The following is a 72,089-nucleotide window of genomic DNA, read 5'->3' as shown; positions in this document are numbered from 1 at the left end:
CCAGGGTGATCCGACATAAAACAAACAAACAAAAACAACATATATACATATGTATATATAAATACAATACTTCTTCAAAGTTCCAATTTATTGACAGAGCCATGTTGGTTATGAACTGTAGTCAACCTGATACTAACTTTTCCTACAGTTCTCCACCCAGTTTCAATTCTAGGCCGAGGTCTTCATTAAGCCTTGAGATGGGATATTTTGGCCCTGATTCAGATGAAGTGAATGGGACCAAGAACAAAACTCTGATTTCAATCCTTCAAATCTAGTGAATGGAATGAATTTAAATGGTTAACATGGCTAAATTTACTATTAATAATGTTGCTGTTGTTGTTATTATTATAATTATAATTATATTTATAATATTATTTAATAAAATAATAATAATAATAATAACAACAACAACAACAACAATTACAACAGCAACAGCAACAGCAACAGCAACAACAACAGAGTTGGAAGGGACCTTGGAGGTCTTCTAGTCCAGCTCCCTGCTTGGGCAGGAAACCCTACACTACTTCAGACAAATGGTTATCCAACACTTTGTAAACAACTTCCAGTGTTGCAGCATTCACAACTTCTGGTGGCAAGCTGGTCCACTGTTTCTTGTTTTTCTTTTTGAAGACCTTTCACTTCTCATCCCAGAAGCTTCTTCTGCTCTTACAGGATGGTGGAGAATGGAAGGATTTATATTCCCTGCAGACAGCTCGGCATTTGAGGCTGAGTGACCTTGAGGATAAATCTCCAAGTGCTTGCAATGACCCTCTAAAAGGATGCAAAGTCTTCAGAACTGAAGAAGCTTCTTGAATGAGAAGCGAAATGTCTTCAAAGGAAAAATCCAAAAGTCAGTTGCCTCTTGGGGAAAAAAAAACACCTTTGGGATAGATCAGAACTATGGTTCTCAACCTGGGGGTCGGGACCCCTTTCGGGGGTCGAACGACCATTTCACAGGGGTCACCTAAGGCCATTGGAAAAGACAAATTTCCCCTGGTGTTAAGAACTAAAGCTTCAGGTGGAAGGATAGCAATAAATGGACAATCCAGAATTGGTACTGGTATATGGTGGACCACATCCACTTCGAAATTATGGAAATAAGATTAAATAACTTTGATGAAAATAAATTGGAGAAGCTGATGGCACGATGGAATAAGGTGAAAAGTTATATCTTAAGTAGAATTTATGATGACAATGTGAAAAATAAACTCCAATCACTTTTTGTATGTAAAGAAATGTAAACCGGAGCTAAGGAAGAAATTGAAATTTATTGGAAATAATTTAACCCCCTAAATGGTGGTGGGGTTTATTGGTGTTGGGCACTTTTTCTTTAAGATTTTTTTTGTTTCTTTATTTGTTTTAATAAAAATATAATAAAAATATTTATATATATGGAACATATTTTTACAATCCGACCAATTAGGCGTTTAGAGGGGGGGGTGTCCTTCTGACCTTCCTGCCCATCAGCTTAAAGCTCTGGTGGGAGAATTGGCGCTAGACTTATGGTTGGGGGTCACCACAACATGAGGAACTGTATGAAGGGGTTGCGGCATTAGAAAAGTTGAGAACCACTGGATCAGAAGAAAAGGCAACTTCTATGATTCAGAAATGCAGATTTTGTTGCCAGGGTCGATCGTCAGACTTGATGTAGACTGTAAAAAGACACTGCTGTGGAGACATGGGTCTCCAGAGAGATGGAGAGTTGGTGGGGTTAAAAGGAAAAAGACTCAGGTTTTTTTTCCTTCTACTTTCTCTAGGCAGACAAATCCTCTCTCTCTCTCTGTCCGTAAATGGCTTTGCTGCAGCATAGACAGACTCTGACGAGGAAGGTTTAAAGAGGGTGAGATTGCTCACCGTATTGGATGCGCCGTGGTTCTACGCCTCCGTTCTTTAGATCCACAAGGGGTTTCCTTTCCCAGAATTTAAATGCAGCTGCTCACAGGAAGCGGGGGGGGGGGGGGGAAGGAGGGAGCCCAACGAGCATCGTTATGAAGCCTTCCCCTGGCCATGGCAACTCAGCCCAATGGTTCCCTCGAGGTTCGCAGCCTCTTCTCCAACGGCAAGAGATTCATCTGACAAAGCTAAACTTCTTTTGGACCCGGGCGGTGTGCGCAGTTGATCTTGAATAAATATATATATATACAGTATAAATAGAAATACAGAATTCTAATATCCCAAACCAGGATCTCCAAGCCAGAATAGGCAGGTGGCAGCTTCATAGAAACATAGAAGATTGACGGCAGAAAAAGACCTCATGGTCCATCTAGTCTGCCCTTATACTATTTCCTGTATTTTGTCTTAGGATGGATCTATGTTTATCCCAGGCATGTTTAAATTCAGTTCTTGTGGATTTACCAACCACGTCTGCTGGAAGTTTGCTCTAAGCATCTACTATTCTTTCAGTGAAATATTTTCTCACGTTGCTTCTGATCTGTTCCCCCAACTAACCTCAGTTTGGGGCCCCTTGTTGTTGTGTTCACTTTCCTATTAAAAACACTTCCCTCCTGAACCTTATTTAACTCTTTAACCCAGTGTTTCCCAACCTTGACAACTTGAAGATATCTGGACTTCAACTCCCAGAAGGCCGCCAGCCAGCATTTGCTGGCTGGGGAGTTCTGGGAGTTGAAGTCCAAATATCTTCAAGTTGCCAAGGTTGGGAAACACTGCTTTAACCTATTTAAATTTTTTGATCATGTCCCCCCCTTTCCCTTCTGTCCTCCAGACTATACAGATGGAGTTCATGAAGTCTTTCCTGATACGCTTTATGCTCAAGACCTTCCACTATTCTTGCAGCCTGTCTTTGGACCCGTTCAATTTTGTCAATATCTTTTTGTAGGTAAGATCTCCAGAACTGGACACAGTATTCCAAATGGGGTCTCATAGAAACATAGAAGTCTGACGGCAGAAAAAGACCTCATGGTCCATCTAGTCTGTCCTTATACTATTTTCTGTATTTTATCTTAGGATGGATATATGTTTATCTCAGGCATGTTTAAATTCAGTTACTGTGGATTTATCTACCACGTCTGCTGGAAGTTTGTTCCAAGGATCTACTACTCTTTCAGTAAAATAATATTTTCTCATGTTGCTTTTGATCTTTCCCCCAACTAACTTCAGATTGTGTCCCCTTGTTCTTGTGTTCACTTTCCTATTAAAAAACACTTCCCTCCTGGACCTTATTTAACCCTTTAATATATTTAAATGTTTCGATCATGTCCCCCCCTTTTCCTTCTGTCCTCCAGACTATACAGATTGAGTTCATTAAGTCTTTCCTGATACGTTTTATGCTTAAGACCTTCCACCATTCTTGTAGCCCGTCATCAGCGCTCTATACAGCGGGATCCCAATTTCCCTCTTCCTTTTTGTTCACAACAGAGTCTGCCTTTGCTTCCTCGTAGTTGGGCTGTTTTCAAGAGGAGAAGGGAAGGGGTGGCAAATGAGAAAGTGGACCTAGAGATTTGGGCAGGTGAAGGAGGAGTTTTTTCTCTGCGGTTCCCCACAACCCACCCAAAGTTAGTGCTCAATCCGTGCAATGCATATCTTCGTTGATTTGCCATTAGGAAAGAGCAGACCAGTTTTCGGTCTGGCCGATGCAGGTATTCCATCCTCGACTTACGACCACGGTGGAGCCCAACATTTCTGTGGCTAAGCGATATCCTTTGTTAAGTGAGTCCTGCCCCCCACCCCATTTCATCAGACCTTTCTTTCTTAAGGGAATCACCGCAGTGGGTTTAAGGTCTGTTAAAGGCAGTTGTTAAGTGAATCTGGCTTTCCCCCCTTGATTTGGCTCATCAAATAGTCACAAAAGAGGATCACGAAACACATCACAGGTCATATATAGGAGTCAGTTGCTGGATTTCGATCATGTGACCACAGGGATGCTACAATGGTCATAAGTGTGAAAAAGTGGTCACCGGTCACTTTTTTTTTAGTTCCGTCGTAACTTCGGTCACTAAACAAACTGTTGTAAGTCGAGGACTACTTGTAAGCAGTGACCCCTTCTCTTAAAAAAACCCTTCTTTTGGCGTGTCAACTCATCCCACTCATTTGGAATAGATAGGGGCGTTCATAAGTGCCCCAGAGTGCCTTCCATCCCCTGTCCTAATGTTTCTCTTTTACTAGTATCCTGTATATAAATATTATGATATCTTTGTGTACCACCAATACATACTTGACAACACAAATAAAAATAAATAAATAAAATAAATAAGTAAAAGTAACAACCATCGCATCAAACTGAAGTGTTGTAGGTTCTCTTTGCTTGGTGCAGGGGGGTTGGACTAGATGACCTACAAGGTCCCTCCCAACTCTAATCAATACAGTAAATAAAATAAAAAGCCTTCCTTTGCAGAAATTGAGCGGGGCTTGCAGAATGGATTACATTTCAAACCAACCTTCCCCTGCTGCTACGTTCACACAATCTACATTTATCTATCTATCTATCTATCTATCTATCTATCTATCTATCTATCTATCTATCTATCTATCTATCTATCTATCTATCTATCCACTTACCTACCTACCTACCTACCCACCCACCCCACCCACCCCACCCACCCACCCACCCACCTACCTACCTACCTACCTACCTACCTACCTACCTACCTAGTTATTTAGTCAGTCAAGTACATATTGGAGGTATGTAAAGATATAACATTCATATGCATGATACTAGTTTTTTAAAAAAAGAAGAAACAATATATATAATTAGATTAGATTTATTGGATTTATATGCCGCCCCTCTCCGAAAACATGATACATATACCTACATTGGGACTAGAACTCCAGGGACTAGAACTCCAGGGAATTCCTACCTTTAGACTTGACCCTGTCGTGAAACTGTAACTCTGGTATTTTGGAGAGAGGAGGAAAGATCAGGTCAAGAAAGGTTAGACTTGATTATCTCCAACACCCCCTCACCCATCCAAATCACAGGCTCTCCTAGATCAAGAAGCACGGCATTGAACCTCCTGGATCCCTTCCCTTCTAGTCCAAAAAAGATCCTTTGATCTAGTGGGGCAAAGCTAGCTTTCCTTTCCTCTGCCCCCTGGATCCACTCATCTCCCCCTCCCCAAACCCCAACCCAATAATCCACACCTCTTTCTCCCCTTCCCCCCACTTTCCCTGGGGCTTACCTGTGCAAAATCAAGGGCGCAACTTGGGGGTCATCAAGGCAAGGAGCTTTCAGGACAGTCAAGGATGACTTCCGGAGATCCTAAAACGGCCATCCAAGCACCTTTTGCGCTGTATGCCAAGATTGAGAATCCGGGGGGAGAGGGGAGGGAGCAGAGGGCGATCGCAGAGAAATCAAAGGGAGACGGACCTCCCCTTCCCGCCCGATGCTGGTGTCCTCGGGGTTTTTTTTTTGGTGGTGGTGGTTTCTTCTCTCTCTCTCTCTCTCTCTTCTTCAATGCATCCTGGCGCAAGGGGTAAAAAGGACAGCGGGTTGAAAGTTGCGGCCCCTCAGCTGATGGTGGGCCAGCCCCCCCTTCTTCCCCCGGCGAGGATGGGGTGGGAAAGACGGAGGCGGCGGCGGCAGCGGGTCGAGATGCTTTGCAGCCGGCCTTGCTCGGTTGAAGGAGAAGCAGATGAGAGAGAGAGAGAGAGATGGAGCAAAGGCGTAAACACAGAATAACGTGACCGGAACTGGTGAGATCAGCCCCCCCCCGCCCCAGGTTGGCTTCAGCAGCAGCAGCAGCAAACTGGAAAGGAGGGAGGAGTTGAATGGAGAGAGAGAGAGAGAGAGAGAGAGAGGGAGGGAGGGGGAGAGAGATGGCTTCGCTTGACAAGACAGAGTTGATGAGATCATCTCTCTCTCTCTTCCTCCATCCTTCCCCCCCCCCCTCTGCCTCCCACTCTCTGCCTCTCCCGACGTGATACATTGGTGCGACTGCCGATTCAGCTCAGAGCTGGATAAAAGCCTAGTCTAGTGAAAAGCATCTTAGGGAATGCCCAAATCCATCCTTCCTTCTGGTTTGGTTCTGCAACCCAACAAGACCGACACAGACTTCAGAGGATAATCAGAACTGCAGGGGAAAAATTTGCTGCCAACCTGCCTTCCATTGAGGACCTGTATAGTGTACAGTCAAAAAGAGGGCTGTGAAAATATTTACTGACCCCTCGCATCCTGGACACAAACTGTTTCAACTCCTATCCTCAAAACGTCACTACAGAGCACTGCATACATAGACAGCTGGACACAATAAGTTTTTTCCTGAACGCCATCACTCTGCTAAACAAATAATTCCCTCAACACTGTCAAACTCTTTACTAAGTCTGCACTACTATTACTCCTCGCTTTTTCTCATCATTCTTATCACCCATTTCCTCCCACTTATGACTGTATGACTATAATTTGTTGCTTGTATCCTTAAGATTTTTAAAAAAATATTGATTGTTTCCTGATTGCTTATTTGATCCAATGACAATATTTAAGTGTTCTACTTCATGATATTTGAAATATATATATTTTCTTTTATGTACACTGAGAAGTATATGCGCAAAAGACAAATTCCTTATGTGTCCAATCACACCTGGCCAATAATAGTTCCATTCCATTCTATTCTTCCTCTCTATTTCTCAGGTTTTGTTAGTGCAATGAAGCCTGTTTTCCAGATTCACACATTTTGAATGGGTTGACCCAACCCATTTAAACATGGTTGCTGAACTGCCACTCCCCCACCCCTTTCTTGGTTTGGCATAATCCGGTGAACAAAATAGGCTGAGTTTGCACTAGCTCCCATCTCTCCCTCCCCATCCCCTGCTCCCTCTCTCCTCCCTCCCTCTATCTATCCCCAACTTTCTCTCTCACACAAAATTCTAACCAACCAAGACCTGACACTGGGCAAGTTTTCTATGATGTGTGAATGCAATCGACCTGGTAAGAAGAAGAAGAAGAGGAAGAGGAAGGAGAAGCAGAAGGAGAAGGAGGAGGAGAAGGAGGAGAAAGAGAAGGAGGAGAAGAATAAGGAGAAGGAGGAGAAAGAGAAGGAGTAGAAGAAGAAGGAGAAGGAGGAAGAGGAGGAGGAGAAGAAGAGGAAGAGGAAGGAGAAGGAGGAGAAAGAGAAGGAGTAGAAGAAGGAGGAGAAGGAGGAAGAGGAGGAGCAGGAGGAGGAGGAGAAGAAGAAGAAGAAGAAGAAGAAGAAGAAGAAGAAGAGCCCATGCATTGTAAAATAATCCTTCTCATCTTTCCATCTGACCAGTCAAATGACAATAGAAAACCTTTGTCTTCCTGATGCCCCCAAAGCAGAGAAAAGCAGTGGCAGACAATTTGCCAAAAGAGCCTGCCTTCTTAACTTACACCCATTGGCATTAAAGTCCCTCCTAACCTGATCTCCATCTAATAGGCATGGCATATTTGATACAACCGCAAAATTTGGGCGTGGGGGTGGTGAATTGCCTATGTGATTGGTATTGATAGGTGGCATGCTGGCTTCAGAGGGTGAAGGCAGTCAAAAAATGAATCACATCTTTGTTAAAAAGGAAAACGAAAGGTTTGGCATTGTGGATCAATTTTTAAAAAATGTGTGTAGCCCAGAAATATACACAATCATCTGTAAAAATTGAACTTTTAGAATTTACTTTTAGTACTTTTAGAATTTACAAATGCAACTGAAGTCAGTAAGATGTCCCTTTGAGACACATACACAGAATTCTGCTGGGTATCAATAGTAGCCAACACTGGAAGTTTTAAAGAAGATGTTGGATAACCATCTCTCTGAAGTAGTGTAGGGTTTCCTCCCTAAGCAGGGGTTGGACTAGAAGACCTCCAAGGTCCCTCCCAACTGTTGTTGTTGTTGTTGATGATGATGATGATGATATTTGTTTGTTTCTTTATTTATTTATTTATTTGCTTGCTTGTTTTATTGGATTTATATCCCACCCCTCTCCAAGGACATTATCATTATTATTACTATTAGTACCATCCAATCTAATTCCATTAGAGGTAGGTAAAATGATCACCATCACCTTTGTAATTTAGTGATAAGGAATTCAGTTCACTTTCCCTTTTCACAGGGGGAGGGGAAGGGAGGGAAATGGCTCCTCCCTCTTTCAACCTAGCCTATTTTCATGGTGGTTGCGGAGAAGAGAAAGGCTTCTTTCTTAATTTTGTTTACCCTACCTTTCAGACCAGCTCCCTTGCAGAGAAATAAAACAAGCCAGTTTCTTCCCCAAAGCTTTTTAAAAAAATATCATAGAGGGGGGCGGGGACAAAAAAAAAGAAACACAACTTCGGCAAAAGATGTGATAGGCCAGCTGGAATGGAAATCCTCTTCAAGAGCCAGTGAAACAAAAGGCAATGGAAAGATTGCTTCCAAATGACTAACACTATTTTGAACTTCTTGGACAAAAAGGAGAAAAGCATAGCAAAGGCGGAAAAATAGCTTTTATTTATTTATTTATTAGATTTGTATGCCGCCCCTTTCCGTAGACTCGGGGTGGCTCACAACACAATAAAAACAGTTTATAACAAATCTAATAATTTACAATATAAAATATTTTAAAAAACCATTATTAAACAGACATACACACAAGCATACCATACATAAATTGTATAGGCCCGGGGGAGATATCTCAGTTCCCCCATACCTGACGACAAAGGTGGGTTTTAAGGAGTTTGCGAAAGTTTAATTACAGATTAGAGCAATATAAAACAACAAGGATGAGAATAAACTCATCTTTCAGCTGATGTCCGAAACTGGCTACGGCAGGGTGGGGTCCCCAAACATGGCAACTTTAAGACTTATGGACTTCAACTTCCAGAATTCTCCAGCCAGCTATGCCGGTTAAATTGCCAAGTTTGAAGACTTTGGGGCTATGGGCTAACGGGAGCTGTCTATGGTACTGAAAACGTATTCCCCTTCATCTGCAGCCTTCCAGATTTATTACAGTAGACCAATATTTCTCAACCTGGGTGGTTTGAAGATGCATGGACTCCAACTCTCAGAATTTCCCAGCCAGCATAGTTGAATGACATGAGTTGTACAGTAGTTTACTGATGGGAATTGTAGTCTATTGCAGTCTTTCTCAAGATGCTTAGTGGACTGGAAGTTAAAATATACGATGAACGGTTGCAAGAACTGGACATGGCTAGTCTAGTGAAGAGAAGGACCATGGAAGACATGATAGCAGTGGTCCAATGTTGGAGGGGCTGCCACCGAAAGGAAGGGGTGAAGCTATTTTCCAAGGCACCTTGAAGGCCAGACAAGGAATAATGGATGGAAATTGATCAAGGAGAGATTCAACCTAAAAGTAAGGAGAAATCTTCTGAGAGTGGGAACAATCAACCAATAGAACAGCTTACCTTCAGAATGTGTGGGAGCTTCATCACTGGAAGCTTTCAAGAAGAGACTGGACTGCCATCTGTCAGAAATGGTGTGAGGTCTCCTGCTTGCACATGGGGGTTGGACTAGATGACCTACAAGGTCCCTTCTGTTAATCCGTTAATCAACCTGGGCAGTTTAAAGATGTATAGACTTCAGCTCCCTGAATTTCCCAGCCAGCATAGCTGAATGATGGGAGTTGTAGTCTACTGACTGGGAGCTGTAGTCTACTGCAGTATTTCTCAACCTAGGTAGTTTGAAGACATGTGGATTTCAATTCCCTTAATTCCTCAGCCATCATAATTGGGGAAGCTTCTGGGATATGAAGTCCATACAACTTCAAATTTGCCCAGATGGAGAAACACCTGCAGTAAACTACAACTCCTGTCATTCAGGGTGTGACTAAGCTAGTTTTGTATGATGAAAGATGTAGTATCAGATAGCTGGATAATACCAGGTTCAGAAGGACAAGCTATTCTACTTGTTTTTTTCTTAAATTTTGGACAAAGCTTTCATAGCTTTTATTGACACACTGTACAAAATGCGACCTTCACTTTCTGCTTTGCTGTGTATATTGTGACTTGGAAACAGTCTAGGGTAAAGAAAGACATCATGATAGGAAGAAATGGCACAGACACACCCGGAGTGAAGGCTATTACCTTCATCTGTTAGAAGACTTTGAAGAGACAACATTATTACCAGTAATAAAAACACGTAAGTACTTTCCCAGCTTGTGGTATATCAAACACACCCTTTAGTGCAATGACATCAGTGGAAAAATCGGGGGCTAACAAGGAAAGATTTCTGGGCTTCCTTCTCAATCACACAATGAGTTGAACTCAGTAGTGAAGCTCCTGTTTTACACACAGTAGAATCCAAGTCAACTTTTGACCTTGTGCATTTGAAAATGCTCCCCATCCATCAGCAAACCGTTGGAGTGATCCAATCAAGCTCGCACTTAGCTCAAACATTGTACCCGGATGCACAATCTCCTTCAAGCGACATTTGGCATGGTAAAATACCATCATCCATACCCTCTTGTGCTATTTGTACTTGGCACAGCGTACTTGCATTTAGTTCAAAGCCATAGTGAACTATGTAAGAGCTTGCAGTTTGCATTTGATGAAAGGAATAGATTGTATTCTAAGTGCAGTTGAATTTCTCGTTATAGTGTTTGAACAACTTTGATTCGGGATTTAAATATCTCAGTCCCTGTTCTCTTTGAGAGTATCTCTCAGGCTCTTGATGAAACCAGCTAAATCATACCTTCGCAGAGCTGGTCTGATGGGAGTATGAGGTAGTTTGAATAATTTATTCAACATAATCCTCTTATTGACAATGAATAATTCAACCAGCTCTATTTAAAGCTTGAGACCCACTTCTGTTTCTCCTTGAGACCCCTCTTAAGTTACTGTGGGAAGATTAAAAAAAATTGCAGTGGATACTGCAATATTGCTACAACCTGCTAAATGTTTTATATTGCAATCCATTTTTCCCTCTGCTGCGTTTGGTGGGCAGGTTCTCATGAATGCTGTCTTTTAATACCGTACAAAGGTGTTCAGATTTTTCAGCCCTGAATGCCTTCTCTGGGTCCTGTCGACCAAACAATGTCGTTTGGCGGGCCCAAGGGGAAGAGCCTTCTCTGTGGCGGCCCCGTCCCTCTGTAATCAACTTCCCCCGGAGATTAGAACGGCCCCCACCCTCCTTGTCTTTTGCAAGTTACTCAAGACCCACCTATATCGCCAGGCATGGGGGAACTAAGACATCTCCCCCAGGCTTATTATATTTCACGTTTGGTGTGTATGTGTTGTATGGTTTTTAATTGTTGGGGTTTTTATATATTTTATTATTAGATTTGTCCCATTGTTATACTGTTTTTATTGCTGTTGTGAGCCGCCCCGAGTCTTCGGAGAGGGGCGACATACAAATCTAATAAATTATTATTATTATTATCATCATCATATCATATCATCATCATCATCATCATCGTCATCATATGTTTTAATACTAAGGACGCACATTTGACATTGTTGAAATCAGTGCGAAGGTTAGTATGAAAGAATACATATGTCTACTTTTGTAAGCCCAAAAGTAGGGGAAAGATCAAAAGCAATGTGAGAAAATATTATTTCACTGAAAGAGTAGTAGATCCTTGGAACAAACTTCCAGCGGATGTGGTTGGTAAATCCACAGTAACTGAATTTAAACATTCCTGGGATAAACATATATCTATCCTAAGATAAAATACAGGAAATAGTATAAGGACAGACTAGATGGACCATGAGGTCTTTTTCTGCCGTCAGTCTTCTATGTTTCTATGTTTCTATGATTCTAGTGATTGATTTGTGTCAGATGTGGACTTCAAAAATTTTAGCAAGCAGTCCTCTGCCTGGTTACTGGGTGGCTGTGACTATGGTGGGCATGATCTAGTCAGCCTCCTGCACTATGTGGGGGGGGGAGTTTTGCCCTCCCTGTGCTCTGGAGGCTTTTGGTGCTTCTGCCAGTGAAATTCCCCCCCCCCCATCTCCGTTTTCACTAGCAGGGGATTGCAGGAGGCAGTGGCAGCCGAAAACGGAGCTCGGGAGCCCAATTTTGCCACAGCAGAGTGTTCAGGCCACCAGAGACACCCCCAAGACTAGTGGCATAGAACCAGCCATGTTCACCCTGGCCACATCCCCCCAGCCCCACTGTGTATTTTGTATTTGTATTTATTAGATTTGTATGCCATCCCTCTCCGAAGACTCGGGATGGCTAACCACAATAAAAAAGACAATGTGAAGAAATCTAATATTAAAAATAATCTTAAAAAACCCAATTTAAAGAACCAATCATACATAGGAGCATACCATGTATAAATTCTATAAGCCTAGGGGGAAGGGAAAATTTCAATTCTCCCATGCCTGACGACAGAGGTGCGTTTTAAGGAGCTTGTGAAAGGCAAGGAGGGTGGGGGCAATTCTGATATCTGGGGGGAGCTGGTTCCAGAGGGTCGGGGCTGCCACAGAGAAGGCTCTTCTCCTGGGTCTCGCCAAACGACATTGTTTAGTCGATGGGACCTGGAGAAGGCCAACTCTGTGGGACCTAACCAGTCGCTGGGATTTGTGCGGCAGAAGGTGGTCCCGGAGCAAACACAGCCCTGATGTGGCCGTCAATGAAATTGAGTTTGATATCCCTGGCAGTGAAGGGCTGCAAACATTTTTACTACCACACTGTGGGTGTGGGTGTGGCTTGACAGCCATGTGACCAGATGGGAGTGGCTTGGTGATCATGCGACCGGGAGTGGCTTAAAGGTCATGTGACTGTCTTAAAGGTGGCCAACTTGACGTCACTCACATCAAGGGTTTGGGTTAGGCTGCCTGACCTCTCGTTGCCTCAAAGAGATACAATTTCCCTATCTATTTACTATTACTGAACATCCAAAATATACTATTTAATTCTATGTATATATGCCATATGTGTACATACCTATTACATGTAGGCACACAAAAATATACATTATCTACTATATAAACTGTATGTGTGTGTATATACACACACATATGCACGCACAGCTCTTCTAAAATTATACATATTCAATCTCATTTCCTATGATAGGAAAAACATATCAGGGCCCAGAAGGGGAAAAAAAGAGAAAAAATCAATTTTTTTTTGTACTTGTTCTGTGTACCTGACCAAAATTTTTCTACTGCTTCTAAGTACCTGACCATCACTATGTAAGGGTAATGTTTCATTGAAGTGGGTATTAAACCACCCCAAAGGTTAAACCAGTTCTGTGTTCCTGACTTTATTATTTATTATTTTAGAATCATAGAAACATAGAAGTCTGACGGCAGAAAAAGACCTCATGATCCATCTAGTCTGCCCTTATACTATTTCCTGTATTTTATCTTAGGATGGATATATGTTTATCACAGGCATGTTTAAATTCAGTTACTGTGAATTTATCAACCACGTCTGCTGGAAGTTTGTTCCAAGGATCTACTACTCTTTCAGTAAAATAATATTTTCTCATGTTGCTTTTGATCTTTCCCCCAACTAACTTCAGATTGTGTCCCCTTGTTCTTGTGTTCACTTTCCTATTAAAAACACTTCCCTCCTGGACCTTATTTTATTATTATTTATTAAATTTGTATGCCGCCCCTCTCCGTAGACTCGGGGTGGCTCACAACAGTGAGAAAAAACAATGTAGAATACAAATCTAACAATTAAAACTAAACACCAATAATTTAAAAAACATGCACACAACATATAAACAATATAGGCCTGGGGAAGTTATATCAGTTCCCCCATGCCTGATGACAGAGGTGGGTTTTAAGGAGTTTACGAAAGGCAAGGAGGGTGGGTGCAGTTCTAATCTCAGGGGGGAGCTGGTTCCAGAGGGTCGGGGTCACCACAGAGAAGGCTCTTCCAGTCAAGAGCGTGACTCTTAATTAAAGGGAGGCATCTTATTTTTTTTTAAAAAGAGAGAGCATTTTTATCATTGAGAAGGTGTTGAAAATATTCCTTTTGTCTGACCATGTCGGGTTGTCACAGTGCAATTTCTCTTCCCCAAATTTGACGGAAACATTTACAAAAACTGTTGGGCTCCGGCTCTGCTTGCTTGTGTGATAAATCACCTGCTTTATCGTTTTCAGCAAGGTTGTGAATCACTGTCGGGATCATGGAGATTTGGAACGAAAAGGTTGGAAGGCTTAGGGAGTACAGTATCATGTATTCCAATGCCCCGTGGAAGATAGGAAGCCTAAAAGGATGGGTGGGTGGGGCTTTGTCATTCAAATGGTCAGGTTTGAGACCTTTATGCATCTTTCTTTGCAATTGGGTCTCTGCTGTTTCTCCTTTCCATCTGAATAGAAACATAGAAACATAGAAACATAGAAACATAGAAACATAGAAACATAGAAACATAGAAACATAGAAACATAGAAACATAGAAACATAGAAACATAGAAGACTGACGGCAGAAAAAGACCTCATGGTCCATCTAGTCTGCCCTTATCCTATTTCCTGTATTTTATCTTACAATGGATATATGTTTATCCCAGGCATGTTTACATTCAGTTACTGTGGATTTACCAACCACGTCTGCTGGAAGTTTGTTCCAAGGATCTACTACTCTTTCAGTAAAATAATATTTTCTCATGTTGCCTTTGATCATTCCCCCAACTAACTTCAGATTGTGCCCCCTTGTTCTTGTGTTCACTTTCCTATTAAAAACACTTCCCTCCTGAAACTTATTTAACCCTTTAACATATTTAAATGTTTCGATCATGTCCCCCCTTTTCCTTCTGTCCTCCAGACTATACAGATTGAGTTCATGAAGTCTTTCCTGATATGTTTTATGCTTAAGACCTTCCACCATTCTTGTAGCTCGTCTTTGGACCCGTTCAATTTTGTCAATATCTTTCTGTAGGTGAGGTCTCCAGAACTGAACACAGTACTCCAAATGTGGTCTCACCAGCGCTCTATATAAGGGGATCACAATCTCCCTCTTCCTGCTTGTTATACCTCTAGCTATGCAGCTAAGCATCCTACTTGCTTTTCCTACTGCCCGACCACACTGCTCACCCATTTTGAGACTATCAGAAATAACTACCCCTAAATCCTTCTCTTCTGAAGTTTTTGCTAACACAGAACTGCCAATGCAATACTCAGATTGAGGATTCCTTTTCCCCAAGTGCATTATTTTACATTTGGAAACATTAAACTGCAGTTTCCATTGCTTTGACCATTTATCTAGTAAAGCTAAATCATTTACCATATTACAGACCCCTCCAGGAATATCAACCCTATTGCACACTTTAGAGTCATCGACAAATAGGCAAACCTTCCCTACCAACCTTCCCCTATGTCACTCACAAACATATAGTCCAACGGCTGTAGAGATTCTCAGTCGTCCAGGTCATGGTTGTCCCAAAGGTGCTTTTTCAGGAGGCAAACTCAGTTCCATAACTGGGGGTTCTACAGTCTCTGGTTGACCCTCAGTCCCTAAACCTTCCTCACTCTCAGACTCAGATGGCAAGAAAACTGGCCTGCGATGCCAGTACTCATCCGTCTGCTGATCTTCAAAATCTGTGACCAGCTGAGCTGGACGTGGACCACTCACAGCAGCTATCTCTTTATCTCTTAAGTGCTGACATCAGCAATGGGCTGTTGAGGATGGTGGGTGCTATTAAGAGTGAGTCTGTTTCCTGCCTAAAAACATGTTTCTCCATTTTCTCATCCAGGGAATTATAACATAATTAAATATAACTTCCAGCGGCACTGCGAGGGGAGGCAGGGGACAGAGCTCCGTCCTCGAACCTCCATTTTTTGTTTTTTTTGCAAAAAAGAGCAACTACAATGATAAGGGGACTAGAGACCAGGTCATACGAGGAAAGGTTGCTGGAACTGGGCATGGATAGTCTAGTAAAAAGAAGGGCTAGGGGGGACATGATAGCTGTATACAGGTACTTGAGGGGTTGCCACGGAGAGGAGGGGGACACACTGTTTTCCAGGGCACCAGAGGGCCGGACGAGGAACAACGGTTGGAAACTGACCAAGGAAAGATTCAACCTGGAGATAAGAAAGAATTTCCTGACAGTGAGAGCGATCAACCAGTGGAACGACCTGCCAGCGAAGGTTGTGGACTCCCCAACTTTGGACACTTTCAAGAGGAGATTGGACTGCCATTTGGCTGGGGTGATGTAGGATTTCCTGCTCAGGCAGGGGGTTGAACTTGATGACCTGTAAGGCCCCTTTCAACTCTAATAAGTAAGTAAGTAAGTAAGTAAGTAAGTAAGTAAGTAAGTAAGTAAGTAAGTAAGTAAGTAAGTAAGTAAGTAAGTAAGTAAGTAAGTAAGTAAACAAACAAACAAACAAACAAACAAACAAACAAAACATTCTGCCTTTTTAATATCTCGCAAAATATTTCATTTTTCTGGGAGATGGATGAGTGCTAACTTCCTACAACTTCAAGAATAACCCTGTCCTGGCTGGGAATTTGGGACGTTCAAGTCCACCCATCTAACAGAGAAAGCCTGTTCTGATCTCAAGGAATAATCTCTCCTCTGGTGTGTGTCTATTCTTAGCTTCTTACATGCTTGGCCTGTTATCCAGATGTTCCTTCTCTTCAGCCTTGCTTTGCCCTTGTGGTTCCTCCCTTCCTGGAAAAAAAAAATAACAATAAGAATCCATTTGGGTGAATGGAAGTGGAAAAGGAAAGGCTGAACGCAGAAGCATAACTTTCCCAATGCAAAGCTCTTTTATTGCTGTCCATCGATTTTTCAGTGCCTAAAAGAAATAAATGAATACATGAGCACAAATAAATATCCGATTACCCAGCGAGTGGAGAGCTTGCTTTCTTCAAGCAGAGTCAAGAATCTGTCTGGATGGTATTGATGCCTGCATGGAGCAGCAGGCATTCCATGATTTGATGGCCTATGTGCCCTCTTTCAATCCTGTGATTTATTTAATTATTTATCCATTCCATCTTCATTATTTTTAGACATAACTCAAGGCAGAGAACATACCCAAGACTCCTCCCATCTCCTATTTTCTCCACGACAATAACCGCAAAAATAAATTAGCGCAACTGCCCCTCCCAACAAGGCTGTGTGCTCTCTCCACTGCTCTTTCTCTCTCTAATACCAATGATTGCATCTCAAATGATCCATCTATTAAACTACTGAAGTTTGCAGATGATACAACAGTGGTCGGTCTCATTCGAGGCAATGATGAACCGGCATACAAGACGGGAGGTTGAACAACCAACCTTGTGGTACGACCGGAGCAATATAGACAGGGGGGGGTACTCGTGGGGTATTCTGTTACGGGTAGAGGAAGAAAGAAAGAAAGAAAGAAAGAAAGAAAGAAAGTGTTTTGTCGGGCTCTCTGATAGGAGCATCCCAAAAATTCAAGGGTACAAATTTCAGACACACACACGTTTGAAAATTCAAAACAATGTTCTTTATCACAAAAGTCAAAATAAACAAAGCACTCTTTTTGTATTGCAAAGAGGACTCTTCCCAAAACAACCGGGTAGTCTGTACAATTTCCCTTAAGCAGTCATTAAGTAGTTAGCCAGCAGCTGTGACGAAACTTCACACCCCTTCTTCTTCCAACGAAGTGAGACACACACACACGTTGCTCTGTTTGGGTTTCAAAGGCGTGAAAAAGCAACAAAGTCCAGCACACAAGATTCCTGATGAAACTGCAACAGATATTCTTCCACAATGGCCAAACCCACATGCTGCTATTTATAGCAGCAGCCCTAATTACTGGAGCCCCAACCAAACACAGGTGGCCTCCCTTATCTCCTGTAATATGTTCTTACTTGGTCTCTTCAACACATAATTCTGCGCTTGCGTGGGTCCAAAATGTCATCATCTGAAGCAATAGAAGATAAGGAAGATTGACTGCCTTGGCTGTGTGCCAAGCCCTCCTCTGCCGAGTCACTCCCACCTTCTTCTTCGCCCAAGGAAACTAAACTCTTAACTGATTCCGTCGGCAATAACACTGGCCTGTGACATGTTGAAGTTTCCCCTGCATCCACCTCCCCATTCTCTGGGGCAGGAGCTGGGCCAGAGCCAACCACAACACAAATGTGCCTTTTCTTTTTTGTACACTGAGAGCATATGCATCAAGACAAATTCGTTGAGTGTTGAATCACGCTTGGCCAATAAAGGTTTCTTTTCTATTCTATTCTATTCTATCCTATGAGGTGGGATGGGCTAAGAAAGAGTGACCAGTACAAAATCACCCAGCCAGCTTTTGAGCAACCAGGATGTTGTGATTCAGCCTGAGGCTCCTCAGGGACCAGCTGGATCTCTGCCAGATCCATGCTCAGAGGAGGAGGACAGTGAACAGGAGGGGGAGGACCAGGCAGACGGGGGAGAGGAATGTCAGGAAGAGGAGGAGGGAGAGCAGCCTGAGACCCCCGGGGGGGGGGGGGCTCTCCCCAGCTAGTAGCCTGGATTCATTGGATGAAGATGCACAGGCTATAATAGACATGAGGCAGCGACGTGCAGCTGAAAGACGGGGCCAATTAGAAAGGTATTTCCATCCCTGAATTGGCAACAGCTGGTTTTGGGTGTGGTTCTCCTCAGCAGGGTTGAAAAGGCAGGCCCGCCCTTACAGTCTTGTGGAGAGTTATCAATTGGGAGTCCTGTGACCTTGCTTCGATTCTCGGCGTCTCTGATCTTGGCTTGTGGCCTAGAAGTCTGGAAGACTTGGGGGAGGCATGGGTTTTATTATCTCCAGCTTTGTTTTTGCCAGCAAGAATCCTGTTTTATTGCCTGGCCTTCGTTCAACCTCTGTGAAGCTTCATAGTGTTCCTGTCTGTAAGAACAGTTTTTGTTACCTGTGTTTGCTTTGAATTATATAAACTGCCTTTGCTTTTTACCAGTGTGTCTGGATACTCTTTTTGGTTGGTGTTGGTGTCTGGGGGGACCCAGACAGAACATATTATTCTATTCTATTCTGTGGGATGGGCTAAGAAAGAGTGACCAGTGCAAAATCACCCAGCCAGCTTTTGAGCAGCCAGGATGATAAGGGGGCTGGAAACTAAAACATACAAAAAGAGGTTGCAGGAACTGGGTATGGCTAGTCTCGCAAAGAGAAGGACCAGAGGAGACATGATAACAGTGTTCCAATATTTGAGGGGCTGCCACAGAGAGGAGGGGGTCAGACTGTTTTCCAAGGCACCAGAAGGCCAGATAGGAATAACAGATGGAAGCTGACCAAGGAGAGATTCAACCTGAAAGTAAGGAGGAACTTTCTGATGGTGAGAGTGATCAACCAGTGGAACAGCTTGCCTGCGGAGGCGTGAGAGCTCCAACACTTGAGATTTTCAAAGGGAGATTGGACTGCCATTTGTCTGAAATGGTATAGGACTCCTTTCTGAACTGGGGTTTGGACCAGATGACCTACAAGGTCCCTTCCAACTCTAATAGATAATAAATAAATAAATGATGGCAGTGACCCAATATTTGAAGGCTGCAAAAAGGATGTTGAGACTCTAGAAAGAGTGCAGAAAAGAGCAACAATGATGATTAGGGGACATATAAAAACAGTTGCAGGAACTGGGTATGTTTAGTTTAATGATAAGAAGGACCAGGAGAGACATGATAGCAGTGTTTCAATATCTCAAGCGTTGCCACAAAGAAGAGGGAGTCAGGCTATTCTCCAAAGCACCTGAAGGCAGGACAAGATGCAATGGGTGGAAACTAATTGAGAAGAAAAACAACCTAGAAATAAAGTGACATTTCCTGAGTGAAAATAATTAATTAGTTATTGGAAGAAATGTCCGCTTAGGTTCAGTTTCAAGTAGGAAGAAAGACACTGAAAACATGGAGACTGCCTGGAAAAATGGTTTAATGGGGGACAGGACCGAATGTTTCGATCCTGTCCCCCCTTTCCCTTCTGTCCCCCAGACTATACAGATTGAGTTCATGAAGTCTTTCCTGATAAGTTTTATGCTTAAGAACTTCCACCATTTTTGTAGCCCATCTTTGGACCCGTTCAATTTTATCCATAACTTTTTGTAGGTGAGTTCTCCAGAACTGAACACAGTATTCCAAATGTGGTCTCACCAGCGGTCTATACAGTGGGATCAAAATCTCCCTCTTCCTGCTTGTTATACCTCTATCTATGCAGTCAAGCATTCTACTTGCTTTCCTTACTGCCTGACCACACTGTACCCCCGCCAGCTTGGTGTCATCTGCAAAGTGTCCAAAGATACTTCACCGGAAGAGCCCCTCCTCCACTTGAAATAGAATACCCTATGAGACTAGACTTTCAATCCTGGGCCTAGAAAGTTTAGAACTAAGACGCCTTAAACAAGATCTAAGTATTGCCCACAAGATCATATGCTGCAACGTCCTGCCTGTCGGCGACTACTTCAGCTTCAACCACAACAACACAAGAGCACACAACAGATTTAAACTTAATATTAACCGCTCCAAACTTGACTGTAAAAAATATGACTTCAGTAACCGAGTTGTCGAAGCGTGGAACTCATTACCGGACTCCATAGTGTCATCCCCAAACCCCCAACACTTTACCCTTAGATTATCTATGGTTGACCTATCCAGATTCCTAAGAGGTCAGTAAGGGGCGAGAACAAGTGCACTAGCGTGCCTTCCGTCCCCTGTCCTATTGCTCTCCTATATCTCCTATATCTTTCCTCTATTCCTATATCTCTTCTTCTATTCTTTCATTGATATATTCTATTCCTATATCTTCTTTTCTATTATTTCTTAGATATATTTTACTATGAGTATCTCCTCTATAACCTTCATCATGTATTTTACTATGTGTATATTGATATATACCCACTAAAACCCTCATTGTGTATTGGACAACAACAACAACAACAACAACAACATAAATAAATAAATAAATAAATAAATAAAATAAAATAAAATAAAATAAAATAAAATAAAATAAAATAAAATAAAATAAATTTGGTTAGACTCCCTTAGATCTTCTTTTCATTAAAGTAGTCATACCCAATTCCTGCAACCATTCTTCGTGTTTCAGAGTTGTCCATACTGCCTTGCAAAGCTGTCTAGATGGAAAGAGGTGGGGCAAGCTTTTAGAAACGACATCACAGTGTTTTACCAACAACACAATAATATTCTGACAGCCCATCATAAAATGGTTCTTCCCCTTCCTGTAGACCAGCATGCTGGCACTCTTGGTGTGAGGGTGACCCCTAGTGGTAATATAGAGAAATTCAAGTGGTATCCAAATCCTACGTTTTCATCATGGTAGACTATTTTTATTTTATTTTTATTTATTTGTTTTGTCAAGTACATATTGTGGCATACAGAGATATAATAATATTTATATACATGATGCTAGTAAGAGAGAAACATTAGGACAGGGGATGGAAGGCTCGCTGGTGCACTTATGCACGCCCCTTACTGACCTCTTAGGAATCGGGAGACTTCAACAGCAGATAGACTAAGGGTAAAGTTTTGGGGGTTAGATGATGATACTACAGAGTCTGTTAGTGAGTTCCACACATCAACTACTCAGTTACTAAAGTCGTATTTCCTGCAGTCAAGTTTAGAGCGGTTTACTTTAAGTTTGTCTCTGTTGTGTGCTCTTGTGTTGTTGTGGTTGAAGCTGAAGTAGTCATTGACAGGAAGACATTGCAGCAGATGATTTTATGGGCTATGCTTAGGTCATCTTTAAGGCGGTGTAGTTCTAAGCTTTCTAAAGCTTAGCTTAAAGATTAGTTTGGGCACTTTAAAAAATGTTTTGATGAGTGAAAGATTTCAACTGCCTGTTTGGCATATTAATCTCTCCTTTGCCTCCACAGATGATCAAACTGTGATTTCTAAATGAGTAAGCCCAAGTCAAATTAGGATGTGAACAAGAGGCCACTAGGAAATCACCTTAGATTTCCTGGTACCCACAGAGTGTGATTAAGAAAGAAAAATCAGGGCAATGGCCTTGTTTTTGTTATGCTGAGTCTAAGAAATTGTTGGCTACATTGGCACAGGCAGTCAAATGACAGCATCACTTTTGCAGTGAGTTTCCTAAGTTTTGTTACGAGGCTTTATTTTACTACTTAGCAAAAGCTCATCTGTTACAGGAGCTCTGACCCTTCTTTTCTTTATAAATGTTTAAATGGTCTGTGGGATTCAGTCACTGAAGCACCACCAGAGCTCCCCAAATCCAGCCTGCAAAGTTAGCATCATTACAATGTGGACATGGATTGTAGGAATCTGTAGAAACAAAAATGGAAGAAAGGCCAATACAGGGTGCGTTCCAAAAATAATGCAATTTAAAAAATGTATTGAACAGATTTGCAGAAACACTTAAAATTCTTCAAAGTACTGTCCTTGGGCCTCTACACATTTTTTCCAGCGACTCTGCCATGACCGGTATGCGCCCTGGAAGGCGTCTTCAGGGACCTCTCGCAAGGTCTTTGTCATGGCTGATTGGATCTCTTCAATGGGTGAAAAACGGGTTTCTTTCAGGGCTGGGAACAAAAAGAAGTCTGCTTGGGTGACGTCAGGACTATGGGGGTAGGGGGGTGGGGCAGGCTTGTCACCTTGTGTTTGGCCAGGAACTCGTGGACTTGTAGTGCGTTGCGGCAAGGTGCGTTTTTCATCCATAGAAGAAAGCCCATCAGCCGTGATGAAGACCTTGCGAGAGGTCCCCAAAGACGCCTTCCAGAGCACGTACCGGTCATGGCAGGGTTGCTGGAAAAATATGTGTAGAGGCCCAAGGGCAGTACTTTGAAAATTTTTAAGTACAGTGATACCTCATCTTACAAATGCCTCATCATACAAACTTTTCGAGATACAAACCCGGGGTTTAAGATTTTTTTGCCTCTTCTTACAAACTATTTTCACCTTACAAACCCACTGCCGCCACTGGGATGCCCCGCCTCCGGTGCCAGTGAAGTGCCCGTTTTTGTGCTGCTGGGATTGCCCTGAGGCTCCCCATTATGGGAAACCCCACCTATGAACTTCTGTATTTTTGTGACGCTGCAGGGGAATCCCAGCAGCACAAAAACAGGTGCTTCGCTGGCAACGGAAGTCCAGAGGTGGGGTTTCCTATGGAGGGGAGCCTCAGAGGAAGCCTAGCAGAGCAAAAACGGGCTGTTTGGCTGGCAAAAGGGGTGAATTTTGGGCTTGCACACATTAATCGCTTTTCCATTGATTCCTATGGAAAACATTGTTTCATCTTACAAACTTTTCACCTTAAGAACTTCGTCCTGGAACCAGTTAAGTTTGTAAGACAAGGTATCACTGTATTTGTGCAAATCTTTTCAATAAATTACTTTTTTTTAAAAAGCGCATTACTTTTGGAACACACCCTGTATTTAAAATGACAAATCAAAAGCAGACCCTAGAAAAATCAAGAGTGCTGGTGCACAAACTGCTGATATACAGAGCTTGAAATTAATTGAATGGCCATTTTAAAAAAGCCTGCAGTTAAGCCTTCAGTTCTGAGATAAAAGTAACAGCTTTCATAGAGCTACACAGAGCTTGCATAGAGATAGTCCTCAGCTTGTAACCACAATTGGGACCGAAATTTCTGTTAGAATTCATAGAATTGTATTCATAGTTCTAAAGAGGAATAATTGAGTCTGTCATCTGCACCCCTATAACTGTCAGGTTTGGTTCTGCAACCCGACGAGACCGACCAGACTTCAGAGGAGAATCAGAACTGCAGAAAAAACAATTGCTGCCAATCTGCCTTCCACTAAGGACCTGTATACTGCATGAGTCAAAAAGGGGGCTGTGAAAATATTTACAGACCCCTCGCATTCTGGACATAAACTGTTTCAACTCCTACCCTCAAAATGACACTATAGAATACTGCACGCCAGAACAACAAGATACAAGGACGTTTTACCCCCCCGAAATCCATCACTCTGCTAAACAAATAATTCTCTCGACACTGTCAAACTATTTCCTAAGTCTGCATTACTATTAATCTTCTCATTGTTCCCATCAACCATCTCCTCCCAAAAATGACAGTATGACTGTAACTTTGTTGCTTGTATCCTCACAATTTATATTGACTGGTTCCTAATATAATTTGATTGCTTATTTGCATCTGGACTATCATTAAGTGTTGTTCCTTAGCTTATCTTTTTGTTTACGTACACTGAGAGCATATGCACCAAGACAAATTCCTTATGTGTCCAATTACACTTGGCTAATAACATTCTGTTCTGTTCTATTCTGTTCCGTTCCGATCCAATCTAATCTTATTCCATTCCATTCCTTTCCATTCCAGTCAGTGAGTCACGCCCCCCCTCTTTTTTGCCATTTTTTGTTAAGTGAATCAGTACAATTGTGAAGTGAATCATATGGTCAATAAGATAATCCATTCCTCCACCCCTCATTGATTCTGCTTGTTGGAAGCCAGCTGAAGTGGTTGAAAATGGCGACCACAGTGTCATGGTTCCAAGTAATGCTCCCAAACAATTCCAGACTCTGCGGCCTCGGCTTCCTCAAAAATCCTGTTTATTGGGTACATATCAGCACAGTCAAGTATGAAACCAACAGTGAACAATTCCCACCTTTTGGGTATAATTAAAGAATAGATACTGTCCACCCCCCCACCCCTCTTGTGTCCTAGGTCAGGTTAGCCAACCAAACAGGTTGTGAACTTCTCAGCACTCCTTCATAGGGATGGTAGGGCACTTGTTGATCTGACCTTGGTTCTCAGGAGCCTTATCGTTGTTTTGTCTGACACATTAGAGGAAAACATCCTACATTCCATAAGTCCCCCTCTCCCCAATATGTACAGCAAATGGGAAACAAAGCAAGAAAAATATGGCTTGCGCTAGAGTCGTTTCAAGATTTGACACCTGGGATATGCCAGTTGCCAAGAGTCCAAATTTTGATCATGTGATCATGAGGTTGCAAGTGTGAAAACCAGTTGCATTTTAAAATGCCATTGTAACTTCCAGCAGTTCGATTCTCACTGGCCCATGGTTGACTCAGTCTTCCATCCTGCTGAGGGGTGGGGCTGGGGGTAAATTTAGGACCCAGATTGTTGAGGGAAATAGGTTGACTCTACAAACCGCTTAGAGAAGGCTGTAAAAGCACTGTGAAGTGGCATATAAGTCTAAATGCTATAGCTAACAATTGCTAAATGAATGGGTTGTAAATTGAGGACTACCTGTACTGGGTTGCAAAATTCCTGGTGACCACTAGATGGCAGCAAAGGCAGAATATTTCTGAGTTTCTTTTTGGGTCTCTAGTAGACTGAAAGCCCCAAAGTCTCTTCTTCAGAGTCTCTCTTCCTTCCTGGTCATCACCATTCCATTTGCAGAAATCAATAACTGCCCATGATTGACAGCCTCTCTTTTTCATTGGTTACATTTCTAGCCCATTATGCTGTCTCTTGGCTTATCTCTCGCTCCAGACATTTCCTTTTATTCCAGAAAAAAATAAAAAGTTGAGAATCCATTTGATAAAATGCAACTGAAATGGGATTTTACAAGTTACAGAAACCGTTAAAAAATAACTGAACGGACAGAATCAAACCAAGTGGGTCGGATTTTTCTGCTGATATTTTTTTCTTTGGAGTGCTGGGGGGAACTAGCATCAGAGCAAAATCTCTCTCCATGCAATCCATGCATCCGAAAGATGCATCCACAGAGAATTTTGCTGCTGCCTTGGCAATAAACAATAGGGATTTCCAAGCATTTGAAAGAAAGAAACTCCACCACTCTTTACCTGGAGCAGTGAAGCAAAACCAGCAGAGGATTTCCCAGCTAGGACAGCATAAAACCTCACCTATTTTTTTTTAAAAAAATATTATTTCGTTTGCTCCAGTTTCAGAGCGGAAGAGCGTGGAAATTCTAGGTTGGGATGAACTTGACTTCATGCTGTTGGCTCAATCCAGAGAATTGAGAGATGAGTCCCTTCAGCAGTTTTGGACTCTGATTCTCCTCTCTCTCTCTTTCTCTCCTCTCTCCTCTCTCTCTGTCTCTCTGTCTCTCTGTCTCTCCTCTCTCTCTCTCTGTCTCTGTCTCTCTCCTCTCTTTCTCTCCTCTCTGTCTCTCTCCTCGCTCTCCCCCTCTGTCTCTCTCTGTCTAACTCTCCCTCTCTCTCCCTCTCTCCTCTCTTTCTCTACTCTTTGTCTCTCTCCAATGCACCAAGGAATGAATCTCTAGCCTTAATGCTGACTAAGAGCAGAGACAGCACTACACTACTGCTGTTCTATCTTACCCTCTATTTGTCCCTGAGGGAAAGCTCGGAAATCCCTCTTTTTGAGCAGAAGGGTGGAAGAGGAGGACAGGGCACTATGGCTTCTAAGAAAACCTCGGGCCAGAGGAAATGGGAGCTCTTGAGATGGTAAGTGATACTGGGATAGCCCTGAGGGATGCCAAATGGGAAGCTGGAGGGAGTCTAGCTTCCCCCTGCCCAGGAGAAAGGCTCTAGTGAGGGACACACCAGGGTTGTGTTTAAGTTCCGGGTTACGGGTGGTGTGTGGCGTGGCCAGGGGGGCGTGGACAGTGATGAGCCACTTGACTTACTTCCTAATGGAGCGCCTCCGGAGGCTGTTGCGGGAACACACATGCCCATTGGTCGCGTGCATGCCCATTGGCACAAGATTTATTTATTTATTTATTTATGTATTTATTTTTTATTTTTTTATTTTATTTTTATTTTTTTTATTTTTTTATTTTATTTTTTTATATTATTTTATTATTATTTTATTTATTTATTCAATTTTATGCTGCCCTTCTCCTTAGACTCAGGGCGGCTTACAACGTGTTAGCAATAGTCCTTTTTAACAGAATCAGCCTATTGCTCCCACACTCTGGGTCCTCATTTTACCCACCTTGGAAGGATGGAAAAGATAATTAAGGGGAAAGGAGGAAAAGGGGGAAATATTAACACTTTGGGTGCAAAACTTCAGTTCTGGCTTTGCTCTGCTGTAACCACTAGACTTTAATTTAATTTAATTGACTTTATTTATTGATTTATTTATTTGATTTTTATGCCACCCTTCTCCTTAGATTCAGGGCAACTTACAACATGTTAGCAATAGCACTTTTAAAAAACAGAGCTAGCCTATTGCCCCTCCACAATCCGGGTCCTCATTTCACCCACCTCGGAAGGATGAAAGGCTGAGTCAACCTTGAGCTGGTGATGAGATTTGAACCGCTGACCTACAGATCTAGCAGTCAGCTTCAGTAGCCTTCAGTATAGCACTCTACCTGCTGCGCCACCCCAGCATGCACAGCAAGCCAAATCCCATGCAAGGACGTGCACGAGAGCGAGATTTCGGTGATTTCCGCCAATATTTTTGCTTTTGCGTATACACTGAAGCAAAAAACTGGTGTAAATCACCAAAATCTCTCTTTCTCGCACATCCTTGCATGAAATTTGGCTTGCTGCGCATGTGCAAAAGCCAAATCTCGCAGAGGGGTGCATCAGGGACGTGCAGCTGCGCACACGTCCTAGAATTTTCTACCGGAGCCGCGCATCTGGGCGCACTGGGTGCTGCCCACCACTGGGCATGGCCATCTCAGTGTCACTCCTGTCAGGGGCATCTGTGTTGATCTGAACACTTGGCCAGTGAAAACAGGCCCCCGGGCTCCATTTTTGGCTGTCATGTCCTCCTGCAACCCTCAGCTAGTAAAAATGGAGCTGCACGTGGCCCTCCCGAGCTCTGTTTGCGGGTGGCTGAGGGTTGCAGGAGGCCATTCCAGCCAAAAACGGAGCTCAGGAGCCCATTTTCGCTGGCAGAAACACTACGGGCTGGTTCTTTGCTGTTTCCAGCCGCCCTCAAGAGCCACATCTAAGTCCCCCGTAGGCCGAATCCACCCTCCCAGGCCTTAATAATAATAATAATAATAATAATAATAATAATAATAATAATAATAATAATAAACTGAGCAAGAGCAGGCCATCAGAACAAATGCTGTCAAAGCCAGAATTGAAAAATCAACAGACGATCCAAAGTGCAGACTCTGTAAAGAAACAGATGAAACAATCGATCACATACTCAGCTGCTGCAAAAAGATCGCACAGACTGACTACAAGCATAGACATGATGCTGTGGCACAGATGATCCACTGGAACCTGTGCCGGAACTACCATTTACCAGTGGCAAAGAACTGGTGGGATCATAAGTCCGAAAAAGTGGTCGAAAATGAGCAAGCAAAACTACTGTGGGACGTCCGACTTCAGACTGACCGAATTCTGAAGCATAACACACCAGACATTGTGATCGTGGAGAAAAAGAAAGTATGGATCATCGACATCGCAATCCCAGGAGACAGCAGAATTGAGGAGAAGCAGCTAGAGAAATTAGTGAAATACGAAGATCTAAAAATCGAGCTGCAACGACTCTGGCATAAGCCCGTGAAAGTGGTCCCAGTGGTACTTGGCACGCTGGGCGCAGTGCCAAAGGATCTCAGCGGACATTTGAAAACCATCGGAATTGACAAAATCTCCATCTGTCAATTGCAAAAGGCCGCTTTACTGGGATCGGCAAACATAATTCGCCGCTACATCACGCAGTCCTAGATGCTTGGGAAGCGCCCGACTGGTGATGAAATACGAAATCCAGCATAGTGATCTCGTTTGCTGTGTTGTACTGACATAATAATAAATAAACAATGCAAACAAGCCTTCAAGCTGAGGAAGAGCTGGGAAGAAAGCTTGGAAAAAGCTACATTCAGAGTATAAGACGCATCCAAATTTTCAGCCTCCTTTAGGGGGGAAGGAGTGTGCCTTAAACTCTAAAAAATATGGGTATTTACTAGATTATTTTATCCTGCCTTTGTTACTTTGTAAATAACTCAAGTGACATAACACACCTTTCTCCTCCTCCCCCTCCCCCCAACCACCACAGTCAATCAGGTGGGCTGGATTGAGAGAGGGAAATTGGCCCAAAATAATCCAGTTGACTTTTGTACCTAGGATGGGACTAGATAACTCACTGTCTCCTGGTGTCTGGCTCCAAATCACTCAGTTGACTTTCATGCCTGAGGCAGGACTAGAACTCATGGTCTCCTGATGATTGGCCCAAAGTCAACCAACTAGCTTTCTCTACGAGGCTGGGACTAGAACTCACAGTCTCCTGGTCCAAAGTCACCAATCTAGTTTTGATGCCTAAGGCAGGCCTAAAACTTGCCGTCTCCTGGTTTCTACACCAAAACCTTAACCACTATGCCAAATTTAGCATTTTTTATTATTATTATTATTATTATTATTATTGTTGTTGTTGTTATTATTATTATTATTATTATTATTTATTGGATTTGTATGCCGCCTCTCTCCGTAGACTCGGGGTGGCTAACAACAGTAATACAAACCAGCATGTAAATATATAGTTTTTATGAGGGAAATCGAAGGAGAAAGGAGTGTTGTGTGTTTGCCACATTGAATCATTTATGAAAATGACAGACTATAAATGAACATTAAAATCTCATCATTGGATTGGCAATTGGGAAAGTTATATACTGCTTCATAGTGCTTTTACAGCCCTCTCTAAGTGTTTTACAGAATCAGCATATTGCCCCCAACAATCTGGGTTCTTGGAAGGATAGAAGGCCGAGTCAACCTTGAGCCGGTGGTGAGATTTGAACTGCTGAACTACAGCTAGCAGTTAGCTAAAGTAGTCTGCTGTCCTGCACTCTAACCACTGTGCCAATTGGCTCTCCAGTTGATTTTGCAACTCTACCAATACAAACTCTCTTGTAGTATAGTTCTCAGAGGGATACGGCTTAGATAACGCAACAGAAATTTGTGTTATCAGTCCAACATAATATGAATAACTGTTCATTTATCAACTTTTTGTACGGAGCACCATCTATTGGTAATGAACACTGTCTGAACTGCCTGCAATTCATTTCTTTTTAATTTTTTTTCTTTTTAGCAACAATTGCAAGGAAATATTGTATACATTCCTGGGAATGACTGCAACCCATTTAATCTTGAGCACTAATTAATTTCTTGGGCTTTTTAAGGCACCCTAAGACTGTCTGTTCTTGGGACTGATGCTCGTATGAATGAAAAGACAATTCATTCTATATACAAATGTGTTTCACCTGCAATATCTTTCACCTGCAGAGATTTATACCCTCTTGCTTTGAGGGTAGGACATAAATTAATGTCCTCCATTATCTTGCTAGAACAAAAGGACATTTTTCCCAATTTGAGTCTATTACTAGGAATTTCATGGACATTTAAAAAAATCATTTTTGGTTTTCTAATCTATATACAATTTTAGTCCTTCCTGCCAAGTAACCATCAATTTCAATCCTGCTTAAGTTTTCAAATCGCCTAGAAGGCGGCAACAACAGATAATGTCTGCATGGTCAAGACGATGACATGGCTAGTAGATGCCAACTTTGACTCTGAGATGTTCTACATTTGAGAAAAAGGGAGAACACTTACATTTCAGGATGAATTTGAAGAGGTTTAGAGACCATAAAATGAGTTATGAAATTGCTGGAGTAGCCAATGTGATCCAGGACTAGAAATTCCAGTGACCACATCTCTGATTTAACTCCCCCAATTGCCAATCCAATGATGAGATTTTAATGTTCATTTATAGTCTGTCATTTTCATAAATGATTCAATGTGGCAAACACACAACACTCCTTTCTCCTTCGATTTCCCTCATAAAAACCAACCCTGTGAGGTGCTTTTTCAGTCAGCTTTCATGCCTAAGGCAGGACTAGAACTCCCCACCCTTTGGTGATTAGTTCAAAGTCACCTATTCCACTTTCATATTTAAGGCGGGACTAGAATTCAGCATCTCTTGGCCCAAAGTTTCCCAGTTGGCTTTTATGCTTAAGGCAGGACTAGAGTTCACAGTCCCATTTTTTGTAGTCTGGTGCTTCAACCAGTAGACCAACCTGGCTCTATAAATGAAAGACTTCAGGGCAGTTTCCACCTCTAAATGGTTCTTATCTCTGACTTTTTTAAAAAGAGGAAAATAGACATGGCATGCTTTTCTGTATTATTCTGTATGTATGTATGCATGCATGCATGCATGCATGCATGTATGTATGTATGTATGTATGCAGAGAGGGTCGGCATACAAATCTAATAAATAATAATAATAATAATTATTATTATTATTTAATAATAATTTATTAGATTTGTATGCTGCCCCTCTCTGAAGACTCGGGACGGCTCACAACAATAATAAAAAACAATATTATAGCTGTTCTGTCTGGGTCCCTCCAGCAAACACCAACCCAAAAAGAGAAGCCAGACACACTGGTAAAAATCAAAGGTAGTTTATAGAATCCAAAGCAAACACAGGTAACAGAAAATGTCCTTACAAACAGGAACACGCTGAAACTTCAAAGATGTTTCACGAAGGCCATGAAGTAAAACAGGATTCTTGCTGTCAAAAACAACACTGGAGATAACAAACATACGCCTCCCCCAAGTCTTCCAATCTTCTAGGCCACAAGCCAAGATCAGAGACGCCGAGAAGCAAAGCAGGGTCACAGAACTTCCAATTGATAACGCTCCACATGGCTGAAAGGGCTGGCCTGCCTTTTAAACCCTGCTGAGGAGAACCACACCCAAACCCAGCTGTTGCCAATTCAGTGATGCCAATACCTTTCTAATTGGTCCCGTCGCTGAGCTGCACGTCTCTGTCTCATGTCAATTATAGCCTGTGCTTCCTCATCCAATGAGGCCAGGCTACTGGCTGGGGAGATGCCCCCCGCGGGGCTCTCAGGCTGCTCCCCCTCATCCTCTTCCTGACATTCCTCTCCCCCGTCTGCCTGGTCCTCCCCCTCCTGTTCACTGTCCTCCTCCTCCGGGCCTGGATCCAGCAGAGACACAGCCGGTCCCTGAGGAGTCTCAGGCTGAATCACAACAATAGCAAAACAAATTTATTATTATTATTATTATTATTATTATTATTATTATTATTACTTTTATTTTATTTTATTTAATTTATTGTACTCTCTGAGAACTCTGGGCGGCTTACAACATATAAAGTACAAAATACAAAACCAAATTCAGATTCAAAGTCCAATATTAAATAATTTAAAAACCGGAGTAGTAATCTTAAAAACACATTTAAAAAACCATACACTCACACTCATTCATACCACAAGCAGAATCAAGCTGGCACAAGTGAGTTTTTAAGGCCTTCGAGAAGGCCAGGAGAGTGGGAGCAGTGCAAATCTCTGGGGGGAGTTGGTGCCAGGAGGTTGGAGCCACCACAGAGAAGGCCCTTCCCCTAGGCCCTGCAAGTCGGCATTGCTTGACTGATGGGACCTGGAGAAGGCTGACTCTGTGGGACCTGACTGGTCGCTGGGATACATGAGGCTGGAGATGGTACCGTAGGTAACTTGTTCCTAAGACATGTAGGGCTATATAGGTTTTTGCTGTGACAGCCCTAGTGTGCAAATTATAGTTCTGGCTGCAGCATCTTCTAATCAGGAATTAAAGCAGACTTTCCCAAACCAACCTGGGAAACGAGTAACTGTCCAGGGTCCTGAAATTGTATGCACACCAAAGCAGAAAACACATGGTAAATGAAAGATCTGCATCATATTCTAATAGATGACTTAGAAGCAGAGTACCATTGGGCTTGATTGGATAGGAAACCACCAGAAAGCCCAGAACTGTAGGTTAGATTAGAAGATGAAAACATTGAAGATTAAGATGATCACTTCCATACTGTTGCCAAGAAAAATTATATGAATCTATAGGCTTTATTTATATGGATCTATCTGGCTCGTCTAGCATGATGTACTCAGACTGGTAAAGACTCTAAAAATTCTCAGAAAATCCCCAGTAACTTTTATTTAATTATTTCAGCTGATGACTCTGAAATATGAATCTAAAACCTCCGAGGTCTAAAGTTACAGATCCTAGATCAGCCTTTCAAGAGCCAGATCATTGTGCTGGAGCACCATAGTTCAGAGACTTCAGAGAAAGTCTTTGAAGTGCTCATTGGCACATTTGCCTTACCACAGTGGTTCTCAACCTTTCTAAGGCAGCGACCCCTTAATACAGTTCCTCATGTTGTGGTGACCCCCAACCATAAGTCTAGCGCCAATTCTCCCAACAGCACTTAAAGATGATTGGCAGGTTAGAGGGACCCCCCCAATGTAAATACCTGATTGGTCAGATTGTAAATTAATAATAATAATAATAATAATAATAATTATTATTATTATTATTATTATTATTATTTATTAGACTTGTACGCTGCCCCTCTCTGGAGACTCGGGGCGGCTCACAACAACAATAAAAACAATATAGGTACAAATCCAATAATTAAAACTATGACTAAAACCCATTATATTAAAAAACAATCGATATTACACAATCAAACAATCAATATTAACAATCATAACCTTTTAATGGTCAGGAGGGGGGCAGGTAGGTAATATGTTCCAAAGCACCAGAGTAGAAGCTTTAGTTCATATCACCATGGGAAATTTGTCTTTTCCCATGGTCTTAGGCGACCCTTGTGAAATGGTCGCTCGACCCCCGAAAGGGTCCTGACCCCCAGGTTGAGAACCATTGCCTTACCAGGATATGGCTGTTGACAGTTCTACTGTGGTTAATGACACCCTTCCTGTCAGTGAAGAGGGCAAAAGCTTGAGTCCAAATAGATTAAATCTTGGGTGCCCCATTTGTCTTCTTTTTCATAAGAAGATGCTGCGCAGGTGGGCTGAGGGAATGAGCACCAAGAGAATGAGTTATATTATTATTATTATTATTATTATTATTATTATTATTATTATTATTATTATTATTATTGCTGTTGTTGTTATTGTTATTGTTATTATTAATTAGATTTCTATGCTGCCCCTCTCCGAAGACTCGGGGCGGCTCACAACAACAATAAAACAGTATACAATAAACAAATTTAATACTTAAAAATATCTAAAAACCCATTATTTTAAAAAAGAAACATACAGCACAAGCATACCATACATAAACTATATAGGCCTGGAGGAGATATCTCAATTTCCCCATTCCTGACGGCAGAGGTGGGTTTTAAGGAATTTACAAAAGGCAAGGAGGGTGGGGGCAATCCTAATCTCCAGGGGGATCTGGTGCCAGAGGGTTGGGGCCGCCACAGAGAAGGCTCTTCCCCTGGGTCCTGCCAGATGATATTGTTATAATGGACAGAGTTATAATGGAAAAACAGTGAGTAGAAGAGGGTGCACTAAGATTTCTCTTCCTTGGATTGGCTCTTCCTCCCTCTTCCTCAGATTAAGATTGCTTGTGGAAGGGAGGAAGGGAAGGAGGGAGGGAGGGAGGGAGGGAGGGAGGGAGGGAGGAAGGACTTTTTAGATGGCTGTCACACAAATAGTCTCCCTAATCTGATTGTCTCTGGTGCCTCAGAAACCACAATAGGACATTAAACAATAAGAGCAAAGCTTGTGGCGCCAGTATGCAAAAAGAGCTCAATCTATAATAGAAATGAGGTTGTTGGGGGTTTTTTTACACAAAGAGGACCAAGAAGTAGGACTCCAGTTCCATTCATCCTGAGCCAGCCATTGTGGATGATGGGATCTGAAATCCATCTGTGGAGAAGCTGGGCTTAGATAGTCCACCCAGAGCCGCCCCGAATCTTCGGAGAGGGGCGGCATACAAATTTAATAAACTAATAAACTAAATAAACTAAATGGGATATAAAGATTTAAATTTTTAAAAACAGCTTTTTAATGCTGCAAGCCATATTGGTTAGATAGAGTTTTCTGAATTTTTTTTAATGCTTCTAAAAAAATCTTTACTTTTTTTTTTAGCTTTGTAGAACAAATGTATTGTCAGCATTGTTGTTAAAAAAAATCAGGATATTTTAACATAATCTATAAAGGCTTTGTAAACATCATTCCTATAATATGGATGCTGCCCCGAGTTTTTTAATGTAAAATTGTTATTTTAGACTTTGATATTAGATTTGTCATTGTATATTGTTTTTATCACTGTTTTGAGTCGCCCCGAGTCTATGGAGAGGGGCGGCATACAAATCTAATTAATAATAATAATAATAATAATAATAATAATAATAATAGTTGTTGTTTTGTTGTTTTGTTGTTTTGTATTATTATAATACAAAACAACATTATAATAGTTGTTGTTTTGTATTATTATTATTTATTATTATTATTATTATTATTATTATTATTATTATTCAGAGGTCCCAAACCCCCCCCCCCCCAGTCCATGTACAGGTTTATAGTCCATTGAGCTGCACAAGCAGTGAGCAAGCAGGCAGAGCTCCACTTTGTGTAAGCAGTGGGCACACACACAAAACCACCACTCCCACCCCTACTCTGTTGCTGATGCTGCCAGTTGGCAGAGTTGTAAAAGTTGGGGACTGCTACTACAAGTTATGTGCATTTAATGCATGTTATCCAAAAAGATTTGCTTAAGAGGCAGATTGCCTTCCTTTTTGCTCTTGATGCAAACTTGATGCCTACTTTCTTAAAGTGCAATTTCTTTTAATACAAGTTCTTTTTAAAAATATAACTCTTGGCTTTTGTATGCAACATTCAATTGTTTCAGATGTAGGGTTTTGGGAGTGAAACTAAAGCCAACCAGACTCTGAAGAAAGATACTGAATGTATGCCTATCTAGAATATTGTTTGTGAGATGAATTATTCTTATTCTTCTCCTGAGTCGTCAAGCAGCTGCTATTTGTTTTCTACCACTGCAGTAGCCCTGTATGGTGAGCTTAGCATGAAAACGAAGGCTTGGCTCAAGACCACTGACGGCGTAGATTGGATTGAATTGAATACTTGTCAGAGGGGGACACAATAACTCAGCAGTTAAGAAGCTGAGCTTGAAAGCTGACAGCCCTGGTTTGAGATCAGAGTGGTGCACAACTGGGTGCCCCACCTACCGTGTTTCCCCGATAGTAAGACCCCCCCGATTGTAAGACATATGGGGGCTTTCAGGGGGGTTGGCTAATATAAGCCATACCCCGAAAGTAAGACATATGTCTTACTTTCGAGGAAACACGGGGGTATTGCGGGGGGGGGGGGAGCCCGATGACCAGCGCCGTCCTTTGCCTCGCATTTCCGGGTTGGCGAGCCTGGATTGTTTTTCCTGCGAGCGAGAATTCTCCATCTTCCGCTGAAGGGGTTGTGGCGTTTCGGACCAGCACCATCCTTCGCTTTGCCAAGCCGGGGAAGAGGCGGTGGCGGCGAGGCGAAGGACGGCGCTCCCCTTCGCTCAGCTCGCTTCAGACCAGCGCCGTCCTTCGCCTTCCCGCGGCGCCACCGCCTCTTCCCCGGCTTGGCAAAGCGAAGGACGGCGCTGGTCCCCGCTAAGCCTTCTGCGCCTGACTCGGCGAGGCGAGAGGGAAGAAGGAGAAGCGCAAGTGGATGCACAACGCCCGGGAGGCATTTATCCGTCCTTCGCTTTGACGGCGCTGGTCCGCCTGCTCGGCTCGCTTCGGACCAGCGCCGTCAAAGCGAAGGACGGATAAATGCCTCCCGGGCGGATAAATGCCTCCCGGGCGTTCTGCATCCACTTGCGCTTCTCCTTCTTCCCTCTCGCCTCGCCGAGTCAGGCGCAGAAGGCTTAGCGGGGACCAGCGCCGTCCTTCGCTTTGCCAAGCCGGGGAAGAGGCGGTGGCGCCGCGGCAAGGCGAAGGACGGCGCTTCTCCTTCTTCCCTCTCGCCTCGCCCAGTCAGGCGCAGAAGGCTTAGCGGGGCTCCCCGGGCAAAGGCGATGCTCGCACCTGGCTCCGCGCCTTCCCAGCGCCCGTAGTTCCCTTCACTTCCTTTGCCTCGCGTCTCCCCGCCCCCCCAATAGTCCGGCCCGTAAAGCGGTATGGGGCTGGGGGTGGGTGGACGCCTAACGCCGCCCGCCCAGAGGAGAAGAGGCCTCGCCCGGGCCAAAGCCCGAAGACGAGCCGGCCCCGGTGCCCAGGACAATGTAAGACATACCCCCAAAGTAAGACACAGTGGGGCTTTTGGGGGTAAAAAGATAGTAAGACACTGCCTTACTATCGGGGAAACACGGTAGCAGTTTGAAAGCGTGAAAATGCAAGTAGATAAATAGGTACCACTTTGGTGGGAAGACAACGACGTTCCATGTTTTGCCCTATGTCAGCTCCAGTGCTCAGCTGATTTTCGGCCTTGGGGAAGGCTCTTTTGCCCTCTGAAGGCTTCAAGGAAGCTTCCATGAAGCCCCAGAGGGCAACCCCCCCCTCCACCGAACAGGCAAACTAGAAGTTCGGAAAAACAAACTTCCAATTCGCCCACTGTGCTGTTTTTCTTTACTCTGGATGCTTCGGGGAAGCTTCCTAAAATCCCGGAGTGCGAAAAACAGCCCAGCGGGCAAACCAGAAGTTCAGAAAATGGACGTCTGGTTTGCCCATTGTCCCTGAAGCCTCCAGAGTACAAAAAACAGCACAATGGGCCAACGGGAAGGGGTGAAAATCCCCCTCCCAAGTTCCCCATAAGCACCAGACCTTCTATATATAGTGTGGCAACTTGTTAATTTATGACCAACCTCTGCACTGGCTTGACACGTGATTCATCAAAACCCAAGATTGTCTTTCCATCCTTGCTCAGCCATCATTTGCCACCGTTGGTGGCATTCACACATGTGTAACTTGGTTGCTAAAGAAACTGGCTCTTCCTCCCAGGTTCCAAGACTGGAGCCCCGACGAGCCCATGATACATCATACACGATAAGAGTCGTGTGTCTAGACTCAGGGACACTGTTTTTCACCTTCTCGAGTTTTATCATTTGATCATTTTCCTTTCCTGGGTATGATTAATCCTTGTTAGCCATCCCGGAATGGCTCGGGGAGCAAGGAAATCATTTCAGTGGATTAAACAAAGGAACGAATAAATAACACATTTTCTGGCTTTGACCAAGATATTGAATTAATTATTAGGAGAGAGCTAGCCAATTTGTAAACAGAGAAATGGTTGAATCATTCCACTTTTGGGGGGGAGTTCTGTTGAAGTACGGGAAGAGATGAGAAAGGCATTAAGTGTTTTTGTACACACACACACACACACACAGAAATATGCAACCCACCATATATGTTGTTGTTGTTGTTGTTAGTTCTGAAGTTGTGTCTGACCTATCATGACCCGATGGGCAATGTTCGTCTAGGCACAGAAGCAAAAAATAGGCAAAAATCACAAAAATCTCACTCTCGTGTGCGTCTTTGCACAAGATTTCACTTGCTACACATGCGCAGAAGCCAAATCTCACTCGGGGGCGCATTGGGGGACTGCAGCTGCACACAAATTCTGGAATTTCATACTGGGACAGAGCACCTGAGCTCACCAGCTTTTGCTCATCCCTGAATCTAGTCTAGTCCACGGATGGCGAACCTATGGCACGGGTGCCACAGGTGGCACGCGAAGCCATATCTGCTGGCATGCGAGCTGTTGCCCTAGCTCTGTTCCAATGTGCATGTGTGTGCCGGCCAGCTGATTTGTGGCTCGCATAGAGGCTCTGGGAGGGCGTTTTTGGCTTCCAGAGAGACTTCAGGGAGATGGGGGAAGGCGTTTTTATCCTCTCCCGGCTCCAGGGAAGCCTTTGGAGCCTGAGGAGGGTGAAACACGAGCCTTCTGGGCCCACCATGTTGGGAAACATGCCGTTTCTGGCTTTCAGAAGGCCTCTTAGTGGCAGGGGAAGCTGTTTTCGCCCTCCCCAAACATTGAACTATGGGCGTGGGCCAGTGATGGGCTCCTATGGGAACGGTCAGGAATGCAATTCCGGTAGCAAAATTTGGAGCTCCACCCCAGAGCACCCAATTTGCACTGAAAGATTTATTTATTTATTTATTTATTTATTTACTTACTTACTTACTTACTTACTTACTTACTTACTTACTTACTTATTTATTTTTAGAGTTGGAAGGGACCATGCGGGTCATCAAGTCCAACCCCCTGCCTAAGCAGGAACCCTATAGCATCCCAGCCAAATGGCAGTCCAATTTCCTCTTAAAAATGTCCAGAGTATTGGAGTTCACAACGTCCGCTGGTAGGTTGTTCCACTGGTTGATCATTCTGACCATCAGGAAGTTCTTCCTTATTTCCAGGTTGAATCTCTCCTTGGTCAGCTTCCAGCCGTTGTTCCTCGTCTGGCCCTCCGGTGCCCTGGAGAATAAAGTGATCCCTTCCTCTCTGTGGCAACCCCTCGTATACCTGTAGACTGCTATCATGTCCGCTCTGGCCCTCCTTTTCTCTAGGCTATCCATGCCCAGTTCCCGCAGTCTCTCTTCGTAAGTCTTGGTTTCTAGACCCCTGATCATTTTGGTTGCTCTTTTCTGCACCTTCTCCAGAGTTTCAATGTCTTTTTTGAAGTGTGGTGACCAGAACTGAACACAGTACTCCAGGTGTGGTCTGACCAGGGCATAGTAGAGTGGTATTAAGACTTCCCTGGTCTTGAACATGTTGCAACAAAATGCATAAGCCATGCCCACAGTGTGGTAGTAAAATTTTTGGCAGCCCATCACTGGTGTGGCAACTCGCACATGTGTGATAGCATGCGCCACACATGCTCTTTTGGCCCCTGAGGGAAAAAATGTTCACCATCACTGTTCTAGTCTAAAGGGCCGCTAAGATAAGCAAAAAAGGAAAATAATATAGAGGAATCCTATTTCCAAAGTTGGTTACTCTCTTGCTTTATGTTGAGTACAATTAAAAGATACATTCTGAGGAGAGTTAAAAAAAATGCAAGATGGTGGTGGCGATTTTGGGACCAAGGCCACACCCCTTTGTCTATGACATCAGCTTATTTACATAGGGGTGGGGCTTCAAGCACCCAATCACACCCACCGAACAGGGGTAGACAAAACTGTCTCTTTTATGACTTGTGGACTTCAACTCCCAGAATTCCTGAGCCAAATCATGCTAGCTCAGGAATTCTGGGAGTTGAAGTCCACATGTCATAGAAGAGCCAACTTTGCCTTTCCCTGGTCTAGAATAACTCTTTCCCTGTGGGTGGCCCAACCCATCCTCTTGCTTGCCAGCAGCTGATAATACCAAGCAACGAATATCTCTCTAGGCACATCGAAGAAACATCTGCCAGTTCTTTGTCTCGTGTTGGAGCCCGTCATTAAAGGGGGCCATTTAAAGACACAGGACCCCCTCGTCATCTCATCCTAACCTTTGATCCTATTTCGCTGCTTTCCCAGCTGCGTGTTATATCCTCCCATCCCCTCCTCCAGGATTGTGGTGTAAAAAATAAAACATATGCCATCTGTCCATTTTCATTCATTTTCAATCTCTGATTTCCCCCTCCTTTCTCCCCAAGGAACACCCATCACCATAATTATTCCTTTACAAGGAACCTCTTGATGGTAAACATTTCATATGTAAATGAGGCCACATTAGCTCCCCACCCAAGTTCCCGATTACCAAAAGGAAGATTCGGAAGCACCAGGAATCCCTGCTATTACAGACATTTTGGCTCCCTCCCAGTTGAAGAAACGCGCCCTAATTGAAGTAACGAGGCATGATTGGTGCCGGTAATGTTACTTAATAAGCTGCCGCATCTGTTGTGGGTTTGGGAATGCAATAACGGAGGACAATAACGATGGAGGGAATTTGTGATGTTTCACTTTGTCAGGGCATTCAGAGAGGGGGGGGAGGGAGGAAGGCAGGCAGGGAGAGAGAGATTGTACCCCCTCCCAATGAATACAGTTTATTATAGCAGGAGGTCCCTGACTTGGCAAAAGTTAGCATACATTTAAGGGGCATGCATAAGTGCACCTTTGTGCTTGCCATTCCTGTCCCAATGTCTTTTTAAAATCTTTTTCTATCTCTACTTTATACTTATATTATGTTAAACATACTACAATACAATACTATATTTGTATGACAAATAAAATAAATAAAATAAAGAAATAAATTTCAGTGACACCAGGGACTGGAAACTAACACTGCTGAAACTAAGGAGGTAGGGGAAGAACAAAAGAGAAAATAAAAGAGTGGAGTGGAGTAGAGTGTAGAGAGTAGAATAGAGTGTAGAGAGTAGAGTAGAGTGTAGAGTAGAGTGTAGAGAGTAGAGCATAGAATGGAGTGTAGAGTAGAGTAAAATGTAGAGTAGAGAGTAGAATAGAATGTAGATTACAGAGTAGAAGAGTGGAGTGATGTAGAGTAGAGTGTAGAGAGTAGAGTAGAGTGTAGAGTAGAGTGTAGAGAGTAGAGAGTAGAATGGAGTGTAGAGTAGAGTAAAATGTAGAGTAGAGAGTAGAATAGAATGTAGATTACAGAGTAGAAGAGTGGAGTGGTGTAGAGTAGAGTGTAGAGAGTAGAATAGAGTGTAGAGAGTAGAGTAGAGTGTAGAGTAGAGTGTAGAGAGTAGAGAGTAGAATGGAGTGTAGAGTAGAGTAAAATGTAGAGAGTAGAATAGAATGTAGATTACAGAGTAGAAGAGTGGAGTGGTGTAGAGTAGAGTGTAGAGAGTAGAGTGTAGAGAGTAGAGCAGAGTGTAGAGTAGAGTATAGAGAGTAGAGAGTAGAATGGAGTGTAGAGTAGAATGTAGAGTAGAGAGTAGAGTGTAGAGCAGAGTGTAGAGAGTAGAGAGTAGAATGGAGTTTAGAGTAGAGAGTAGAATAGAATGTAGATTAGAGAATAGAGTAGAATAGAGTGTAGAATAGAGTATAGAATAGAGAGTAGAGTAGAGCGTAGTGTAGAGTAGAGTGAAAGAATATAGTAGAGTAGAGTAGAATAGAATAGAATAGGAGGAAGGGAATCAGAACAGAACAGAACAAAACCATGATTTTTGAGCATGTGACCATGGAGACTGTGATGGCCATAGTGTGAAAACCGATCATATGTCACTTTTTTCAGTGCTGTTGTAACTTGAACGGTTGCTGAATGAATAATTGTAAGTCATACCTGTAATCCCTATCACTATTCAGGTTGCTGATTCCTGTAAAACTGGAGGATTGATAATATTCCTTCTTTCCTTCCTTCCTCCCTCCTTCCCTCTCTCTCTTCCTCTCTCCCTCCCTCTCCCTTCCTCCCTCCCCCCCCTCCCTCCCTCCCTCCCTCCCTTCCTCTCTTTGCTCTTCATCTCTCGGTATCCATCATAAAAACACTGAAAAATAAACATTTAAACCATCCATTATAAACACACAGCAAATAAAACTCTTAACAGATGAAATCAAAGAGCCAACATGGCAAGGAAGGTAGCTGGATACCCAGCTCAGCAGTTCACAGAAACAGTGTTTGGAAAATGAAAAACCACCAAGGCGATGAATGAACCCTACTTCCATCCACCGTGAGTGAAGCAATCCTTGTGCTGACGGAACATAATACCTATGTCGCCTTTCCAAAAAAAGTCTTTACAAACAATGCACATAGATAGGCCTTTAAGTACAAGTTCTATCTGAGTCATCGACCTTTCAAAGATGCTTTTGAATTAAGTGAACTAAAAAGTAAGCTTCTGGCAAGACTTGGCGATTTAAAAAAAATATTTTTTTTCTAGAATTGTCTGATCCATATAACATTTTTAAGAAAATGTACCCTCCGCCTAACACGAAGGAGAGCTGATTTAATGTGTGATTAAAGCCCCAGGCAGCCCTGCAAAATTCAGGAGTTGGCCATATAGGGAGGAAGAACAGATGAAAGATTTGCTAAAATATCATGTTTCTATGACTTCCTCTTACAAGCTTTTCTTCTAGGGCAGATCCGTGAATTATGAGCTGCCAGGGAGATTTTATTATTTATTTAATAATTGGATTTATATGCGGCCCCCTCTGCAAAGGCGCCGGGTGGCTTACAGCATATAAAAGAACAATAAAAACACCCTAAATCCAATTTTAAAGTTAAATTAAACTAATCTAAAACTCCAGTTCCATAAAAATCAATCACTCTCATTCAAACAATCAAACGTACATTCCATTCATCAGCCAGGGGCTAATATATAATGGCCCCAGGTGTGTTGGCAGAAGTGGGTCTTGAAGATTTTGCGGAAGGCGAGGAGGGTAGGGGTGGTATGAATCTCTGGGGGGAGCTGATTCCAGAGGGCCGCCCCCCCCACAAAGAAGGCTCTTCCCCTAGGCCCCACCAAGTGACATTGTCTAGTTGATGGGACCTGGAGAAGGCCAACTCCGTGGGACCCAAACGGTCGCTGGGATTCATGCAGCAGGAGGTGGTCCCGTAAGTAATCTGGTCCTATGCCATGTAGGGCTTTATAGGTCATGATCATTACTTTGAATTGCGTTTGGAAACCAATCGGCAGCCAATCCAGTCTCCTCTGTGGGGGCCCCTCTGGAATCAGCTCCCTCCAGAGATTTGTACTGGCCCCATCCTCCTCGCCTTCCACAAGAGTCTTAAGACTCATCTATGCCCCCAGGCTTGTTGGGGCCATTAGATTCTATGCCCCTGGCTGACGAATGTCACATATGGTTGTTGTCTGAGTGGATATGATTGGGTTTTTAATAAAATTGGGGATTATAGTTTAGTATATTTATTTTTAAATTAATTGGATTTAGGCTATTATATTATGTTGTGAGCCGCCCTGAGTCTACGGAGAGGGGCAGCATACAAATCTAATTAATAATAATAATAATAATGATGATGATGATAATAATAATAATAATAATAATAATAATAATAATAATAATATTGTTTTCTTTTTTATATGTTGAAAGCTACCCGGAGTCCTTGGAGAGAGGCGGCATATAAATCCAATTAATAAATAAACAAGAAATAAATATACTGCTATCATGTCACCCCTAATTCTCCTTTTCTTTTCTTTCCTGTTCGTTCGTTCGTTCGTTCGTTCATTCATTTATTGGATTTCTATGCCGCCCCTCTCAGAGGATTCGGGGCGGCTCACAACTTATAAATATACAATATCTTAATCTGATTAACTAATTAGAAATCTAAGCCCCCCCCCCCAAACCATAAAAAACAATCATTCCATTCACTCCACATTCTCTCAACACATTCATTGGGCAGGAGGCAAAGATGTAATGGCTCCAGGCCTGGCAGCATAAGTGAGTCTTCACACTCTTATTTTTGTTTTTGTCCAATACACAATAATATACAATGAAGCTTATAGGGATATAGTAGAGAAGATATAGGAGATATAGGAGAGACTCTAGGACAGGGGACAGAAGGCACTCTAGTGCACTTATGTACGGCCCTTACTGACCTCTTAGGAATCTGGATAGGTCAACTGTAGATAATCTAAGGGTAAAGTGTTGGGAGTTAGGGGATGATACTACGGAGTCTGGTAATGAGTTCCACGCTTCAACAACTCGATTTCTAAAGTCGTATTTATTACAGTCAAGTTTGGAGCGGTTAATATTAAGCTTTAATCTGTTGTGTGCCCTTGTGTTGTTGTGGTTGAAGCTGAAGTAGTCGTTGATAGGCAGGACATTGCAGCATATGATCTTGTGGGCAATACTTAGGCGTCGTAGTTCTAAGCTTTCAAGACCCAGGATTGTAAGTCTAGTTTTGTAGGGAATTCTGTTTCGGGTAGAGGAGTGAAGGGCTCTTCTGGTGAAGTACCTTTGGACATTTTCGAGGGTGTTAATGTCAGAAATGTGGTATGGGTTCCAAACAGATGAGCTGTATTCTTACTCTTACGTAAGGCAAGGAGGGTGGGGCCATACGAATCTCCCGGGGGGAGCTGATTCTGGGGAGCCAGGGCCTCCACAGAGAAGGCTCTCCCCCTAGGTCCTGCCAAACAACATTGCCTGGTTGATGGAACCTTGAGGAGGCCGACTCTGTGGGACCTGGCTGCTGGGATTCATGTGGCAGAAGGCGGTCTTGGAGATATTCTGGTCTCATGCCATGTAGGGCTTTATAGGTCAGTGTTTCCCAACCTTGACAACTTGAAGATATCTGGACTTCAACTCCCAGAATTCTCCAGCCAGCATTTGCTGGCTGGGGAATTCTGGGAGTTGAAGTCCAAACATATTCAAGTTGCCAAGGTTGGGAAACACTGTTATAGGTCATAACCAACACTTTCAATTGGGTCCGGAAACCAATTGGCAACCAATGCAGATCACGGAGTGTTGGAGAAATATGTCTGGGCAAGCCCATGATTGCTTGCACGACTGCATTTTGCACAATTTGTAGTTTCCGAACGCTTTTCAAAGGCATGTAGAGAGCTCCCATGTTTTAGTCTGAGCTCTTTGGACACTCACCATTCTCTGCGGTTGACTCTCATGGTGGAACACAAAAGCACTTTAGAAAGCCCCAAAGCCACATCCTTCAAACATTATTGTTTGGGATTTTTTAAAGGCCTGATGGAACAGCAACTCCAGGCATCAGTGCAAGATCCCAGAAAATGTTAGTGCAACAAAATGAATCCTGGTGGAGGTCTTTAAAAAATAATGAGGCAAGACAAACAGGCAGTTTTGGTTTTCAGCTGTCTTCATTCTGGACTGAAATTGAAATGGTGGAAGGTCTTAAGCAGAAAACATATCAGGAAAGACTTAATGAACTCAATCTGTATAGTCTGGAGGACAGAAGGAAAAGGGGGGACATGATCGAAATATTTAAATATGTCAAAGGGCTAAATAAGGTCCAGGAGGGAAGTGTTTTTAATAGGAAAGTGAACACAAGAACAATGGGACACAATCTGAAGTTGGGGGAAAGATCAAAAGCAACATGAGAAAATATTATTTTACTGAAAGAGTAGTAGATCCTTGGAACAAACTTCCAGCAGATGTGGTTGGTAAATCCACAGTAACTGAATTTAAACATGCCTGGGATAAGCATATATCCATCCTAAGATAAAATACAGAAAGTAGTATAAGGGCAGATTAGATGGATCATGAGGTCTTTTTCTGCCGTCAGTCTTCTATGTTTCTATGTTTCTATGAAATGAAAAATTTCCCTTTCTGTGCAACGTTAACCCAGTTTGTAACAATCCGTGGTTTCAGGTACGTGAGGCAAGGCTGCTTCCGGATTGAGGAGAAGACCTCAACTGCGTTCCACTGGTTCTATTCTCCGCCCCAGTCTCGAATCGCCAGCAGGCCAGATCTGAAAATCCAAACCAGGTACGCAATCCTAAACCAAATTCCATTCAATGCATTTTAAGATGGGGCTCCATTTCAAATTTGCAAAACTGGAAGGTTTGGCCTTCTGGAGTGTGGTGGGAACTTGCATGTTCTTTTCTTGTCATGTCGCTAGAAGTAAAAACAAAAACCCACAACTGTGAGCAATCCAAGGGCTCCATTTTTAACAAGGGCCCAGAGAAATTGGAGGAGGTCCAGGGAAAATTGAGCTTCTTGGAAGCCAAGATCAACATGGAACATTTAAGCAGTTGTTGGTAGACTTGGCTTCAAAGAAGAGAGGAATTAATTCGCGATGTGACTGCGGTCTTTCAAGATACGAGGCAGAAGGTGGTTTCAAATGTTCCATGACCAGAGGAGAGGGGGTGTCAATCTATTTTCAAAAGCAGCAGAGGGCAGGACAAGAAACAATGGATGAAAACATGATCGAAACATTTAAATATGTTAAAGGGTTAACTAAGGTTCAGGAGAGAAGTGTTTTTCATAGGAAAGTGAACACAAGTACAAGGGAGCACAATCTGAGGTTAGTTGGGGGAAAGATCAGAAGCAAGGTGAGAAAATGTTGTTTGACTGAAAGAGTAGTAGATGCTTGGGACAAACTTCCAGCAGAAGTGGTTGGTAAATCCACAGTAACTGAATTTAAACATGCCTGGGATAAACATATATCCATCCTAAGATAAAATACAGGAAATAGTATAAGGGCAGACTAGATGGACCATGAGGTCTTTTTCTGCCATCAATCTTCTATGTTTCTGTTTCTATGTTTCTATGTTTCTATGTTTCTATGTTTCTATGTTTCTATATTTCTATGAAACTAATCCAGGAGAGAAGCAACATAGAATTAAGGAGAAATTTCCTAACAGCCAAGACAATTAACCAGTGGAACACCTTGCCCCCAGAAATCCTGAGTGCTTCATCATTTGAGGTTTTTAAGAAGAATTTGGACAGTCACTTGTTGGAAATGGCAGAGGGCAGTGATGACATATGTATGCGCGTGCATATGCCTACAGTCATTCCCTTCCCCCACTCATGCGCGCATACACACATTGCCCACTGAGAATGTGCGCAGGCGTCGCTGAAGCCTGGATGGAAAAAAAGAGTCAAACGGGGCAAATCAGAAGTTTGGAAAAACAGACCCATGGTTTGCCTTTTCGGCTGTTTTTCACACTCTGGAGCCTTCTGGGAAGTCCCGGACTGCAAAAAAACAGCATAACGGGCAAACCGGAAGTCCGTTTTTCCAAACTTCCAGTTTGCCCGCTGGGCTGTTTTTCACACTCTGGGGCTTCAGGAAGCTTCCCTGAGCCTTTAGGGGGTGAAATGGCCCTCCTTCAGGCCAGAAATCAGCTGGCTAGCATGCGCATGCGCACTGGAGCTAACATAGGGCAATGCCTCACATGCCCTCCGATATGGCTTCGCGTGCCACCTGTGGCACATGTGCCATAGGTTCACCATCACTGGTATAGGGCCTCCTGCTTGAGCATGGGGTTAGACTAGAAGACCTCCAATGTCCTTTCCAGCTCTATTTTGATTGATTGATTGATTGATTGATTGATTGATGTTGGCCTATTTGAGGAACTACTTCAGCTTTAATCGCAACAACACAAGAGCATGCAACAGATTCCAAGTTAATATTTTTTTAAAAAAATATTTTCTTTATTAAGTTTTCACATATATGACTTCAGCAACCGAGTTGTCGAAGCGTGGAACTCATTACCTGATTCAGTAGTGTCAACCCATAACCCCCAACATTTTTCCCTTAGACTATCCATGATTGACCCCTCCAGGTTCCTTAGAGGTCAGTAAGGGGCGTGCATAAATGCACCAGTGTGCCTTCCGTTCCCGGTCCAATTGTCTCTCCTCATCTGATTTATCTTTTCTTCCTTTCAAATTTGTTCACCTATATTTTTATATCTTTTTTTCTATTTGTTTCTTTAGTTATATTACTAAATATCTATTCTCTTCAATGTATATTATGTATTGGACTAAATAAATAAATAATAAATAATAATAATAAACAAACAAACAAACAAACAAGAAAAAGATGGATGGGGACTGCAAGGAACCAAAAGTGAAAATGTTGAGGTTGTCTGAAGAACATGCAAGTACAGTGGTACCTCTACTTAAGAACGCCTCTACTTACGAACTTTTCTAGATAAGAACCGGGTGTTCAAGGCTTTTTTGCCTCTTCTCAAGAACCATTTTCCACTTACAAACCTGAGCCTCCAAAATTGTAACCAGAAAAGGCAGGGAGAAGCCTCCGGGGGGCCTCTCTAGGAATCTCCTGGGAAGAAAGAGGGCCAGAAAAGATGGGGAGAAGCCTCCGTGGGGCCTCTCAAGGAATTTCCTGGGAGGAAACAGGGCCAGAAAAGGTGGGGAGAAGCCTCCGTGGGGCCTCTCTAGGAATCTCCTGGGAGGAAACAGGCCCTCCACCCTCCCTGTGGTTTCCCCAATTGTAGGCATTATTTGCTTTTACATTGATTCCTATGGGAAAAATGGCTTCTTCTTACAAACTTTTCTACTTAAGAACCTGGTCATGGAATGAATTAAGTTCGTAAGTAGAGGTAGCGCTATAGTATGTTTGTTTGATGACCATCGTGTTTGCTTAATGACTGCTGGAAAAAAAAAGTTGTAAAATCAGGTCAGTCACATGATGACTCATTTTACGGTTGTCACAACTTACAGCTGTAATGGGCAGTTTCCATTATAGTTAATTATAATAATAACAGAGTTGGAGATTGGGGACTACCTGTAGCAATTCAAAGGAAGATTTGTTTAAATAGCCCATTGCTCCAATAAGTGAGCTAGGTTCTTTGAGGGTTTTTTTAAGAATAAATCAATAGCTTGATTTATTTGATTACTGACTAATTGATTAGTGACATTTATGCAGCCTAGTTATTTTGGAAAACAAACCAAGAAAAACAAATGCAACCCAAATCTATTTGTTCCACTTTGGGCCTTTCCTACAGCCAAGCTGTGTTAAAATATCAATCAGAACAGAGCTGGAAGGGGCATTGGAGGGGTGGCGCAGTGGTTAGAGTGCAGCACTGCAGGCTACTTCAGCTAACTGCTACCGTGTTTCCCCGAAAGTAAGACAGTGTCTTACTTTCTTTTTACTCCCAAAAGCCCTACTACGTCTTACTTTCGGGGTATGTCTTACATTGGAAAAAAATTGAAAGGGTCGCGTTCCCGAAGGCATCTCCCCAGAGTCCAGAAGGGCAGCCGCGGGACAGGAGCCTCATGAGCCCTTTTCCAAGTTCAACCTCAGGGCTCCAAGCGGCGTGCACGTGTGGAGCCACAGACGTGTGTCGGGGAAGTGTGTGTCTGGAGGGGAGGAGCCGCTCTGCGCATTTCGGCAGCCCCACCTGCCTGCCGGAAAGGAGGCGGGCGAAGGAGGACGCAGCTCCGGCCGCTCGCCTCGGAGCTGGTCGGCCTCGCTGGCCGCTTGCAGCCGAGCCTCGGCAGGACTCGGTTGCTGGGACGAGCGCCTTCGCTGCAAGCCGCCGCCCGCTCGGCTCGCTTCGGACCAGCGCCGTCCTTCGCTTTGCCAAGCCGGGGAAGAGCTTGGAAGCGATGTCATCGGGCTCCCCCCCGGCAATACCCCCGTGTTTCCCCGAAAGTAAGACATATGTCTTACTTTCGGGGTACGGCTTATATTAGCCGACCCCCCTGAAACCCCCGATACGTCTTACAATCGGGGGTGTCTTACTATCGGGGAAACAGGGTAGCTGTAGTTCAGCAGTTCAAATCTCACCACCGGCTCAAGAGTGTCTCAGCTTTCCATCCTTCCAAGGTGGGTAAAATGAGGACCCAGATTGTTGGGGGCAATATGCTGATTCTGTAAATCGCTTAGAGAGGGCTGTAAAAGCACTATGAAGCTGTATATAAGTCTAAATGGTTATTTTAGTCCAATCCCATGCCCAAGCAGGAGACCCTTTACCATTTCAGATAGGTAGTTGTCCAGTCTTTTCTTAAAATCCCCCAGTGATGAAGCACCCATGACTTTTGTTCCACTGGTTGATTGTCCTCACTGTTATGACGTTTGTCCTTAATTCCAAGTTGCTTCTCTCCTCAGTTAGTTTCCATCCATTGTTTCTTGTCTTGCTTTCCGGTCCAGATGAATTTATTTATTTATTTGTTTGCTTGTTTTGTTGAGTACATATTGGTGGAATACAACGCTATAACACTGTTTATATACATGACACTAGTAAAAGAGAAATATTAGGACAGGGCACGAAAGGCAGGCGCAGGTGCATTTATGCACGTCCCTTACTGACCTCTTAGGAGTTGGGAGAAGTCAACAGTGGATAGTCTTAGTGTAAAGTTTTTGGGGTTAGATGATGATACTATAGAGTCAGGTATTGAGTTCCATGCATCAACTACTCGGTTACTAAAGTCGTATTTCCTGCAGTCGAATTTAGAGCAGTTTACTTTACGTTTGTATCTGTTGTGTGCTAGTGTGTTGTTGTGGTTGAAGCTAAAGTAGTTGTTGAAAGGAAGGACATTGTAGCAGATGATTTTATGGGCTATGCTTAGGTCGTGTTTAAGGCGACGTAGTTCTAAGCTTTCTAAACCTATGATTGTAAGTCTGGTTGCGTAGGGTATTCTGTTGCGAGTGTAGGAGTGGAGGGCTCTTCTAGTAAACTATCCCTGGGCGTTTTCTAGAGTGTTTATGGAACACTGGGTTCCTTAAGGATTGACCCCAAAGCATCAGAAAATATTGCTCCGTGTTCCATTGTCCCACTATTCCAGTTGCCCAGAACTTTTTGTCCAGCTAAGTAGGGCAAGGAGTCAGAGGTGACCTAGTGAATTGCTCCAGCTGAACACTGCCCATTAAGTCTCCAGCAGAGACTATAGCCAACATCCACAGTTTTACTCAGAGAGAAACTTTGATGGAGAATAAATCAATACTTCTGCTAATGGAGGTGATTCTCTGGCTTTGGTGAACCTCTGAAGCTTTTAAGACCAATTAAGTCCTCACACTGTGTTTCCAAATTCTCTGGATAAACAGAGAACTTTGCCTCAATGTAGAAGTGGCTGGTTTTTCTTTGACAGATGCAAGATTTTGGGACTGGGAACCTGCCGAGATGGATGTATTTATGAAACATTCAAAGGACAAAAGACAGAAAGGAGAGAGGAAGGGCAGAAGGGAAATAGAGGAAGAAAGTGATAAAGAAGAGATGGGAGAGAAAGATGGAGGAAAAGAGGAGAAGCGAAAGAGGGAGAAAAAGAAAGGAGAGAGAGAGAGAGAAGAGAGAAGAGAGAAGAGAGAGAAAGAAAATAAAACAGATTTATTGGTTGTAAGAGATGGTTCTCAGATAGATAAAGGCTCTGGAGACCGTTATGTAAACAGTGTTTCTCAACTTCAGCAAATTTAAGATGTGTGGACAACTCCCAAAGTTCCCTAGCCAGCATGGAGGAATTCTGGGAATTGAAGTTCACATATCTTCAAGTTACTCAGATTGAGAAACACTAATGTAAAAAACCAGTAGTCACCATTTTCAGGAAGGATATTAGGAAGAAAATCAGAAAGTATCAGCTGTCCCAACTTGGTCAGTTAGGAAAGAAAGACTCTCAAACTAATGAGTAGTGAAAGCATACTTTAGTAAACGAAAGTATACTTTACTGTGCTGCCCAATCCCGTAGAGTCCTTAGAGCAGCATAGAAGTAAATAAATTAAATTGAATTAAAGTCAAATGGTTACAGCAGAGCAAAGCCAGATTTGACGTTTCGCACCCAAAGCATTAAATTTCCCCCCTTTTCTCTTTCCCCCTTAATTATCTTTTACTGTCCAAGAGCATTCAAATAAATTGTTGGGGTATGTTGTGTTTGGGCCTGGGCCAGCCGTTGCTCTCACAGATGGGAGAAACGTGGCACAAAGTGAATGTGAAAGCCTGGCTGACAGCCAGGAAGATGTGGCAGACAGCCAGGAAGATGTGGCTGACAGCCAGGAAGACGTGGCAGACAGCCAGGAGGACGAGGCCACTGGGACGCAGGATTCAGCAGACAGTCCAGGGGATTTGGCATGCAGTCCCTCAGACAGTCTTTCGTCCCTGGGTTCTTCTGCAGATCAATATATTGATCTGCGTAGTCGAAGAGCTATGCAAAGAAGGGATCGCTTTAAGGAGTATTACAAGTCATTATAGGAGCACCTGGGCTGGGTGTGGTTCTTATACTGAGGGCTGGGTGTGGTTCCCTTAATGAGGGCTAAAGGTATAAAAGGGAACAACGGACCAAGGCAAACTGTGGCTGTTTATCTGTGTTATTTTGTGGTTCCTGCTCTGAAGTTTCTGTTCCGTGCCATTGGAGTTTTCAACCCAGCTTTTTCAGACAAGTGAGAGGTGAAAACTCTGGGACTCGCTGTTTGCTTCAAAGATTCAAAAGGACTCCCGAAACGTCTTTGCTCATTCCAGGTTGTCTTTGTTTGTTTTTTTCCTGTGTTTTTGTATGCGGCTGAAGTAAGCCTTGCACTATCATTGTTTTCGGACACTAAGAACTGTTTTGAGTAACCCTTTTTTGTTTATTTAATACATGTTTGCTGATTAGCAGAGCATGCGTGTGATTTCTCTTCCTTGGACTATTATACATTGCCTGAGCCAGTCAGGCAGAATAGGGTAAAGTTCTGGGTTGCGTGGGCTGGATGGTACCGCATTCCACGGGGTGACCTTGGAATGGCCAGCAGCCCTCACGGGATGGAATCTTGAATAGTTTTAATTTCCCTTCTGCTATCCTCCCTGTCAGGATTGCAAGTAACATAGCGGTGGTGGGTTCCTACTGGGGCGGTAGGTGACTCCAGACAGTTAGTGCTGGTCCATAGGACAGCATCATTTTTTTCTTGAAAATTTTGGCTTTTTAAAATAATAATAATAATAATAATAATAATAATAATAACAACAACAACAACAACAGAAGCAGCAGCAGCAGCAACAACAACAATAATAAATTAATTAACTAATTAATTAGACTTGTATGCCACCCCTCTCCGAGGACCTGAAGCGGCTCACAACCTGCAATACAAAACAATATGTATACAAATCTAATAGTTAAAACAGTAAGCTTAAAATCCCATTATGTTAAAAAACAGTCAGTCTACTCAATCACATCCACACATAACATTTAACGGTCAGAGAAGAAGGGGGCATGTACTAGCTGCCCCACGCCTGGCAACATAGATGGGTCTTAAGGGTCTTGCGAAAGGCGAGGAGGGTGGGGGCAGTGCGAATCTGCAGAGGGAACTGATTCCAGAGGACTGGGGCCGCCACAGAGAAGGCTCTTCCCCTAGGCCCCACCAGACGACATTGTCTGGTCGACGGGACCTGGAGAAGGCCAACTCTGTGGGACCTTATCGGCTGCTGGGATTCATGTGGTAGAAGGCGGTCCCGTAAGTAATCTGGTCCGATGCCATGTAGGGCTTTATAGGTCATCACCAACACTTTGAATTGCGTCTGGAAACCAATCGGCAGCCAATGCAGTCCGCGGAGTGCTGGAGAGACATGGGTGTATCTGGGAAGATCCATGACAGCTCGCGCGGCCGCATTCTGCATGATTTGAAGTTTCTTTCTGCATGTGCAGAAGCAAAATCTCACGAGGGAACACTCGGATGTGTGTGATTTCGACAATTTTTTGCTTTTGCGCATGCACAGAAGCAAGAAATTGTTGAAATCGCGAGTGTCCCCTCACAAGATCTTGGCGTTTTTTTTTTACTTCTTGAACATGCTTCCATGGGAGGGCCTCCCAGGGCCCTGCAGCCCTCCACCAGCAAAAACGGAGCTCAGAAGGGCTGCGAGCGGTACTCCCAAGCTGCGTTTTCGCTGTTAGAGGCACCATGGGCCGGTATTTCGCTGTTTTCACAGGCCAGATCTAAACATCTCGTGGGCCAAATCCAGTCCATGGGCCTTGAGTTTGACAGCCCTGTGGTAGAGTGTCTGGGACAGGCTAATCCCATCGGGGTGAGATGATTCCTCAGATTACACCATTTGAAGTCAGTCAGCAGAGCTGGAAAATATTGCTTTCATTGTCTTGGTTTTTGGAGAGGAACTGTACCAACCCTGGTGAAAAAAAACCCACTAGCTGTGTGGTACTGCCCTGTGTGGTACTGCCCTGTGTGGCTATCCACAGAACTGCATGGATATTTCTGGTGCTGCTTCAGCCCAGCTAGTTACCGTAGCTTTCTCTGGATGATAGTGTTTCCGTTACAGCGGAAGAAACTGTCTTCTTTCATTTTAAGGTTGTATTTTCTTCAAGTTTATCTCACTCCGTGTGGATCTGCTAGAAAAGAAGCTCCTTTCGACACTGTTGTCAAGGACAAAGAAACCATAAAAACAGGTTTCTTCATTGTGTGAAATTATTCTGCGCCATTTGGCCCAACGCAGCATGCAGTGTTGCATGTCAAATTCCCCTGCTGAGAAAATCATTTTAATTATGATTTAATTAGGTATCTAATTACTCACTTATGGAGATGTTGTGCTTGTTTGGGGGACGAACAACCGCACTGTAAACTTTGGCCAAACAAATTCCAAAGGGGTCTATCTCATTGAAGTGCCCATGGTTGGTTTTTTTAAAAAAACAAAGCTTTTGCTCAGAATTTAGAACTTTACAGTGTGTTAAAAACATTTTTGGGGTTCTGAATAGACTAGGGGACAGCAACCTGCGGCTCTGGAGCCACATGTGGCTCTTTCACCTCTTTGTTGTGGTTCCCTGTTGCCAGTCGGCTCCACAATTGATAGAGATTTGGGTTAGGATAGGTACAGGAAAAAGGATGCCCATCTAGGAAGATACTCTATGGTGGGGGAACCGGACTTCCAGTCAGCAGAGGAAAAAGGATGCCCATCTAGGAGGAGACTCTATGGTGGGGGAAATGGACTTCCAGTCAGCGGAGGAAAAAGGATGCCTAACTTCCTACCAAAAGTGCCCCCTATTTTTCTACTTGCATTTTTACGTGCTTTTGAACTGCTAGGTTGACAGAAGCTGGGACAAGTAATGGAAGCTCAGCCTGTTACACGGCGCTAGGGATTTGAAGTGCTGAAATGTCGACCTTTTAATTGACAAGCTCAGAATCGTAGCCACTGAGCCACCGCATCCCCTTAGAACGATAGAGGGCAGTGATGGCAAACTTTTTCAGCACCCAAACAGGTGCATGGCCACAGGTAAACATATGTGTGTGCTGGAAACTTGGAAGGACAGCTGCCCTGTGCAAATGCACGCACTGGAAAGAATATCTTTGGGTTTGCAGAACCATGAGCAACGGATGGAAATTAACAAGGAGAAAAGCAACCTGGAACTAAGGAGACATTTCCTGATACAGAACAATTAATGGAACTGCTTGCTTCCAGGAGTAATAAATGCTCCAACAGTGGACGTTTTAGAGAAGAGATTGGAAATCTATCACACATTTATCTATCACACAACAGATACAAACTTAAAGTAAATCGCTCTAAACTCGACTGTAGGAAATATGATATAATTTAGTAACTGAGTAGTTGATGCATGGAACTCACTACCAGACTCTGTAGTATCATCACCTAACCCTCAAAACTTTACCCTTAGACTATCCACTGTTGACTTCTCCCGATTCCTAAGAGGTTAGTAAGGGGCGTGCATAAGTGCATCAGAGTGCCTTCCATCCTCTGTCCTAATGTTTCTCTTTTACTAGTGTCATGGATATAAATATTATTATATCTTTGTATAATAATGGGGGGCGTTTGCCCAGGTTCGCCTGGTGCACCAGTTGCGGCCCTACCTGCTCACAGTCACTCATGCCCTCATCACCTCAAGGTTTGACTACTGTAATGCTCTCTACATGGGGCTATTTTTGAGGTGTGTTCTGAAACTTCAGATGCCGCCAGGCATGGGGGAATTAATATACCCTTAGCTGTTTTGTTTTATGTATGGTTTGTTTGGGTTGCATGAATGTTGCATGAATGTTTTTAAATCAAGGGTTTTTCACCTTTTCCTGTTTTAATCATTGGATTTGGATTTTGTATTTTTGTTGTGAGCCGCATCATCATCATCATCATCATCATCATCATCATCATCATCATCATCATCATCATCATCATAATAATAATAATACCACCACCAATAGGTACCAATAAATAAATCTATTGGTCCAGACTGATGTAAGCACTTCCGTTCCAGCAGAAGGTTGGTCTAGAAGACCTCCAAGACATCTAACTCGGTTATTCTGTTAAACAACACCCCCCCTCCCTCGTTTACTACGCCAGCCAGACCGAATAGTAATGAGTTGATCTTTCCCCAGCTAAATGTGAATTGAATATATAAGGACCCACTTCTTCCTGCTTTACACCTCCCTCGCTTTTTCACCCCTGCCTGGACCGAAGGTGGGACTTTCCTCTGCAACTTCACCCCATCCTCTGCGCCCCGTTCCACACCATCCCTTTGTCCTTCTCGGAAAGCAATGCCAAAGCTGCTGTGCCCAAATCCACGGGCGAGCGTTTTTTGTTTTTTGTTTTTTTGCGGCGGAAAGCGCCCCCTAGCGGCCACGGGGATCCTTGGCCACGAGAACGGTGGAGGGAGGGAGGGGGAGAGAGAGAGAGCAGGCGACGCATCGCTACTACTCTACATCAACAATGCGTTTGCAGCCGCGCGCTCTGCTGGGGGAATGCGAAGCGGCTGGGCGCACTCTTGAGGCTCGCCTGCCTCTTTCTCTCGTTCTCTTCCTTCCTCCTCCTCCCTCCTTTGACTTCCTTCGGTCCAGCGTTCTCACCTTGATGTCGGCTGGTGGGATCCCTGCCTTGTGAATCCAGTGAACCGGGGAGCCCAAATCCCAGGTAAGGAAAGAGCTCTTGGGGCGAACTGCAGTGCTGAACCGAAAAGCGCTGCTCCAACCAAACCTGTGCGTTAGGGAGAATCCGGGGCGCTGGATCCGGATCAGAACCCCTGGTCCTGGTGCCTAAAAAACGGACGTGCTGTAGGTTATTGGAGTTATTCGTGCACATGGGTTTTTTTGCACGGTCCTCCCCCCAAAAGGAGAGGAATGGTGGCTGAAACAACTCTCTGCAACATGCTTGGTTTTTGAACGGATGGGGAAATGTGGTGGAATGAATGGGGTGGTGGTGTTTTGGGGGCTGGAGGAGGAAATCTCTGCTAATAGGAAGGGACAGAGCAAGATTAGTTTTCTGGAGGATGTGGGGTGTGTTTTGGGTGCAAGCTGAGATTCTCTGAGGGTGCCTGAAAGAAACTCAGGAAAAGAGGGCTTGATTTGTTTAAGTCAGAGCGAAGGGCACAGGTTGCCGATTGGGTAAAGGCGATGAAGGCGCCTATGAATCCCGAACTGCCAACTTGTCAGTCCAAAACTGTCACTTTGCTTGACGGGAAAGAGGAAGAAAAAAATATTGTATAAATACTGGGCTTTGCAAAACAAGTCCCTCTTAGCTGCCATTTGGAAGTACTGTTTGACCATTTTCATTTCTCGGTCTCCATCCACCCATCCATCATCCAATCCAGAAACCACCTGGTTTTGCTTGCAATTGATCCTGTGCTTTAAAGGTTTTTATTTATTTATTTATTTTGTCCAATACACAATGAGGGTTTTAGTGGGTATATATCTATAGACACATAGTAAAATACATGATGAAGGTTATAGAGGAGATACTCATAGTAAAATATATCTAAGAAAGAATAGAAAAGAAGATATAGTAATAGAACATATCAATGAAAGAATAGAAGAAGAGACAGAGGAATAGAAGAAAGGTATAGGAGATATAGGAGAGCAACAGGACAGGGGATGGAAGGCACTCTAGTGCACTTGTACTCGCCCATTACTGACCTCTTAGGAATCTGGATAGGTCAATTGTAGATAATCTAAGGGTAAAGTGTTGGGGGTTTGGGGATGACACTATGGAGTCCGGTAATGAGTTCCATGCTTCAACAACTCGGTTACTGAAGTCATATTTTTTACAGTCAAGTTTGGAGTGGTTAATATTAAGGTTAAATCTGTTGTGTGCTCTTGTGTTGTTGTGGTTGAAGCTGAAGTAGTCGCCGACAGACAGGACGTTGCAGCATATGATCTTGTGGGCAATACTTAGATCTTGTTTAAGGTGGATTGTGACATATAAGGGTTGGCACACGGGCAGTGTGGTCTGAATAGGTGGGTGCCCGCTCGCCTTTTCTCTCGTGGTGAATGGGAAGGCGTTCGCTTTAGCCTCCTTGGGAAGTAGTTGCTTTGAAAGGATGCTTTCATTGTGCAAAAGTCACTTGAATTGGATTCCAATACCTTATTTGGCCAGGTGGTGATTAGACACACAAGGAATTTATCTCTGGTACAGAAGCTCTCAGTTTACATGAAAACCACAGAATCATCAAACCATCATCATTATCATCAACAACAACATCATCCCAATAAAAGTTGGGAGTAAAGATAATAAGAAGGACAATTAATAACACTACAGCCATGATGCCTGGATAAATACACCCAAACATTAAAAAGCACTATATGTTAAGTTTTCAAGCAGAGCGGATGGCACAAGGGGAAAAAAAATACTGTCCTTGTATTTAGTTGTTTTGGCAACTATACTATAGTGACACTATTCTTTTAAAATATTTTTCTGTTAATTTTCCACTTTTAAAAAGAAAACACACAAGTCAATACAGAAGAAAAACAAAGAAAATTAAATTAATAATAGTATGTACAGATATTAGCATGAAAGTCACAAGATTTATATTATATTAATTATACATTAGACTATAATTTGTCTCAAGTATATAAATTAGTACATGCTTTTTTCAATTAGCCAAATATAATGACTCTATTATAGACACTATAATTCTGCCCCAAGGGGAGGAATTGAAACAGTTTATGTCCAGGATATGAGAGGTCTGGAGATTTCTTCTGCAGAAGGAGGGACACAAGACCCAGAATGTTTCTCTCCTTAATTAGTGTTCATCCATTGCTTCTTGTCCAGCGTACAGGGGCTTTGGAGAATAGGTTCACTCCTCCTTCCTTGTGGCAACCCCTTAGATCAGCAGTCCCCAAACTACGGCCCGCTGAGGCCATTTATCCGGCCCATGGGTGAGTGACAGGAGCACAGGTACATACTTTTCTTTTAATTAAATTCTCTCCTTAATTTTCCTTCTAAACGTACAACACCAATTATATTTCTAACTTATTAATCATTATGCCAAAGTGCTTCCTTCTTTCTTTATACATTTTTCTATAAACCAAGAAAACCTTGCATAGCCAATCAGATATTGCCGATCAATTTCCGGTCACAATTGAAAGTGTTGGTTATGACCTATAAAGCCCTTCATGGCATCGGACCAGAATATCTCTGGGACCGCCTTCTGCCGCACGAATCCCAGCGACCGGTTAGGTCCCACAGAGTTGGCCTTCTCCAGGTCCCATCGACTAAGCAATGTCGTTTAGCGGGACCCAGGAGAAGACCCTTCTCTGTGGTGGCCCCGACCCTCTGGAACCAGCTCCTCCCAGATATCAGAGTTGCCCCCACCCTCCTTGCCTTTTGCAAGCTCCTTAAAACCCACCTTTGTCGTCAGGCATGGGGGAATTGAAATTTCCCTTCCCCCTAGGCTTATAGAATTTATACATGGTATGCTTGCATGTATGAGTGGTTCTTTAAATTGGGGGTTTTAAGATTGTTTTTAATATTAGATTTGTTTACATTGTCTTTTTATATTGTTGTTAGCAGCCCCGAGTCTTCGGAGAGGGGCGGCATACAAATCTAATAAATGAATGAATGAATGAATGAATGAATAAATAAATAAATCAAACAAAAGAAAATTAAAAACAAAACATAAACATATATGAATTTCAGATTTCTTTCCCCCCTCAAAATAGTATGTTCCCATTTTATTTTTTACTTTAAAATAAGGTATGTGCAGTGTGCATAGGGATTTGTTCATAGTTTTTTTTTATAGTCCGGCCCTACAACAGTTCGAGGGACAATGAACTGGCCCCCTGTGTAAAAAGTTTGGGGACCCCTGCCTTAGATGCTGGAACACTGAGCTCAAAATTTGAGCCCCATCAAACCCAACATTTCTGTTGCTAAGTGAGGCAGTTGGTAAGCGAGTTTTGCCCCATTTTATGACCTTCTGTGCTATACCCTTAGATAGTGGAGCTGCCACAAAGAAGCGGGGGTCAACCTTAGCATGTCTCGTTTAATGAAAAGGAGGACTGAGAGGGGACACAAACCAGCATTTCAATATTTGCATGGCTCCTTGGAAGAAGAGAAGGATCAACCTGTTCTCTAAAGCACGTGAAGGCAGGGCAAGAAGCAAACGATGGAAAATGATCTAGGAGAGAACCAACCTGAACAACAACAAACATAGAAACATAGAAGATTGACGGCAGAAAAAGACCTCATGGTCCATCTAGTCTGCCCTTATACTATTTCCTGTATTTTATCTTAGGATGGATATACGTTTATCCCAGGCATGTTTAAATTCAGTTACAGTGGATTTACCAACAACGTCTGCTGGAAGTTTGTTCCAAGCATCTACTACTCTTTCAGTAAAATAATATTTTCTCACGTTGCTTATGATCTTTCCCCCAACTAACTCAGATTGTGCCCCCTTGTTCTTGTGTTCACTTTCCTATTAAAAACACTTCCCTCCAGAACCTAATTCAACCCTTTAAGATATTAAATGTTTCGATCATGTCCCCTCTTTCCCTTCTGTCCTCCAGACTATACAGATTGAGTTCATTAAGTCTTTCCTGATACATTTTATGCTTAAGACCTTCCACCATTTTTGTAGCCCGTCTTTGGACATGTTTAATTTTATCAATGAATCAATGAATCAGAAGATGTTCATGGCCACAATTTAAGGACCTCATTCACTGTTTAAAAGCAGGGTTGTTTTTTTTTTTAAAAAAGAACTTTAGAAATACAAGAAAAAGAGGAAACAGTATACCATTTTTTCCCAACCTTGGCAACTTGAAGATATCTGGACTTCAACTCCCAGAATTCCCCAGCCAGCATTCGCTGGCTAGGGAATTCTGGGAGTTGAAGTCCAAATATCTTCAAGTTGCCAAGGTTGGGAAACACTGCAGTATACTATAATGTATGGAAAAAAGTGGTATGAGTGGTTAGAGGAGAGAGATACAAAATAAGAGAATAGAGTAAGAAAAACAACGAAGGAGTTACTAATGGTACCAAACACAAATAATCATAAGGGAAATAGGAAATAAGGTAGAAATAGAATACAAAAGTTTAATAATTGAACTTCTGGCTGTGTGCAGAGTTAAGCCTACCACACCACATTCTATGCATTGCGGCTAATGAGGATGTTTGTAACTGCAAAGAATGGTTGTAAGTCATCCCTATCTATCTATCTATCTATCTATCTATCTATCTATCTATCTATCTATCTCTATCTATCTATCTATCTATCTATCTTATTTATTTATTTATTTATTCATTCATTCATTCATTCATTCATTCATTTATTTATTTATTTATTTATTTATTTATTTGACTTCTATGTTGCCCGATCCAGAAGGACTTACAATAATAATATAAATAGAAATACAAATAGATACAGAACAACAAAAAGAAGTCAAATATAATCTAAAACTATAAAACCATGTATTAAAAGAAACCCATTAATTAAAAAGCACCGACTCAGTGGCTAAATGAATGATTATAAGTATGCAGTCTTTATTGGTCTGCAGTTTTCATCATCACCGATCATTGCAAACACAGATAGAGGGTAGAACAGGTAGCCTTCAACTTACAACCACCTGTTGAATGGTTGAGACCATTCAAAGTTAGAATGGCACTGAAACAAAGTGACTTATGACTATTTTTGCACACTTTTAACCATTGCAACATCCTTATGGCCACAATAATTGAAATTGCCAACTGGTTCATATTGTGACCCCTTTTTTGCCAATCATACTGAAGAGCAAATTTTAGGGAGAAGAGAGATTCGCTCCCCCCCCCCCAAAGCCGGGGTGGCGCAGCAGGTAGAGTGCTGTACTGCAGGACACTGAAGCTGACTGCATATCTGAAGGTCAACAGTTCAAATCTCATCATCGGCTCAAGGTTGACTCAGCCTTCCATCCTTCCGAGGTGGGTAAAATGAGGACCCGAATTGTGGGGGCAATAGCCTGGCTCTGTTAAAAAGTGCTATTGCTAACATGTTGTAAGCCACCCTGGGTCTAAGGAGAAGGGCGGCATAAAAATCGAATAAATGAATGAATGAATGAATGAATGAATGAATGAATGAATGAATGTCTTACTGAGTTAGCAATGGCAGGGATTCACTTAACGATGGAGGGGAGGGGGGAAGAAAGGTCATCAAATGGGACCAAACTCGCAATTGGCTCACTTAGCGACAGAAATTTGGGTCCCATTTGAGTACAAGTAAGTTAAGGACTTACTTGTACTGGGTATTTGTCAGAATTGCCCTGAATTAATAAAGGTTTTCCCTGCTTCGAAATAGAAGAAGTTTCTCCATCACTTGCGGCCTGATTCTGAATCAGTGAGTAAACCTGGTGTGCAGAAACTTATAATCAGCACTGCAGAAAAAAAACATTACTGCCAACCTGCCTTCCATTGAGGATCTGTATACTGCACGAGTTAAAAAGGGGGCTGTGAAAATATTTTATTTATTTATTTATTTATTTTGTCCAATACACAATAATACATAATGAAGGTTATAGAGGATATAGTAGAGAAGAAATACGAGATATAGGAGAGACTATAGGACAGGGGACGAAAGGCACTCTAGTGTACTTATGTACGCCCCTTACTGACCTCTTAGGAATCTGGAGAGGTCAACCGTGGATAGTCTAAGGGTAAAATGTTGGGGGTTAGGGGATGATACTATAGAGTCTGGTAAGGAGTTCCATGCTTCGACAACCCGATTGCTAAAGTCATATTTTTTACAGTCAAGTTTGGAGCGGTTAATATTAAGCTTGAATCTATTTTTTTTAATTTATTTATTCTTTGTCCAATATACAATACATATGAAAGAGAATAGGCAATAAGTAATATATATAAATATATATATAAAGATAGGAAGTAAAAAGAAGAGAAGTAGATAGGAAGAGAATATGTATAGAGGAGAGAATATATAAGATAAGAGGGATAAGGAAAGACAATTGGACAGGGGACGATAGGCACATCAGTGCACTTATGAACGCCCCTTACTGGCCTCTGAGGAACTTGGAGAGGTCAATCGCGGAGAGTCTAAGGGAGAAATGTTGGGGGTTAGGGGTTGACACTATTGAGTCCGGTAATGAGTTCCACGCTTCGACAACTCGATTGTTAAAGTCATATTTTTTACAGTCAAGTTTGGAGCGATTAATGTTGAGTTTGAATCTGTTGCGTGCTCTTGTGTTGTTGCTGTTGAAGCTGAAGTAGTCGTTGATCGGAAGGACGTTGCAGCGTATGATCTTATGGGCAATACTCAGATCGTGTTTGAGACGTCGTAGTTCTAAGCTTTCAAGGCCCAGGATAGTTAGTCTGTTTTCGTAGGGTATTCTGTTTCGAGTGGAGGAGTGAAGGGCTCTTCTGGTGAAATATCTTTGGACGTTTTCGAGGGTGTTGATGTCTGAGATGTGGTGTGGGTTCCAGACAGATAATCTGTTGTGTGCTCTTGTGTTGTTGTGGTTGAAGCTGAAGTAGTCTTTGACAGGCAGGACATTGCAGCATATGATCTTGTGGGCAATACTTAGATCTTGTTTAAGGCGTCGTAGAGCTAAGCTTTCTAGACCCAGGATTGTAAGTCTAGTTTCGTAGGGTATTCTGTTTCGAGTGGAGGAATGAAGGGCTCTTCTGGTGAAGTATCTTTGAACATTTTCAAGGGTGTTAATGTCTGAGATGCGATATGGGTTCGAAACAGATGAGCTGTATTCGAGGATGGGTCTGGCGAAAGTTTTGTAAGCTCTGGTAAGTAGTGTGAGATTTCCAGTGCAGAAGCTATGTAGGATTTTGTGTTGGGAGTAGGTTTTGGGTTGCTTAAACGTAGTAAGGGGCGCGCTTTCCTAGTCTTTTATATATGACCTCTTATATATGACCTCTCGCATCCTAGACACAAACTGTTTCAACTTCTACCCTTCAAACGACACTATAGAGCAGTGATGGTGAACCTATGGCACAGGTGCCACAGGTGGCATGCAGAGCCATATCTGCTGGAACGCGAGCCATAGCCTCTGGGTGTGTGTGCATTTTTACCCTCCCTCGGCTCCAGGGAAGTCTTTGGAGCCTGGGGAGGGTGAAACACAAGCCTGCTGTGCCCATCAGAAGTAGGGAAACAGCGCATTTCCGGCCTCCCGAGGGCCTCCGGGAGGTCGGGGGAAGCTGTTTTCGCATTGAATTATGGGTGTGGGCACTCGTACATGTGTGATAGAGGATGTCCATGCTCTTTCAGCACCCCAGGAAAAAAAGGTTCGCCATCAATGCTATAGAGCATTGCACACCAAGACAACTAGACACAGGAATAGTTTTTCCCCAAACACCATCACTCTGCTAAACAAATAATTCCCCCAACACTGTCAAACTACTCATTAAGGCTGCAATACTATTAATATTAATCTTCATATCGTTCCTATCCCCCATCTTCTCCCACTTATGACTATATGACTGTATCGTTGCTTGTATCCTTACAATTTATATTAATATTGTTTCCTGATTGCTTATTTATACCCTATCTTTTCTTTTATATACTGTACACTGATATCATATGCACCAAAAACAATTTCCTTGTGTGTCCAATCACACTTGGCCAATAAAAATTCTATTCTATTCTGTTCTGTTCTGTTCTATTCTGTTCTGTTCCGTTTCATTCCACTCCACTTTATCCTATCCTATCCTACCCTGCCCTACCCTACCCTATTGCTGCCTGATTCTGAATCAGTGTGTAAGCCTGGTGTGCAGAACATGTTATGGCAGGAATTCCCAAAGTTGGCGACTCCAGCTGCCTGGAGAATTCTGGGTGTTGAAGTTCAAAAGCTTTAAAGTTGCCAAGTTTGGGGACCTCTGTGCTATGCCATCGAATCACAACATTTTAGAAACATAGAAATATAGAAGACTAACGGCAGAAAAAGACCTCATGGTCCATCTAGTCTGCCCTTATACTATTTCCTGTATTTTATCTTACAATGGATATATGTTTATCCCAGGCATGTTTAAATTCAGTTAATGTGGATTTACCAACCACGTCTGCTGGAAGTTTGTTCCAAGGCTCTACTACTCTTTCAGTAAAATAATATTTTCTCATGTTGCTTTTGATCTTTCCCCCAACTAACTTCAGATTGTGTCCCCTTGTTCTTGTGTTCACTTTCCTATTAAAAACACTTCCCTCCTGAACCTTATTTAACCCTTTAACATATTTAAATGTTTCGATCATGTCACCCCTTTTCCTTCTGTCCTCCAGACTATACAGATTGAGTTCATTAAGTCTTTCCTGATACGTTTTATGCTTAAGACCTTCCACCATTCTTGTAGCCCGTCTTTGGACCCGTTCAATTTTGTCAATATCTTTTTGTAGGTGAGGTCTCCAGAACTGAACACAGTATTCTAAATGTGGTCTCACCAGCGCTCTATATAAGGGGATCACAATCTCCCTCTTCCTGCTTGTTATACCTCTAGCTATGCAGCCAAGCACCCTACTTGCTTTTCCTACCGCCCGACCACACTGCTCACCCATTTTGAGACTGTCAGAAATCACAACCCCTAAATCCTTCTCTTCTGAAGTTTTTAAATTGGAAGATGGCTCCTTAAGTCATTGAGACTGACCTTCTACTCAACCCAGGCATCCAATAGCTGTCCAGTTCTCTGCTTGGGGACCACCAAAGAAAAGATCCGCACAACCTCTCTCGCGTAACTTCCATGCTGGTTTGTTTGATTTCCAGCTCAGCAAGGGTCTATTTTGTTCTGATCAATAAGTCACAGTTCAATAAACCAGCAGTAGCCTAATATATGATCCGAGTCATTTATTACAAACACCGTGCAGAAATGGTTGGTAGCAAATAATTACATTCGGTTAAAATCCAACCATGAAATAGCTAAAAATAGATTTATTTATTTATTTTTGCTCGAAAGGTGGACTTCACGCATTGCTCGGAGCCATAACAGTGTTTTTGATTGGGGTTTTTTTTAGTGTACTTTAATACACTAAGTAATGGTTAATTTCACCAGTACAGCAAAGCTCAGCATAACATTTTATTTATTTATTTATTTATTTATTTATTTATTTATTTATTTATTTATTTATTTATTTATTTATTTTGTCCAATACTCAATATATATTGAAGAGGATAGACATGAAGTATTATATATAAAGAAAACATATAAAAATAGAGGAGAAGATATATGAAAGGAAGAAAAGATATATGGTATATGAGATATAGGAGAGACAATTGGACAGGGGACGAAAGGCAGGCTAGTGCACTTATGTACGCCCCTTACTGACCTCTTAGGAACCTGGAGAGGTCAATCGTGGATAGTCTAAGGGAGAAATGTTGAATCTAGTAAATCTGTACATGCATCCAGCTCATTTAAAATTAAGGATAAAACCAGTTCTTTAGATCTCTCTTGCCAATCCCTATGATCCTAAGTTCATAGACAGTGGTCAGTCACTGAACGGTCACTGAATAAACTGTTGTAAGCCAAGAATTAGACAGGTCTACAAAAATGCAATTTTCGCAGTTGACCTTGTACTTTTTGGAATCATGTTTTTGTTCTGATTTCAAAAATGTATATAGTTTTTCTGTAGCAGGTATAGTTTCACGGAGCAGCACCATTATTATAAGGTGTTGTGGTTAACTCTGGCCCAGCTCCTACCCCAAGGAATGTGGAGGTGGATCTGGGGGAGACATCCACATGCCCCAGGCCTGTTTTGCTCCCAGTAGAATCTGCCGACGAAGTCTCCTCTGACCAAGAAAGCGTGTTTGACAGGGAAGAGGGGAGTTTGGCAGACAGCCCAGGAGGAGATCAGTCATCTGTATCATCCCTGGATTCTGAACAAGAATTAACGACACATCCACACATGCGTAGATGCATAGGAGACAACAACTGAAGGATTATTACAAGAGAAAATGAGGCCACCTGTGGTTGGGTGGAGCTACTCTAATTAGTGCTACAGATAAAAGTGCAGCCTGGTGTTTTAGCCTCATGGCAGTTTATCTGATTCATTGTTTCGTCAAGATCGTAGCTTTTGCTGTTCAGGATTGTGTGTGTGAACTCTCTGGACTTTAGAATTGGACTCAATTTCCCATTTATTGGGTGAGCAATTGGACTGCATTTAACCTGTGTGTTGTGTGTACCAGAAAATCCCTTTGACATTTAAAAAGGGAGCTGTTTCTGTTTTTCTGTTCATAAAAACTTTTGGGTTTTCCTTTTATCGTGTGGTGTGTGTATTTCTGGACTAATTACCCTGCAATTACGGGCGGTTGAGACACGCTGGCAGAACATAAGGTACAGGAAATATACTGGTGACATTAAGAAAACAGTAATCTACATATCAGAAATAACGTAGTAACAAAGATGCTTCTATATTAGACCCTTTATGTGGCAGAGCAAAACTAAGCATATTTTTTGAATCAGCACATCAAACTCCATAAAACAGACATATTACTTTTGTTGATGATTTTTTTGTGTTGATCAGTGTTATCTGTACCTGATGCTTCTGGGGATTCTCCATCATCTAGATAATGGTTGTCCCAAAAGTGCTTTTTCAAAAAGCAACTGGAACTTTATTTGTTTTTCCTTGAAGACCTTTCCCTTCTCACCTAAGAAGCTTCTTCACTTCTGACTCTTCTTCAGTTCAGAACGGCAGAAGCTTCTTGGATGAGAAGGGAACGTTCTTCAAGGAAAAACAAAAAAAGTTCCAGTTGCCTTTTGAAAAAACACCTTTGGGACTTTATATATTCCCCCCCCCCCTGAAAGCAGCATGGGACTCTTTCCCAAGTTAATCGCTTGCCCTCATGATGATGGAAACTTACATATAACTACATGTAGACTTTCAGTACCACAATCTTCTAAGTACCATGTGTTAGTATTAGAGAAACATAGAAACATAGAAGTCAATTGAAACATAGAAGTCTGACAGCAGAAAAAGACCTCATGGTCCATCTAGTCTGCCCTTATACTATTTTCTGTATTTTATCTTAGGATGGATCTATGTTTATCCCAGGCATGTTTAAATTCAGTTACTGTGGATTTATCTACCACGTCTGCTGGAAGTTTGTTCCAAGGATCTACTACTCTTTCAGTAAAATAATATTTTCTCACATTGCTTTTGATCTTTCCCCCAACTAACTTCAGATTGTGTCCCCTTGTTCTTGTGTTCACTTTCCTATTAAAAACACTTCCCTCCTGGACCTTATTTAACCCTTTAACATATTTAAATGTTTCGATCATGTCCCCCCTTTTCCTTCTGTCCTCCAGACTATACAGATTGAGTTCATTAAGTCTTTCCTGATACGTTTTATGCTTAAGACCTTCCACCATTCTTGTAGCCCGTCTTTGGACCCGTTCAATTTTGTCAATATCTTTTTGTAGGTGAGGTCTCCAGAATTGAACACAGTATTCCAAATGTGGTCTCAGTTATGTACATAACTGGTTGGGTTTATTTATTTATTAAATTTGTATTTGGGTTTGGCAATATATAAAACAAATCAACATTGTATGTTTAAATGTATTGAAACACTATTGCTCTAAGTGTTAGTGCTATGGATGGCCATAAGAGGGAGCCAGAGGTGCAGTTCTGTCTGCTATTTCTATTATGTTCTCTGCGACTGCTGTAGTGGAAACTGTGTGTTAAATACTGGTTTATGTACACTGCTCAAAAAAAATGAAGGGAACACTCAAAAAACACATCCTAGATCTGAATGAATGAAATATTCTCATTGAATATTTTATTTGCACAACTATTTATTTATTTATTATTTATTTATTTATTTATTAGATTTGTATGCCGCCCCTCTCCATAGACTCGGGGCGGCTAACAACAATAATAAAAACAGCATATAACAAATCTAATATTTAAATTACTAAAAATCCTTATTAAAAACCAAACATACACACAAACATACCATGCATAAATTGTGTAGGCCTAGGGGGGAAGGTATATCTCAATTCCCCCATGCCTGACGACAGCATGTGGAATTGATTGTTAATCACTGTTGTTTCCTAAGTGGACAATTTGATTTCACAGAAGTTTGATTTACTTGGAGTTATATTCTGTTGTTTAAGTGTTCCCTTTATTTTTTTTGAGCAGTGTATTTGTAAGCTGAACAAGTAATACTTATAGTATTGTTACATCTCCACCCCATGTCCAGTCAACGAAGCAGTGGAAGTGATGTGCCGGTACCTGGAGGCTGTTGGGGCCTGGATGGGTGTCAACAAACTCAAACTCAACCCGGATAAGACGGAGTGGCTGTGGGTTCTGCCTCCCAAGGACAATTCCATCTGTCCGTCCATTACCCTGGGGGAGAATCATTGACCCCCTCAGAGAGGGTTCGCAACTTGGGCGCCCTCCTCGATCCACAGCTCACATTAGAGAAACATCTTTCAGCTGTGGCGAGGGGGGCGTTTGCCCAGGTTCGCCTGGTGCATCAGTTGCGACTCTATTTGGACCGGGGGTCATTGCTCACAGTCACTCATGCCCTCATCACCTCAAGGCTCGACTATTGTAACGCTCTCTACATGGGGCTACCTTTGAAAAGTGTTTGGAAACTTCAGGTCGTGCAGAATGCAGCTGCGAGAACAATCATGGGCTTTGCCAAATATGCCCATGTTACACCAACACTCCGCAGTCTGCATTGGTTGCCGATCAGTTTCCGGTCACAATTCAAAGTGTTGGTCATGACCTATAAAGCCCTTCATGACACTGGACCAGATTATCTCAGGGACCGCATTCTACTTCACGAATCCCAGCGACCAGTTAAGTCCCACAGAGCGGGTCTTCTCCGGGTCCCGTCAACTAAACAATGCCGCTTGGCGGGACCCAGGGGAAGAGCCTTCTCTGTTGTGGCCCCGGCCCTCTGGAACCTACTCCCCCCAAAGATTAGAATTGCCCCCACCCTCATTGCCTTTGGTAAGCTACTTAAAACCCACGCCTGCCGCCAGGCATGGGGGAATTGAGATACTCTTTCCCCCTAGGCCTTTACAATTTTATGCATGGTATGTCTGTTTGTGTGTTTGGTTTCTATATTAATGTGTTTTTAATCATTTTTAGTATTGGATTATTATTGTACGCTGTCTTATTATTGCTGTTAGCCGCCCCGAGTCTCCAGAGAGGGGCGGCATACAAATCCAATCAGTCTGTCTGTCTGTCTGTCTGTCTGTCTGTCTGTCTGTCTGTCTGTCTGTCTATCTATCTATCTATCTATCTATCTATCTATCTATCTATCTATCTATCTTTAACTGTGTATGACCCGGGCGGCATACAAATCTAATAAATTGAATTGAATTGAATTGTTCTTGACTAAGATATTTCCCAAAGTAAATAATATTTTATACACTTAATGTTTCTGGCTTGTATTATTGAACCATTATTCGTATCTCTGGGCTGTCAGTTGGATATTTGCTAGACCTCTACATTTCCTCTGTGTATGTGTATCTTTGAAAATTCAAAGATCCCTCTGCACACTCCTTAACACTATGGCTGAGTTGTATGGTGAGTCGCCATTCTGTCCCCTCAGACTAGTCAGAATTACAGTGATACCTCATCTTACAAACGCCTTGTCAAACAAACCTTTCGAGATACAAACCCGGGGTGTAAGATTTTTTTGCCTCTTCTTACAAACTATTTTCACCTTACAAACCCACCGCCACCACTGGGATGCCCCGCCTCCGGACTTCCGCTGCCAGCGAAGCGCCCATTTTTGCACTGCTGGGATTCCCCTGAGGCTCCCCTCCATGGGTAACCCTACGTCCGGACTTCCGTGTTTTTGTGATGCTTCAGGGGAATCCCAGCAGGGCAAAAACGGGTGCTTCGCTGGCAACGGAAGTCCAGAGGTGGAGTTTCCCAGCGAGGGGAGCCTCAGTGAAATCGCAGCATCGCAAAAACACAGAGGTCCGGAGGTGGGGTTTCGAGAACTTCGGTGTTTTTGCGATGCTGCAATTTCACTGATGCTCCCTTTGCTGGGAAACCCCACCTCCGGACTTCCGTTGCCAGCAAAGTGCTCATTTTTGCGATGCTGGGATTCCCCTGCTGGGATTATCCTGCAGCATCGCAAAAACACAGAAGTCCGGAGGTGGGGTTTCCCATGGAGGGGAGCCTCAGGGGAATCCCAGCAGTGCAAAAACGGGCGCTTCGGCTGGCAAAAGGGGTGAATTTTGGGCTTGCACGCATTAATCGCTTTTCCATTGATTCCTATGGGAAACATTGTTTCATCTTACAAACTTTTCACCTTAAGAACCTCGTCCTGGAACCAATTAAGTTTGTAAGACAAGGTATCAATGTATATTAAATCTGACAGACCCATTTAGGGACTGATTCTCGGCACGGCACTGAATCCCATCCTCGTTGCCAGTGCTGTGTATCTTGTCGGGATGGTGCAATGATGGTGCAACCAATTCAAAGTGTTGGTTATGACCTTTAAAGCCTTTCATGGCACTGGACCAGAATATCTCCGAGACCGCCTGCTGCCGCACGAATCCCAGCGACCGATTAGGTCCCACAGAGTGGGCCTTCTCCGTGTCCCGTCAACTAAACAATGTCGGTTGGCGGGCCCCAGGGGAAGAGCCTTCTCTGTGGCAGCACCGGCCCTCTGGAACCAACTCCCCCCGGAGATTAGGACTGCCCCTACTCTTCCTGCCTTCCGAAAACTCCTTAAAACCCACCTTTGCCGTCAGGCATGGGGGGAACTGAAACATCTTCCCCTGGGCATGTTTAATTTATATATGGTATGCCTGAGTGTATGTCTGTTAGTATATGGGGTCTTTTTTAAATCGTTAAATATTTTAAATCTGTTTAGATTATTTATGATTTGTTTCCACGTGTTGTGAGCCGCCCCGAGTCTTCGGAGAGGGGCGGCATACAAATCTAAGTAATAAATAAATAAATAATAAATGATGGAAGTGACTCCTCAGATGAAAGTTAATGCAACGTTTAATGATTGGTTACAATGGTAACTCAAAATCCCTATGTAACGTGAACTGAAGAAAGCCCTGTTTGACAGCTCCCTTTTATAGTGAGCTGTCAAACAGTTTGCCCAATCATATTCTCTTGTTGTTCCCACTCCTAGAGTGGCCCCTAGTGGCCTTCTGGTACATTACAATGGCCATTGATGAGGATTCTGGGTATTGAAGTCAATATTTTTGAAGACTACCCAGTTTGAGAAATTGGGTTAGCCGTCTCTTTCCTTCTCGGCAGTTCTGAGCTATCTCATTCCTCCTAAAATCCTAT

This window comes from Erythrolamprus reginae, chromosome 1 (assembly GCF_031021105.1).
Source record: "Erythrolamprus reginae isolate rEryReg1 chromosome 1, rEryReg1.hap1, whole genome shotgun sequence".
Taxonomy (NCBI): Eukaryota; Metazoa; Chordata; class Lepidosauria; order Squamata; family Dipsadidae; genus Erythrolamprus; species Erythrolamprus reginae.
Note: the sequence above shows the minus strand (reverse complement) of the source record.